Below are 72,089 nucleotides of genomic sequence, written 5' to 3' on the forward strand. Positions count from 1 at the left end.
TCAGAAAAACTCTAAAAGTTGTCTATAATAAAAGGGTGCTCAAAACAGAGGATTATTGTACGTTACCTTACGGTTATTAATTATGATGAAAAACAGGGCATCGTTTGTACATCCTTTCTCATGTATTATAAGCGGTCCTTCCAATTCGGGAAAATCTTATTTTATAAAACAAATGTTAGAACACGGTGAGCATGTATTATCTGAAATGCCTCAAAACGTTATATGGTTTTATAGCTGTTGGCAACCTCTGTACAAAGAATTACTTAATAAATTTCCTAATATTAAGTTTATGGAGGGCCTTCCTGACTCTTTTGAAGCTACTGACTTGTTTCCAACAAATCAAACCAATTTAGCGGTTGTAGACGATCTCATGGCAGCCGCCGGTGACAGCGAGCAAATAGAGAAAGCTTTTACACAGTATGTTCATCACAAAAACCTTAGCATTATTCTCATACTTCAAAACCTGTTTTTTCAAGGTAAGAAAATGAGAACAATAACTCTAAATGCAAAATATTTGGTGTTATTCCGCAGCCCCCGTGATCAGATGCAAGTAGTCACATTGGCACATCAAATGTATCCGTCTAACACGCGGTACTTTTTAGAAGTATTCCAAGATGCCACTAGCAAATCTCACGGTTATCTTTTAGTTGATCTGGCTGCCACTACTCCAGAAAACTTTAGGCTGAGAACTGGCATTTACCCCCCTGAATGGCCAGTAGTTTACACTGTGAAAAAGAAGAGTAAAAAGTAACAGCTGTATCTGGAGGGCGCACAGTTCATACAGGATGTCTGAGAGGTTGCGCAGAAATTGGGGGTTATTAAAAATCTTAGTAAAGGCAGGCCCGAAACAGAGAAAAGCCATCTTATGCAATGCTAATAATGACCTGGTGGGGGCCATAGCCGAAATAGCCCTGAACACTTTAAAAGGTAACCTGCCTCTGAAGCCTTCACAATATCGGAATTTAAAGAGAAAGAAAGACTGTATTAAAAAACTGAGTGATAGTAAGCTCTCTCTGAAAAAGAAGAAACAGGTTATTCTTCAGTCAGGTGGTTTTATAGCACCATTACTAGGGGCCGCTATACCATTGCTGACTAATTTATTAGTGCAGTAAACATGGAGCACGCAGAGAAAATGTATTTGGTGTCGAGGCGTGAGATGGAGCAGCTACGCGGTCAGACACCTACAATAGGTGCCACTACCGTTAGCCGGTTGGACGATGACATGCGGGCCGTTCTTCAGAGACCTGATCTAAGTGAAGATGACAAGATAAAACTATACAACACAGTGCTGCAGAGATTTCTAAGACTGACCAGACAAAACGACTCTGAGAAAGGTATTCTGAATCTCATTCAGTCTCCAGAGGCATTTAAACAAACACCTGTTGTACCAGAACAGACACCACCTCTCTCGCCGCTGGATCCAACAACGCAGGAGATATTAGAGGGTGTGAGCACGCGATACAAGAAAAATGCTTCTCTTTTGTTGAACAAAATGAAACAACATCAAGACATTTTGGGTTGGGATGATTATGGAACCGTTTCCTACAAGGGTACAAAGGTGCCGGGGTCTAACATTGTAGATCTGGTCAAAGGGGTTTCTCAACACCGGATGCGTACTGCGAAATATTATCCTAAGGGATGGAACGAGTTTATGTCGGCAATGGCTGAGATGAACGTACCAACAGTATTGCTAGGTTCTAACGTTGTTAAAGAGCAACTTGAAAAGCTGAAAGAGGCAGAAAGTATTAAGACTGTAAGTTCTACAAAATCAATCTCTGCTATGTCTGCACCTGCTGCAAGTTCTATGTCAGACCGTAAAAGTGTTCTAAATTTTGGTGACTGGCTCCAATTGTAAACAAATAAAACACTGTGAAACATGCAATATTTTTAACGTGTAGTGTTTATTTTATTATGTACCATACATGTTTGCATACATTGGTAATTGTAGCACGTTCCAGAAGCCCTTCCAGGCATCATATTTACTACAAAATGCTTCACCATTTGATCATTTCTGACATCTTTGACAGAATATAGCTTTAAAATATCTTCGTAAGGTAGCCCTTTAAAGCGTTTAACAAGATAAAATAAGCAATGCTGTCCACAGGTTATTGCCAGGGGATGCTGCAGTTGAAGCGGTTGATACGTGTACTTCTTAGCTTGCAGTTCTAAAAACCTCACGATGCCAACGGGGAAGTCAGAGTCGTCTGGAGCTCTTCCGTAAGAGTCAAAAAATTCACCATTGCTGTGTGTTGGAAAGTAGAGCGCCAACCAGTGTTCACCAGGTAGAGTATGGGGGTGGGTATTTACAATTAAACCGAAAGGCCTCTTGGAGATTTTTCTCTTGGGTAACAAATCACTGGGGTATACGCCTAGAAAGAACGCATTTCCAGATAACACACGTAGTATCTGCATGGTATCCATCCTCACATATAATCAAACAATACATTCCTTGTGTGGCTTATTTCAATAAGATTTTCAAAGATTGCATAGAGTATCATGTTGACGGTGTTGGGGAGAGGTACAGCAAATCTAATTTCTGCTCTGAGGTTTCCGTTCTTGATCAGGGAATAGTGCTCTGAGCAGCCTTGATCGGGGCTCAAATCAAAACAATATAAAGTATATCCGTTGTTAAATTCCTCACGGTTGATTAGCACAGATCGATCTTTCATTGCTTTGCCAGACGTCTGTAACAATTGCATATATTCTCTCACAAAAAGGTTATGTTCATAATCAGGCTGCAGCGGTTTAGCAGGAATTTGTTCACCGTCACAATACAGGGCACAAAAGTTGACATTATAGTGCTGGAAATTGAAAGGATTTCTTTCATAATCACCACTAAATGCGGCATTGTCCACGAAACCAATCACTAATTGTTTAGGTAACTGCCCTAGAAATAGGTTTTCCTGGTTACACACAAGACTGCCTGCAGGAATGCTGTAAACTTTCATACCAACACGGTCAATAGGATATTTGGCGTTGGAGTTCAGCAGAGCCTCCGCATGTCCTAACCGTACACCGGGTGATACTTTTACACGCTTTACAAAGAGAGACGCTGCCAGGATCTGTACTTTGTAATTCTCATTACCATCCCTCATCAGGCAGAACTCATTTTTACTTCTTGAGAGTTTAATGTTCACATCCACACCGTTAATCAATAGTTTGTCTTGAAAAAACAGATCGCTATGCAAGGGCCCTAGCAGATCCCATTTACGACTGCCAGCTGTATGTCTGGCTCGTGCTCTGAAACCAGAGTTACCAGCGGCTGTCAGCAAGGTGTTCTCCATGAGCGTAGCATCATCCTTGTAAAAGCCACCCGCTGAAAACTGGGTCCCCAAAGCATCTCCGCTGTAGTTCAGAATAAGTTCAATAAGGCCTCTGTAAGCATAGCAGTGGTGACTCTGTGTAATCACACGATCGCCTAATGTAACATCCACCTGATTGAACAGTGACGCTATGGGGTAGTTGACAAGACTCACTCTTGCTCCGTCATCGATATCCGTGCCGTCAGCCTTCACAACCTTGCAGCTCACATACAGCAGAGTATTGTTTAAATCCGTGTAATGATCGCCATGCCCCGTTATAAAAAATTCCAAAGGGGCATTGGGAGTCAGCGCTGATAAAGGGGGGATCTCGATGTATGTGCAGTTTTCAATGCTAGTTTGCGTAGGCGCCAATTGAAAAAGATCTAGCTCTGATTTGACACATTCCTCTGAAGCCTCGTGGATAAATGCCATTTTATCTTAGAAGATGTTCTGTTTGTCACCGCGCTTCCTTCCTTGTGTACGTTTCCTCTTTGTATGACGTGTTTTTTTAACAACCCGCCTCTTTTTAGGAGGCATGGGCGGGCCAACAGGCCTTTTCTTCCTGATCACTGCCATGCCAGATCCCCCCTGCCCAATAACACGTGATACAAGCTGTCCTGACACGTCTCTGGCAATATTATTAGCCGCCGCTTTTACGTGAGGTTTAATGATTTCTAGGCCTCTCCTCAGTAACGGCATTGCTTTTCGAAAAAGACCCCGGAACAGGCCCCCTATACCGGTACCATACATAACGGGGGATCCACGGAAACCGGGCAGCCCGTTTCCAGCCTGTGCCCTGTAATAGTCTACATATGCTTGAGGACTCCCGCACTTCTTTATCACGACCATCCTTCACTTTTCTGAGGCCTGAAATGAAGCTTAACAACGACCTTACCATGGTTAAAAGCTATGTTTTCATTCTGGTCCGTTTTGATTTCTACAGTAATCGTATCAATATAATGTTTGTTGACGGTAACATAATGCGGCTGCTCGTAGGTCGTCGTGATTATTTCGTTGTCCTTACCCTGCACAGGTAAACAACGTAGTAACGGTACATAGAAGTCACCCACTATCTGTGGGCTTACAATATCTGTATAAATATACAGCGTGTTGAATCCTCCTGTAATGTCCGTGACAAAGTTGCTTTTTTTGGTACGTACATGTGGCTGTAATCCTAATATTTTTCCAAGGCCTTCAGTGACTAGGATGCTGTAGGGACCCTCTCCTTTAAGTCTGATTTTCCGTGCAATTGCATCATACTTCACGATTACTTCTGGGGGGTCTTCGGCTTCTGTCATAACCGTGTTCATATTTTCTATTACTTTCTGGATGGTTGCATAGTGTCCAGCTTTTAAAGGAAACTGCCATTTTTTTCTCTCATTAGCGATTTCAAAATATTCCTTTGCATTTAATGTATTCCAAGTGTGCGGATATTGTAACTCAACCAGTCCTACCTCCCATGATCCTGGAAGCTCCAACACTTTTGCTAGTCGAATAGTAAAGTTGGAACTTTTGTTGTTGGGAAATGCAGCTGCTGATGCATTGCTGGGCAGTGTAATATAAAAACCAGCCATGTCAAAGGTGCCACACTTCGGACTCCTTAACCCAACTGTTGAACTTCTCCGGCCACCCAGACCATTTAACTAGATATTCTCTTTGTTTTCCCCTCCCTCTTTTCCTGACTATTTTCTCAATTCTGTAGACACGTTCTTGTTCGCTAGGAATCTTTTGCAGCTCCTCTGGGTAAAAAGTTCCCTGTACGGGATCCTCTGCATAATCCATTAATCTATATACAACTCTTTCTCCCCTCTGAACCCGTTCTTTGACAATAAATATTTCATCTGTAAAGGTTTGATGATATCCCTTTTCAAACCTGCCCTTTAGTCTGGATATTCTAACGTGATCCCCCACCTTAAAGGTTTTTAACTTTCCGGCTGCTTTAAAACTTTTTCCATATAGCCGTAGCCACACGTCTTTTTCGTTAGATTGTTTCACCATGTTGGGGGCTGTCCTGATACTGCGATGGTAAGAGCCATTGTACCCCTGCATGAGAGCCGGTAAAACATCCACATACCTATGAGTATTTTTAGCTGTAAAATGTCTCCAGAGTTTATTTTTCAGAGTTCGATTAAACCTCTCTATAACAGCCGCTTTAGTTTCACTATGTGTGACAAAATGGTGTATGCCATAACGCTCCAAAAGTGTCTTCAGAGGCTTATTTAGGAATTCTTTTCCAGCATCTGTCTGTAACTTTCTGGGGGCCCTTCCTGATTGGAAGATGGTCTGGAAGGCTTCGGACACCCCCCGTCCTGACTTATCAAGTAAACAGACAGCCCAGGCATATTTCGAAAGTACATCGATCACTGTTAAAATAAATTTCAAACCGTTGTTTTCAGAGTCAAATCCTGATAAATCCACAAGATCTGCCTGCCATTGACAGTCAATGCAAGAAACTATTGTTGCGTTCCTAGGAAAATTTATTCTTGCCGGCTTATGAAGAGTATATGTATCTTGTCCGGAAAGCCATGTCTTGACACGTTTCAAGGTTAGGTTTTTAATGCGTTTCCGTCCTGCCTTAAATAGTGGGTCTACACCTCCATAACTGCCTGTGCATTCGGGTGTATAATACAACTCCTTTAGAATATTTTCATACTTCATTCTGCACCATTCGCTCCTTACAATAAATACACTTTGCTCTTTAGCACAAGCCTTTTATTTGTAATTTACATATCCTTTACCATTCTTCACTAGCAGAATAATAACCTTCATCACTAGTAGAGCTATAGTAATCATCATCATCATCATCATCACTATCTTCAAATTCTGTAGTCACCTCACAAATACAACCAACACGACCACATTCACATACTTTAGCAATGTTAACTACATTTGTAATGTCTTTATTTACATCCTCTGGTAGACAAACGGGGTATTCGGTAAGCTTCAGAACCGCCTCATTAATACCATTATTAACATCCGCCGTAGGCACGTTGGTAATGGTCTTCGTAGGGCACTGACAATCACCTCTCTCCTCTGTAGATTCTTCCTCACTTGAGATGCCTCTTAAAAAAACCAGACTCTTGTCATGTTTATATCCTTGGGGCCTTTCTGATTAAATATAAAAAATATATCATTACTAAATCTAACAGCAACTTTCCCCATTTATTATATAAAGTTGTCATCAATAGCTGTAGTAAAAAAGTCAATTTAGTTTCATTTACCTAAGCGGCCCTCTGCAGACTCTTCATCGGTTGATAAGTTTGACATTAAGGGGTCACTGTTGTTGTGACTATAAACCGGGACAGAACCTGGAAAATATATTAATTCATTACCTATCATGATGGTAACAGTGTTATCCTGAATTACACATTTGAATATATAACCGATTTTTTACTTACTCAGGCCTGTTCCTTGGACCGGCGATAAAGAGCATCTCTTAGTCATTTCCCATCGTGACAGGTAAGACCTGGTGAGATCGTTCACGTCTTCACGTTCTATGACGTCCCGTACATTACAGCATGATAGACGGCATCCAAACAAAATAGGCCTGAAGTCCTGTAAGTCTTCATCAAACATTGTACAACATATTTTGTGGCAGTCATTCAGAATAGGCCTTGCCGTGGGCCATGATGTAGAAGGGTCTACAACCTTTTTATTATTTCCTTCGTCTTGCCCCATATTATTAAACGAGGCCTAGGCTTTAAACGGCTGAATTGTCGCCCTTCTGCAGAGGCCCTCTTTTATCAGGCTGTGAACCACAGGCCACGCCTGGGACCTGTCAGAACATGCCATAAACAAACTTGTCGCACGTGCCGTCACGCTCATCGCCCTCCCGTTATCTAGCAACCATATACGCAGCGCATGACCGCAGGCCACCCCTCCCTGGGGCATGCCCCAACACGCCCTGCGGCCTCTTGTAACATACAGAGCCTGCGCATAACCTCGTGTTTTTATTCTTTATTCTTTCTCTTAATTTTATTTTTCCAGCCTTCTAGCCCCACCCGTTACCCAAACCTTTCGGAAATATATAAAAATAAAAACATTTTGCATACAAAAAGGGCTTTCTTTGCAAAAAATAGTAATTTTATTTTTACACCTCTGCAAAAGTAAAATCCTCTGAGAACAAAGAAAAGGATGTGTTCAGCTTCCAAACTTTTACAACTGCAAACAGGCTCCAAGTCTGCTTTTTGATAATGCTTTTTACTTCTTGGTCTGCGTAAATATATTATTGTGGGGTTTGAAGCTCAGAAATGCTTCTGCTTTTTTGTAATAGAAGGCCGCGTGCTCGGCCTGTCAATCATTTTGATTCTGCCAATGGTTAGCCTTTCAGGGAGGGTTAGCCTCTTCCATGTGCTCGGCCTGTCAATCATTTTGATTCTGCCAATGGGAAGCCTTTCAGGGAGGGTTAGCCTCTTCCATGTGCTCGACCTGTCAATCATTTTGATTCTGCCAATGGGAAGCCTTTCAGGGCGGGGTAGCCTCTTCCATGTGCTCGGCCTGTCAATCATTTTCTTTCAGCCAATGGGAAGCCTTTCAGGGCGGGTTAGCCTCTTCCATGTGCTCGGCATGTCAATCATTTTCTTTCAGCCAATGGGAAGCCTTTCAGAGCCATAAACAAACTTGTCGCACGTGCCGTCACGCTCATCGCCCTCCCGTTATCTAGCAACCATATACGCAGCGCATGACCGCAGGCCACCCCTCCCTGGGGCATGCCCCAACACGCCCTGGGGCCTCTTGTAACATACAGAGCCTGCGCATAACCTCGTGTTTTTATTCTTTATTCTTTCTCTTAATTTTATTTTTCCAGCCTTCTAGCCCCACCCGTTACCCAAACCTTTCGGAAATATATAAAAATAAAAACATTTTGCATACAAAAAGGGCTTTCTTTGCAAAAAATAGTAATTTTATTTTTACACCTCTGCAAAAGTAAAATCCTCTGAGAACAAAGAAAAGGATGTGTTCAGCTTCCAAACTTTTACAACTGCAAACAGGCTCCAAGTCTGCTTTTTGATAATGCTTTTTACTTCTTGGTCTGCGTAAATATATTATTGTGGGGTTTGAAGCTCAGAAATGCTTCTGCTTTTTTGTAATAGAAGGCCGCGTGCTCGGCCTGTCAATCATTTTGATTCTGCCAATGGTTAGCCTTTCAGGGAGGGTTAGCCTCTTCCATGTGCTCGGCCTGTCAATCATTTTGATTCTGCCAATGGGAAGCCTTTCAGGGCGGGGTAGCCTCTTCCATGTGCTCGGCCTGTCAATCATTTTCTTTCAGCCAATGGGAAGCCTTTCAGGGCGGGTTAGCCTCTTCCATGTGCTCGGCATGTCAATCATTTTCTTTCAGCCAATGGGAAGCCTTTCAGGGCGGGTTAGCCTATTCCATGTGCTCGGCCTGTCAATCATTTTCTTTCAGCCAATGGGAAGCGCCTCTGAATCAGAGAAACAACTTCATAGGCTGCTACTGTCAAGCTCCGCCTCTGCAAATATGGACCAATGAGAAGAGCCTCATATGCATAATTAATGTATCAAGCTGAAAGGGCTTCTGGGTCAGACGTGTTTGCTGTTTCAACAGTTCTGGGTGAAAGGCCCCCCCGGTTCAGAGAGGGGTGGTGGTGGTGTGTGGTATTGTCTCCACACTACCGGTGAGAAGGTTTATGGGTCAAGTGGGAGTGGCTCACCATGATGTAAAAGTACTTCCGATAAAAAGGGCTTGTGGGTAAAGGGCACTGGTTATGACGTCATAGTCCTCCAAGGTAAGGAGGGGCTGGGGGTGCTGTGACATCACAAAAGGGGTGGGGGTGTTGTGACATCACAAAAGGGGGTGGTGCTGAAAACATAAACAAAGATGTCACACAAAGGGGAGGGGCTAAAAAAGGGGGTAAAAAAGTAAATAAAATGTCACAAAGGGGCGGGGCTAAACCTATAGTCAAAATTTGGTATGAACTACTTACTACTAACCAAGACCATTCAGTCTAAACCTGAACTAGGAATTGGTCAATGAATGTGTCTCCTTGTTTGGTATTTGAGGACAGGGAAGAAGCAAACCATAATCCCTAGCACTTGAAGGCATCTCTTATCATTTTCATGCAGCTTCTCCATTTCAACACTAAGCCACGGTACATAGGCTTAGCCCAATGAAATGGGTCAGAACCCTTTGGAAAATAGAGAAAAGACATCAATATTTCTCCTACCCTGTTGTGCAACTTTAGCCATGACATATGATCTTGGTTGATAATAATTCTCTGCCTTTCCAAAGTCACCAGTTGGTCTTTCCTGAGATTCTCCTTGCGAAGAAACACCCAGCTAATGAGCTTCAGATCAGCCTTTACATCACCATTTTGGTCCAAGTACAATTTGTAATTGGAAAAATTGCAGAACTCATTCTTCTTCAGATAAGGATGGAACTAGAATGGGAATATCAAAGAATTTCAAAAGCAACAATTTTGGTAACTGATCACTTTTTTGTCTGTTCTAAATGGAATCCTTCTTTTATAGTCATCTAACTTCCAAATATTCTTAGTAGGATGAACACATCACTATCTTCAAAAAATAGGAAACTTCAGCAAAGTTTGTCAATTATGTATTGTCAATATAAGTTCTGAAAACAATATAATTGACAAAATTTGTCAATCATAGGAAACTTTCTGAATCAGGTCACAAATAAATTGCACAAACATAATATTTATGAATTTCATGGGAACAACAAGCAATTAGCCTACATTAAGAGAATATCTATCATCCATTATCTATCTATCTATCTATCTATCTATCTATCTATCTATCTATCTATCTATCTATCTATCTATTTCCTGAAAGTTAGTACAATTCATGAGTGGAACAACTTGCCTGCAGAAGTTGTGAATGTTCCAACACTGGAAATTTTAAAGAAGATGTTGGATAACCATTTGTCTGAAGTGGTGTAGGGTTTCTGCCTGGGCAGGGGGTTGGACTAGAAGACCTCCAAGGTTCCTTCCAATTCTGTTATTCTATTCTATTCTATTCTATTCTATTCTATTCTATTCTATTCTATTCTATTCTATTCTATTCTATTCTATTCTATTCTATTCTATTCTATTCTATTCTATCATCTATATCTATCTCAATCAATATCTATCTATCTAATCTATTTATCTATCATCAAATTTGTATTCTGCTCATCTCGTGAGACAATCATGTATATCTGAAAGTACAAATATCTCACCAATTCTTTTTACACTTGAGAAGTTATGGTGGATCTTGTGTGAGTTTCCCTCTCTGCCTATTATTCAGTTTTGAGCTCCTCCTCCACCTTCTATGATTACACATTTTTAAAATACTGTGAGAATGCTGGTGATATAACTTGATTTTAGTAAATGATTAACAAACTAATTTGTGATAATTAGGAACTTACTTAAATGAGGAATTGATGGTATAATGGATGGTATAACAATTAAGTGGATAAAACTGACTTTGAAATTATATTGTTTTAAAAAAGATGAAGCTTCCTGAGAAACTTTTATGATTTCGTGATAGAGAAAAGTACATAAGTAAAATCCAGTAGAAAATACAAATATTTGTATAAACCTACTTAAATAAGAAATTGATGGTATAATGGATGGTCTAACAATTAGTGGCTAAAACTGAGTTTGAAGTTATATTCTTTTAAAAAAGATGAAGCTTCCAGAGAAACGTTTATGATTTCGTGATAGAGAAAAGTACATAAGTAAAATCTAGTAGAAAAATATCTTATTTCAGCAACTACCACTGACTTGAGCATCACATATAAGAATAAAGCTGTAGATAGGAGCTACAATATCGACCTTTTATTAGCATTTCATTTGTCCTTTTCCCATATAGTTAAATACATATAGTGGTCACTGACCATAATAAATTAGAATTAGTAGTATATTAATTTGATTTGATAATATTCATTTTATTAATTTCATGATAATGTCATTCATGATTTTGATGAAAGGGAATGAAAGGGCTACCAATTTGATAGCTGATATCAAATTTGGTGTCTAAATGTATAACTTAGAAACAGATATCAAATGATGTTTATCACAATGAGCTGAAAAATAATAATCCCTGAATGGAATTTAAAAGAGAAACAAGTACAAAGTCTTCAACATAGAAGAAGAAAAATGTGGTTTTATATTCTGTAAACCGCCTTGAGTTGCCATGGGTGAATAGGCGGCAATATAAAGTCAATAAATAAGTAAGTACATAAGTAAACAAACAAACAAACAAACAAACAACCAAGCAATAAATAAATAAATAAATAAATAAATAAATAAATAAATAAATAAATAAATAAATAGAAATGGAGAGCAAGAATGATGAACGATATCAAACTTAATAAAAATATTTACGAAAATGATCTCAGAATAGTAGTTGATTACAAACTAAATATGAATCAGCAGTGTGATGTTAATGGAAAGAAAGCAAGTGCCTCCATGAGCATATCAGGAAGTGAATGCTGGGTTTTTGGTGGGAGACCCCAATTACCCCTTGCAGGCACTACATTTGGAAAAAAATATTTCAGAAAAATTGAGTTAGCTTTAGGGGACAGTAATGAATCCAAGGAAGAGATCAAAGGAGCTGCTCTTAGCTCTGAGGTAAGACGAGAAGAACCATGTTGGTCTACTAGAAAAAATCAGAAGGAGTGTGGGAACATCTTTTCTGTTACTGTGAGAGGGACCTTGGAGTCCTAATGGACGACCACTTAAACATGAGCCAGCAATGTGGGGTAGCAGCCAAAAAAGACAATGCAATCCTTGGTTGTATAAACAGAGGCATAGAATAAAAGTCATGTGAAGTATTAGTACCATTTTATAAATCCTTAGTATAACCACACCTGGAATACTGAATCCAGTTTTGGTCACCATGTTACAAAAAAGATGTGGCAACTTTTGAAAAATTGCAAAGAAGAGCAACCAAGTCCTGGAGACCAAAACATACAAAGAATGATTGTAGGAATTGGGCATGGCTAGTTTAGAGAAAAGAAGGACTAGGGGGTGACACAGTGGCAATATTTGAGGGGCTGCCGTAAAGAAGAGGGGATCAACATATTTTCCAAAGAAGGCAAAGCAAGAAACAATGGATGGAAACTAATCAAGGAAAGGAGCAATCTCAAATTAAGGAGAAACTTCCTAACAGTGAGGACAATTAACCAGTGGAACAACTTCAGAAGTTGTGGATGCTTCATCACTGGAAGTTTTTAAGAAAAGAGTGGACTGAAATGGTATAAGATTTCCTGCTTGACCATGGGGTTGGACTAGAAAATCTCCAAGGTCCCTTCCAGCTCTATTCTGATTGAGCAATTGATTGTTTGATTGATTTTCCAACTAATAGAAGCTCTTGGGTGGAGAATAACTGAAAGCTGTTACACAAACACTTAAGATCTGTTTAATGTTATTCTAGACAGTAGGCATGGAAAAATGAATTCAAGTACAGTAGAGACGATTCTGAATAAGAGGGAAAACATCTTAAAAGGAGTTTTAGTGTTGAACCAGAGGAGTAGAGAAGTTCAGACATCCCTTCTTAATGCAAAGACCAAGCAGCCATCAATTAGTAAAGATTTAACTGGGCTTCCTGCAGGGAGGAGAGGTTGGACTAGATGATCTAAGGGGCTCCTTCAGATTTATGAAGGTAAAATTCTATGATACTAATCACAAACGTGTAAGGATCTATTTGAAATGGACACATCATTTAAAAATTAGCAGTGTTGAATATCAATCTATCTGTCATATTCATAGAACAGTTCCTGTTCTTGTGAATGTTGCCTGAATGATTAGATTGACCAAACATATTGGTGTCCTGTACACAGGTAGGTTGATATGGTGTTCATCTTTCTTTTTTGAATTCCTTTACCAAAGGAACTAAGTCCTTGTTGGGACCCTATACCTGCCATGGCTGCAGCCTTTGCCCTCCTTCCTCCTCCTCCAGGATCTGGAGGAATATGCAGCATTCAAGGAATGGGCCAGAGTCTTAATGGCACTGTAATAATGGTGGAAATTCATGGCCCATGCCATGTCCTTTTTCTCTTGGGTCTCCAGTGGTGATTTTTCAGTGCATCTTTTCCGGCCTTTGACAGAAAAGACATGTTTTGAAAAAGAACAGGCGTATGACTGATGTCCAGAGGGTCGATCCAGAAAGAAACCGCTTATAAAGGCATCCTTTATTGGCTGCTTTTTTCTCTCAAAATCAACAGTCCAGATACTATTCACGTATTTGAGAGCACTGTGGTCTCTCAGTGGATATAGTCCAAGGAGTGTTGTGATCCAGACTTTCCCTTCAATGTGTCCTGGCAAACGCCTAAGTATTAAGTGAAAAGGAAGAATTCTTTCCAAAACGGCACCATATTCCATGTAGTGAATGTAGACATTGACTTGTCTCCACTTAGAGAGGGTATTGCCGTGGAGTGCTGTAAGTCGGGTTGTTGAGAAATATTGTGATATAACAACACAGATTCCATTCCTGACAAGCATAGGAGACAAAGTCCCCATGAAATTTTCTCCATTTTCTGTGTCTGAAGCAAAGAGACCAACCAAGGTCCATCTGAAATGGAGAAGTACTTGGACAATTCCTGGGTAGAGGATCCTTTTTTTGGGATAAAGATGGTGATAAAAGGGCAATTGACTCTTATCATGCAGCGAATCTGAAAATAATTCAAAATTGATCTGAAAAAGCAATGAAGAATTCTGTGTTGTATTTGGGGGTCAGATCAGTTCCAAAATATTATCTTTAAACAAATCCGACTTGGTTCTCATGAACTTATTAGAATAGTTTATTGTTGATTAATCATTACCACATATGAAAATAAAGAATTAAGAACAATATAACATTAGCAAGACTGTATATATTAATAGTATAAAACCCATAAGTTTAAAAGAATGCCAATGATATTTCTGTATCAGCCTTACAACTTATGGCCTCAGGCCCACAGGTCCATAGGTCAATTAAAATGTTTTGTTCAAATAAAGAGCCATATGGAATGTGTTTTGATAATTTTGTCCTAACAGGAAATATGTTAGTTTAATATAAGGATTCAAATAGGTCATTTGTCTAATATGCGGTTCAAGATACTGATCTCTTCCTTATACAGCTGACATTTAACTAATAGATGTGTTTTGTCTCTCTCTCTCTCTGGAGCTCATCGAATACAAGTATCTTCATTATAAGAGTCTTGGTTAAATTTTCTATATTTAACCATTGTTTTTCTTTCTTTATCTATTCACTCTCAGCTCTTCCCAAGAGGACTCTAGCATATATTATAGCCACAATTTCTGTTAGCCCAATCAGCCTATACTGTAATTGCTTTTTATTCTGTTTTAAACATACTTTTGCCTTCCTAAACTCAACTGAATATATTAGGAATTATTAATATATGTAAATGAACCTGCCAATAGAGGACACGACCATTAGGGATATTTTTTGAATACTTCAGCTGGCAGAAAATCTTTCACAGTGGCTTTATTGCTCTTCAAGCTATTTATGATGAATTTCATCATGAACATTGTAGGATAAAAATATTTGACATGTTGGCTAATACGCCTGTAATTTTTAAAAATAAAATAGTTGACTAATGATAGTATTCCTACAAGTTTATAAGTCATATGTGTTTTATCAGTTATAGGTAAGATAATCAATTTGAATTCTATTCACAAATCTGAGATTTGTTTACCATTGAAAATATTACTTTGTTTAAGATTATGTACACAATTTCCCATCTCTATTTCATCTTCCTTTTGATTGAATACAGAACCTCTCCTCACCTTCCTAAGTATGAATCAAAAGACCCAAAGCAATGATGACCTCATGAGATGACAGCACTGCTCTGATCTTTGCCTCCTAAACACTGTGGATCCAAATCCCTAACTATGACACCTACAATGGACATGGTGAAAAGGGGTTCTTCAGTTCCAAAATGAAAATATGGTTGGATCTATGACATATCAACCCACCACCCCATTCAATTTACAAAAAATAAAACATAAACTTACAAACCTGAGGGACTTTGTAGGTGTTTCCTAATGTTGACATCTGGATGGAGATTTCATCAGCAGCTGCATCAACAAGAGCCAAAATGTTGTCCTTCCTTCCACAGCTGTAGTTGGGAACATTGGCTTCTCCAATAGAGAGCATGTCCATTAAGGCATCTGAACTCAGAAGTGTGTTCAAATAGTTGTCATGGATGTTGTAGCCAAGTGTGAGATTGTGCAGAAGCCTGGAAGTATTGTTGATCACTTGAATATTAAAAATGTAGCGTAGTACTCTAAAGCTATCAAAAGATAAACTGAAGTAAAAAATGTTCATGTTAGCATCATCATCATTAATAACAATTACAAAATGTAATTAAATTAATTAAATGTAATTAAATTGTTTCCAATTTAATCATTTTTGTCTTCACAAGCCTTCTGAGTTTTAAGCCAACACTGATCCAAAATCAAATACAAATGACAGTCACCCATCACCATTTCATTTTAATGAGTGCTGGGGAGATGAGACGGAGATTATAAATGTAAGAATCAGAAAGAAACCATTATTTGCAGCAGTTCTAAGTTTCATCTTCTGAGTAACCAGGATTCAAAACCAATCAATTATTAAAGTAGAACCATCATAATACGAAGAGGCTGTTTCATATGTGATCCAGAAGAAATCAAGCCATTCTCTGCTCCTATAAAGATCATTAATTGAATATGAATGAGAGGTTATAAAGCTATAGAAATGTGCTCGGCAGAGGCACCTACAAACCATTCAATAACTACTTTAAACTTTAAACCAAAGTTGGCATTCAAGTCATAAAACAGGATTAGACCAGGAAAGTTATAATCTGGATATTTTCAGCAGGTTTTTTTTGTCCCATTTTTGGATTTGCATTTTCCCCTCCAAAAAATAAAATGAAAGAGAAGCAATGAAAATAAAAATTATTCAATTGTTTCCAAATCTCTCAGCCTTGTGTTGGAAATGTGGAAAAGTGGTTGGCACCTTCTATCATTTATGGTGGACCTGCCCAGAGACAAAAAGATTTTGGTCCAAAATTCGATATTGGCTATGTGAAATAATGGGACAGGAGATAGTCTTATCTCCAGAAATATTTCTTTTGGGTACAATTGGAGACAGCTTCAACAACAACAAAATTCAACTTATAATTCAGATAACAACAGCGGCTAGACTAGTCTTCGCGAAATACTGGAAAAATAAAATTATACCACCAGAAGAAATGTTAATAAATAAAATCCTAGAGTGCGCAGAAATGGCAAAACTGACGAGTGAGATAAATAATGAGGAGAAATCTAAATATTACGAAGTATGGGGAAATTGATATAATTGGTTAAAGAACAAGACAAAAACATGATTTTAGGATATGATTAGTTTATGCATTTGAAAGATGAGTTATACTGAATATAATCTTGAATAGCTAAGGATGAAATATATTTGATGTATGATTTCTTAATATGTATAAACACTGTGCCTCTGAAGGAGGTAGAGATTGTATATATTTTCTTTTATAATGGAAAAATTCAATAAAGTATATTATAAAAAAAAATATTCAAGAAATTAGACAGGTACTGTAATACAGGCATGAGCAAAATAAGAAGAAAAGAACAAGAGTGTTAGAACTGCAAATAGAGGGAATGCAACTCCATCACACTGAATGACTTACGAGTCAAAGTGACAACGAGGAGCTGTGTTGAAAGGCAACGTTGTTTTATGCAATATTTTTGTTTGAGTGGTGATGATACTGATAAGATGGTCACCTGGCCTGTAATAGCTCCATGGTTTTTCTCCATCCTGGTGCTCGAAATTCAGTGGACACTTCATTCTAAGCTTCCCAGAGACTGGCTGGGACACCAGCAGGATCAACAGCAGAAGCAGAAGATCCATAATTTATGGGTCTGAATCAATCCCCTTCCCGTTTCTGAAAAAAGAACAACAAGAGGAATTAGACGAATTCAAAGCACCTTCACAATATTGAAATCGTAGTAGCTTTCTTGATTCAGACAGAGACAAATCAAGGTTCACCTGGAAGAGAAAGTACATCCAAGAGCACAGCTCCTGCCTATCCCAAAACACGTGCCATAATGTATGTGACTGAGGCATATATCCTTTTCTGAGGCAAGATCCCTTCCATGTTGTTTCAGTCTGATGTTTACCTCAAAGACAGACCAGGTCTCAAAGACCAGAAATTTGAAAATTACAGCAAGAAGCAATTTCTCCTCTGGGAATCATAAATTCTCCATTTGCAGAGGAGTAGCTGGATAAAAACATTAGTGAAAAATAACAAATCCACCCCCAAGGTCCCTGTTCTTTAATGATAACAATCTTTTCTGTCAGGTCTTGTCCAGAAAGTGATGCTGGATAAAGTTAGTTCAATACCCAGATAATGACTCCTGCTGTCTTTCAATATAGTAACTTGTCTCCAGAGGACATTGGGGAAGGACATACAGAGCTAGATAGTTTGGTAACATTCTAGATTGGTGACACTTAACTCTAGAGCTGCCTGTCTTCTATTGGCAAGGAAGCAATCAGTACCCTTGAACCTGTCTCATTTAATATTGGTTGGACTTGTTTATGATTTTCTTTTCTATTGCATCTCCATGTATGAATCCTGATTGGAGCTGATTTCAAAATTGCTTGTGACCGGAGTGAAATTTTATTTCCCATCTTTTTTTTTTTTTTGATGTTTTATTTGTTTTATTTATATAACACTCAATTTTCATCAAACAGTGTGTATTCTGGATACAATTATGTTTAAATAGTCATATTTATACATCTTTGTTGTGGAATGATGAGACCAAACAACATTCCTAGATCAGCCAGAGACAGTTTTATTGCGCAAGGTTCAGAGCCAGTTTTGTACATGAAGCTTTGAACAAAGAGAGAACTCTGATACAACGGTTTTATACATTTCTAAGACAAAAGATTCAGTGAGATCATACATTTTCCATATATGGTTAATCATGAGATCATACATCCGATTTTCCCTATATGGTTACATACATTTGTTATATTTAATTGACATTTCCTAATTACTAAAGTTTTACATTATCCTTGCCAAACAATCATAATTCTTCTGTAAATTACTGTAGCATAGATTCAAATTATCTTCTGTTGATAAACGACTTCTAGCTCATGTGGATACCCTTGACCTTACCAACCTTTAAGCTGTATGTCATTAGAATGTTCCTATCTTCTGACAACTTAGAGGCCTCCTAAAGGTATCAAAAGGATTTTGGCTGACTTTGTACTTTTTCCAACCGGATGCATTTCCTGCTTTTAGAATAGAGTGAATAGAAAGTTATCCAGTGGTCATCTATCAGATCCCGCTTCATCTACATTATCTTCATTATATTTAGTCATCACCATCACATTAATAATATAATAACATTATAATGTACTAACCTTAATACTTAACATTTAACATCATCTTCTTTAACGACTTTCCTCTATACCATTTCCTCCCTTTATATCTCCTTGTTTCTAACTTCTCTTTCTGTTATCTAGCCATTGATAAAATGTGTCCCATATCAAAAAATATTCATTCTTCTTTATCCTTAATAGCAAGTATTTATCTATCCATTTCTGTGCAATCTAATATTTTTTAATTACATTCTCCTCAGACAGGAATCGCATCACTTTTCCATTGTTGCGCAAATACAATTCTAGCTGCCGTTAATATGTTGTTGTTGTTAGTTGCGAAGTCATGTCTGACCCATTGCGACCCCATGGACAATGTTCCTCCAGGCCTTCCTGTCCTCTACCATCTTCTGAAGTCCATTTAAGCTCACTCCATCCAGCCACCTCGTTCTCTGTCACCCCTTCTTCTTTTGCTCTCAATTTTTCCCAGCATTAGGCTCTTCTCCAGTAAGTCCTTCCTTCTCATTAGGTGGCCAGAGTATTTGAGTTGCATCTTCAGGATCTGGCCTTCTAAAGAACAGTCAGGGTTGATCTCCTCTAGGACTGACCAGTTTGATCGTCTTGCAGTCCAAGGGACTCGCAGGAGTTTTCTCCAGCACCAGAGTTCAAAGGCCTCAATTCTTTGGCGCTCAGCCTTCCTTATGATCCAACTTTCACAGCCATACATTGCAACTGAGAAAACTATAGCCTTGACTATATGCACTTTTGTTGGCAGGATGATGTCTCTTCTTTTTAGTATGCTGTCTAGGTCTGCCATAGCTTTCCTCCCCTGAAAGGATGCAGCAGAGCTCGGTGCTTTCTTATCCTATTCAACATTTGTATGAAGCCATTGGGTGAACTCATCACTCACTTTGTGATGAATTTTATATCTCTGCCTCTTGGAAAATATATTAATGCCATGAATTTCTTACATTAGTGCCTAAAGAATTTGAGCATCTGAATGGCTTTAGCTGAACCCTGGCAAGACTGAATGGCTTTGGATTTTGCAGGCTGCCAGTTCTAGGACTATGCTATCTTTGGTGCTTAATAGGTTGAACTGTTCCTGATAGGCCTGGTAAGCAAACTGGGGATCTTCCTGGACTCACAACAACTGGTTAAGGAGAAGGTGTCAATGATGGCTTAACTGCTTTTGCACAGCTTTGTGTTGTGTGCCAGTTGCACATGTTCCCCAATGTAAGGGCCCCAATCATGGCCAGTCATGCCCTGGTCCTCTCCAGATGGAACTACTGAAATATATTCTACTTGGGGCTATCCTGGAAGAATAATTGGAAGCTTCAACTGGTGGAAAATGCAGCGCCATGAGCGCTCATGGGTGTTTTCAGAATATATCATACCTCTGCTCCTTGAGCTTCATTGCTGGCCAGTTTGCTTCTGAGCCTAATTCAAGATGCTGTTTTTAACCTTTAAAGCCCTTCATGACATGGAATGAGGTTATTAGATCAACACATCCCATCTGAATATATGCTAATATCTGGCAAGTCCAAGATACTATCTGCTGTGACCTCTTTTTTATGGAAGATTCTCTCCCATGAAATGAAGTTAGTTCCATCCCCTGTTAATGTTCCATAGGTCCTTCGAGACTTGATTACACCACCAAATCTGGGGATTCTAGGGTACTGATGATCAGGGGTGAAATGCTCCCGGTTCAGACTGGATCGCTCGATCTGGTAGCAATGGCGGTGGGTAGTTTGGAGAACCTGTATCAAAAATCGCTGCCCCCCCCACCATGCCCAGCTGAGCTGCAGGATCATCAGAGGCTTTTTTTTAACTTTTAAAAGCATTTTTTCTAATTTAATTTAATTTAATTAGTTCAACTTATCTACAACCTCTTCCGACGAAAAAATGCTTTTAAAAGTAAAAAAAAAAAAAAAAAGCCTCTGATGATCCTGCGTTTCAGCTGCGATCGTCAGAGGCTTTTAAAAGCATTTTTTCTACAACCGCTTGGCCGAAGAGGTGGAAAAAAAATGCTTTGAAAAGTCACTGACGATCGCAGCTGAAACGCAGGATCATCAGAGGCTTTTTTTGCCAACGGAGCAATTTAGCTGGTTGTAGAGATCATTCCCTTCCGGCCGCTGTGGGTCACCCTGGGAGACAGCCTTGAGAGAGATATGTCTGGAATGTGCTTTTGTTTTTGGCTGCCGTGCTGCTTTGCCATCCCCCTTGTGTATGGCAACTTGAGAGCAGGGCAGGGATGCCTTGCGAGTTGACATTTGGATTATCTACTGAGAAAATGTTACAGTATGTATTCCTACTTAATTGGGCAACTTTCTTAGAATGGATAGATGCTCAGTATGTAACTTTAGCCACTTGTGAAAATATCTGAACAGAAAAAAATTGGGCCAAACTTTTGAATTTCCTTGATTGGTCCATGGAGGGATAACAACATGGAGTATCCTAATACTGATCTGAACATGATGCACATATACATCAGGATCACAATGTCATGAGACAGTTCTCCTTATCAATACCAAAACATAGAGATTTATTTGGTCACCTTATCTCAAATCTTAAGGGTTGCCTAGATTTTTGTAGAGATGGAAGCACTAGATTGAAAATCAGTACAAAGAAATGTCTTGCATAAAACATCTGAATACACAGCAAATCTTTAATCCAGATATTTCAGATGGGGAAAGCCTATTCCATTTTCCCAGTGGGGGTAAAAGAGAGGCATGATCAACCCTGGTAAAGTCCAGATGCTTAAAATACCAGAAACTTTTGACCTGCCCTTTGAGGGAACATTTTCCCTAACATGGACAAGATGAAGTTTATTTCTCAATTGGACTAACAGGACCTCTACCCAATTAGGAATCAATTTTATCTAATTCAGTTCAAGTACTAGTCAACAGAAGTACCTTCTTTTTTTGCTAATTGAGTACAAAGAAGAAGTGAACAAACTATTAGCAACCCAATCTAGATTATTTGATGGCTTCTCAGCAGTTTTATGGAGATACTAATTTACAGTGAGGAAGGCCAAGGTGTACCTATTAATGTGCCCCATCCAGATAGGGACTCTCAAATGCACCTACTATGCACTTGAAGGTACTTGGTGGGGAAGTTTTTTTTTTTTTTTAATTTGATTTATATGCCGCCCTTCTCCGGAGACTCAGGGCAGCTTACAATGCGCTAAGCAATAAGCAAAAAGTTCACACAAAGCCTCAGAGATGGGAATATCAAAAGGACCCACCCCGCCAAGTGGGTAGAAGAGCAACCTGTTCCCTTCAAACTGGTTTTGGGGTAGAGGATGGGGGAAGAAATTAGGTCACACAGTCCACCATGCTGTGGGCATCTTAGCTACAGACCTCAAAGGCCACTGTTAATTTGATGAAATAAACAACTTCAAAATATAAAGGATCTCTGAGTCTTACATGAATATGCACCTTCTATGCAATATTAAATATATATTCTGTTTATCGATTTTTTCTGGTGCTATACCTAATAGAAAAGGTTCAGGTTTAAAATCTATATGTTTTCCTATCATCTTTTCTAACCACTTTTGTATTTTTGGCCAATTTTTTTTTTCTTTAACACAAGTCCACCACATATGGCAATATGTGCCCGTTTTTTGGTTACACTTCCAACATCTGTTAGACATATTTTTAAATAATTTAGTTAACCTAGCAGGTGGCAAGTGCCATCTATAAAACATTTTATGTAAATTTTCTTTATAAGAAGTTGCCATTGTTAATTTATAGTTTCTCTCCCATAAGGTTTGCCATTTCTATAATTCTATATTATATCTAAATTTTTTTGCCCACTGTATCATTGTGTTTTTTATTTGTTCATCCTCCATTTTCAAATTTAGTAAAAAATTATATATTTTCTTAATTAATTTTTCTTCATCAGAATTCAACAGTATCTGATCAAAGGCAGTTCGTCCTTTTTCATGTCTTTATCATATCTAGATTATATTTGCAATTGAGACCAGCATGATAAACTTAATACCCTCTTCATTTCCAGTTCTAACACTGACTTTCTCTTCTTCTTTCACTAACTCCTATTTGCAGTCCTGTCTAATTTCTTGAATCATTCTGATTTCCATGGCTTCTCTGTCTTATTTTGTGGAAGAGATTCAAATGCAAAAATGGGGCAGAAATTATTTTTGTCCCGCCAAGTCCTTGGTCTTATTTAAAAATACTGACTTTTGTTTAATGTAGTGATTGAAACAGTTGTAGTTGCCCTTGCACACCTCATTTCCATATTTTTATTTATGTATTTATGTATTTATGTATTTATGTATTTATGTATTTATGTATTTATGTATTTATGTATTTATGTATTTATGTATTTATGTATTTATGTATTTATGTATTTATTTATTTATTTTATTCAAGCATATCTTTTATGACAGATACAAGTGTAAACATAATTATAAATACATGAAAAGAATACGAATAAAAGAAAACATTAGGACAGGGATGGTAGGCACACTGGTGCGCTTATGCACGCCCCTTACAGTCCTCTTAGGAATGGGGTGAGGTCGAAAGTAGACAGTCTAAGGTTAAAGTTTTGGGGATTTATATAATGATACGTTTTAGAAATATGAATAAGTTTAATAGAGGAAAATAGCTAGAATATCTTCAAATCTAATTAGGGAAATTGTGACAATTGAATATATATAAAAATATTTTATATATAAAATATATAAAAGAAGAACTGGAAATGAAGGGAAGGCAATTCCATCACACTGGATGATTTACAAGTCAAACTGATTATAAGGAGCAGTGTTGAAAAGCAACGTTGCATGAGATATTGTAGTTACAGTATTTACTATACTAATGAGATGGTCTCCTAGCCTGTAATAACTCAATGGTTTATTTCCATCCTGCTGCTCCAAATTCAGAGGGCACTTCATTCTAATCTTCCCAGAGAATGACTGGAACATCATCATCATCATCATCATCATCATCATCATCATCATCATAAGTAAGAGGCCCATCATGGCTGAATTAGTCTGCTTCCCATTTCCAAAAAAGGTCAACAAGTAGAGTTTGAAGACTTCAAAGCACTCTTGTGGAAATGCCTGTGGCTTTCCCGATTCAGACAGAGACAAACAGAGCTTGGAAATGAGAGAGAGAGAAACATTTAAGAGCACAGCCCAACTTGTCCCAAAACTTGTGCCATACAAAGTGTGATCTGAGGCATTTATTCTTTTTCTGATGTCAGATTCTTTGCATGTTATTTCAGTCTGATGTTTACATCAAAGGCAGCCACTAGAGAAGGAGCAGAAGAGGTCACAAAGACTGGAATGGTGATAACAGTGAGAATCAACTTCTCCTCTGGGGCTTCTAAACTTTTTCAAGACTCCATGGTAGTTGGAGAAAAGACTATTATTGAAACATCATAGATTCACCCCTCCATCCCAAGGAACTGTTCTGTAGTAGTTGTGGTTCTTCCTCTCAGGACATGTCCAGAAAGTGATGCTGGAGGAAGAAACTTCAAGTTCAGAGAACTGACTTCTGCTGTCCTTCTGTATGCTCTCTTGTTTCTAGAGATTGCTGGGGAAGATCACCCAGAGTTATGGAGTTTGGTGTCACTCTAGATTACTGACATGTAACTCTACTGCTGCTTGTCAACTAATGCCAAGGAAACAATAACTACCCTTGATATTTGCCTAATATTGAGACTAGCACCTTTTTATTTTATTTTCTACTAGGTCTCTCCATATATTAATCCTACAGTCAGGTCCAGAAATATTGAGACATCGACACAATTCTAACATCTTTGGCTCTATACACCACCACAATGGAGTTGGAATGAAACAAACACAATGTGCATTAACTGCAGACTGTCAGCTTTAATTTGAGGGTATGTACATCCAACTCAGGTGAACGGTGTAGGACTTACAGCAGTTTGTATATGTGCCTCCCACTTGTTAAGGGACCAAAAGTAATGGAACAATTGGCTTCTCAGCTGTTCCATGGCCAGGTGTGTGATATTCCCTCATTACCCCAATTACAATGTGCAGATAAAAGGCCCAGAGTTCATTTCAAGTATGCCATTTGCATTTGGAATCTGTTGCTGTCAACTCTCAAGATGAGATCCAAAGAGCTGTCACTATCAGTGAAGCAAGCCATCATTAGGCTGAAGAAACAAAACAAACCCATCAGAGAGATAGCAAGAACATTAGGCATGGCCAAAACAACTGTTTGAAACATTCTCAAAAAAAAAAGGACTGCACCGGTGAGCTCAGCAACACCAAAAGACCTGGGAGACCATGGAAAACAAGTGTGGTGGATGACCGAATAATTCTTTCCCTGGTGAAGAAAACACCCTTCACAACAGTTGGCCAGATCAAGAACACTCTCCAGGAGATAGGTATGTGTGTCAAAGTCAACAATCAAGAGAAGACTTCACCAGAGTGAATACAGAGGGTTCACCACAAGATGTAAACCATTGGTGAGCTTCAAAAACAGGAAGGCCAGATTAGAGTTTGCCAAACAACATCTAACAAAGCCTTCACAGTTCTGGAACAAGATCCTATGGACAGATGAGACCAAGATCAACTTGTACCAGAGTGATGGGAAGAGAAGAGTATGGAGAAGGAAAGGAACTGCTCATGATCCTAAGCATACCACCTCATCAGTGAAGCATGGTGGTGGTAGTGTCATGGCATAGGCATGTATGGCTGCCAATGGAACTGGTTCTCTTGTATTTATTGATGATGTGACTGCTGACAAAAGCAGCAGGATGAATTCTGAAGTGTTTTGGGCAATATTATCTGCTCACATTCAGCCAAATGCTGCAGAACACATTGGATAGCACTTCATAGTGCAGATGGACAATGACCCAAAGCATACTGCAAAAGCAACCAAAGAGTTTTTGAAGGGACAGAAGTGGAATGTTATGCAATGGCCAAGTCAATCACCTGACCTGAATCCCATTGAGCATGCATTTCACTTGCTGAAGAGAAAACTGAAGGGAAAATGCCCCAAGAACAAGCAGGAACTGAAGACAGTTGCAGTAGAGGCCTGGCAGAGCATCACCAGGGATGAAACCCAGCATCTGGTGATGTCTATGCATTCCAGACTTCAGGCTGTGATTGACTGCAAAGGATTTGCAACCAAGTATTAAGAAGGGAAAGTTTGATTTATGATTATTATTCTGTCCCATTACTTTTGGTCCCTTAACAAGTGGGAGGCACATATGCAAACTGCTGTAAGTCCTACACCGTTCACCTGAGTTGGATGTACATACCCTCAAATTAAAGCTGACAGTCTGCAGTTAAAGCACATTGTGTTTGTTTCATCCAAACTCCATTGTGGTGGTGTATAGAGCCAAAGATGTTAGAATTGTGTCAATGTCCCAATATTTCTGGACCTGACTGTAAATATGGGCTGATTTTAAAATTGTTTGTGCCTCAAGTAAAATTTTATTTCACATCTTTTCTAGAAACATCAATTTTGGGATGAGAGCTGATTAAGAATCAGGAGAGTGAAAGCCTGCAGAATTTAACATTGGGTAAAATCAGGAGAAAAGTATAGAGTGGATAGAAATATTTATTCCCTTGGTGCTCTCTCTGTTGCCCTTCCATATTCATGCAAGATACAGAGATCCTTTATATTTTGAAGATGTTTATTTCATCAAATCAGGCCTTTGAGGGCTGCAGCTAAGATGACCCTGATGCCCACAGCATGGTGGACTGTGTGACCTAATTTCTTGCCACACCTCCTATCCCAAAACTGGTTTGTAGGGAACAGGTTGCCCTTCTATCTGCTTGGTGGGGTGAGCCCCTTTAATATTCTCATCACTTGGTGAACATCCCCACCTAGTACTTTCAAGTGCATGGAAGGTGCATTTCAGAGTCTCTATTAGGATAGGGACACATTAATATGTATACCTGGACCTTTCTCACTGTAAATTAATATCTCCCTAACACTGCTGAGAGAGGCCATCAAATAATCTAGATACGTGATAATGAACCTATGGCACACATGCCGGAAGTGGCACGAAGAGCCATCTCTCTGGGCATGCAGAGCTATCACCCATTGCAATGTATGGATGTGAAAGTTGGACCATAAGAAAGGCTGAGCACCAAGGAATTGAAGCCTTTGAACTATGGTGCTGGAGAAGACTCCTGTGAGTCCCTTGGACTGCAAGGCGATCAAAACGGTCAGTCCTAGAAGAGATCGAACCCTGACTCCTCTTTAGAAGGCCAGATCCTGAAGATGAAACTCAAATACTTTGGCCACCTAATGAGAAGGAAGGACTCACTGGAGAAGAGCCTAATGCTGGGAAAGGTTGAGGGCAAAAGAAGAAGGGGACAACAGAGAACGAGGTGGCTGGATGGAGTCACTGAAGCAGTCAGCGTGAGCTTAAATGGACTCTAGAGAATGGTAGAGGACAGGAAGGCCTGGAATAATGTTGTCCATGGGGTCGCGATGGACTGGATATCACTTTGCAACTAAGAACATCAACAACAATTCTTTCTTGAAATGTAAAGAGATATAAAAGAAATGTTTCTTTCTGTTTTCTCAGATACTGAAAAATGCACCAGGTGCCCAGATGATCAATATCCAACTGAGAGCCGAGTCCAGTGTATCCCCAAAAGAATAATCTTTCTGTCTTATAAGGAACCTCTAGGCATCATCCTCATCTCCTTTGCCTTACTCTTATTCCTAACCACAGGCTTTCTTTTAATAATATTCCTTAAATATCTAGAAACTCCCATTGGCAAAGCCAACAATCGGGATCTCTCTTACATCCTCCTGGTGTCCCTCCTGCTTTGTTTTTTATCCTCCTTTTTCTTCATTGGACAATAAAGGAATGTCACCTGTCTTCTACGGCAAACAGTGTTCAGCATTGTCTTCTCAATAGCTGTGCCTTCTGTGTTGGCCAAAACAATCATGGTGGTGCTAGCCTTCTTGGCCTCAAAACCAGGGAGCAGAGTCAGAAGATGGTTGGGGAAGAGCTTGGCCAACTCCATCATCCTTTCTGGTTCTGATCACTTTCAGTATGCTGGTCTTCTGCAGTGTCTGGGTTTCCTTCTTGCCCTCCTACTTAAGCACCAAAGGAAAGTCCTTGGTGGCCATGCAAGTTTTCTCCATCTTGGCCTCTGTTGCTGGGCTTTTTATGCAGCCTAGAACTGGTTTGGCTTTTTTGGCATCTGCTGCACACTGCTGGCTCATATCTAAATGGTTGTCCACTAGGATTCCAAGATCCCTCTCACAGTTACTACTATTGAGCAAGGTAGATAGATGATAGATAGATAGATAGATAGATAGATAGATAGATAGATAGATAGATAGATAGATAGATCCCTACTAAGAATATTTGGAAGTTAGATGACTGTAAAAGAAAGATTCCATTTAGAACAGACAAAAAAGTGATCAGTTACCAAAATTGTTGCTTTTGAAATTCTTTGATATTCCCATTCTAGTTTCATCCCTATCTGAAGAAGAATGAGTTCTGCAATTTTTCCAATTACAAACTGTACTTGGACCAAAATGGTGATGTAAAGGCTGATCTGAAGCTCATTAGCTGGGTGTTTCTTCCTAAGAAGAATCTCATGACAGACCAACTGGTGACTTTGGAAAGGCAGAGAATTATTATCAACCAAGATCATATGTCATGGCTAAAGTTGCACAACAGGGTAGGAGGAATATTGATGTCCTTTCTCTATTTTCCAAAGGGTTCTGACCCATTTCATTGGGCTAAGCCTATGTACCGTGGCTTAGTGTTGAAATGGAGAAGCTGCATGAAAATGATAAGAGATGCCTTCAAGTGCTAGGGATTATGGTTTGCTTCTTCCTTGTCCTCAAATACCAAACAAGAAGACACATTCATTGACCAATTCCTGAGTTCAGGTTTAGACTGAATGGTCTTGGTTCCAGTGAGAAATAAGCTTTGGAATTAGGATTTACCTTGCACTGATTGGGGCCAGTGTCCCATTAAAGGGCAAGGAAAGACATTTTTAAGCAACCCAATCTCTCACTCCTCTGAGATAGCGAAATAGGCCTTCTGCTCCTATGAAGGAGGTCCAAGAATTTTTTTGTCGATGTGGTGTCAAAATGATTGGACTGCTGAGAGATAATGCCCTGACCCAGGAAACTGAAGTAATAAAACAATATTTGAAGTAATGATGGACAATTTAAAAGGAAATATTACTTAGATGTGGGCTTTGGCTTTTAAGAGGGCATGTCATCTAAAAACCCCTTGAATACAATTGTTTTTTTTTTTATTGAAAAAGTTTTCAAATACAAATTTTTCCCCCTTTTTTCCCCCTCTCCCTCCCCCTCCCTAACCCCCCCTCCCCACCCATCCCCCCTGTGACTTCTTCATAACAAAAAAACAAAAAAAAAACCCTAATTCATAACAGATTACTTACTCCCTCCTCTAGATATTGACCTTTGCTTACTAAAAATATTATTAATATTATAACATCCCCCTTTATCCATACAATTGTTGATATTGATTGTTAGCTACCTTAAATCATTGGGGGATAGGGAAAATGGAGGCTCCAAATTTAATTAATAACAAATATGATTTTGTTCTTCTACGGCAGTTGTTGTTACCTAATTGTAGTTCTTCAGCAAAAAGGACCTTCTCTTGGATACCTAGCTGGGCCTTAGACATTCCCACATGTGGCTCATACATGCTGCAGCAAAAGATTCCTGATTTACACTTTCTGAGGGACACGTTCTCATAACCTTACCTCTATCTCACATCACTACAGTACTAGAAACTAAGTAGTTAATTTTACTCTTATTTCAAGAGCATGTCAGCATGTCAGGATGGTTAGTGCTAACATATTTTCCTTGGAATTCATTGTTTTTCTATTTAGTCTCTTCCTCAGTCCAAATGTGTGGAAAAATGTCATCCTGGATTTGTCAAGCAGAAGCGAGAGGGAGAGCCATTTTGCTGTTACGACTGTGTTCCTTGTCCGAAGGGGACCATCTCCACTCAGGAAGGTGGGTGACACTGGAGGAAAGGACAGCCCTTGTGGAAGTGGATTCATCCAGAACAATTTTCACTAAAGTGAAAGCTAAAAGACAAAATGAACTTCAACTGATTTCTTTGTATATTTTCAAATTGCACAATATTTTTATCAAAATGAAAAATAGTAGAGACCTTGATAGGGATTGGAGAATATGGCATATTGGGCAAGTTTTGTTACTGCCAAACAAAATACCTCTTCCATTTTTTAGTTTGGATCTGCCTTCCACATTTATTTTTCTAGGAACATTTAAGTTCTTTGAAACTGAGTCTTAGGTCCCTTTCCTGGAAGGATTGTTGCAATGCTCTCTAAATGGGCCTCCCCTTTTGGATCACTGGAAGGTATCATTGATCCATAATGAGGTGGATTGATGCATCTTGTTACACCAATATTACCTCTGGTCCCATAGTCATTCCAGATTATTTGCAGGATTAGCTTTCTCTGCCAGCCAATTACATTTCAGAAGATAGACATACTCTAAGCCGAGTACTCAGAGAACTAAGTACTATCTAGAAGGACCCCAAAAGTGTGGCGTAAGATAATATGATTGTTTATAATTGATTATTTACCTGTAATAATCTGGTTTACTATGAAAATTCTGCAGATTGCACAGGAAAGCAAAGAAAAAGTCATAGGATTTTCCCCAATTATATAGAATCTTAGCTTTATATGTTTTAGAAAATGATGTTCTTCCTACCTTCTTCCTGAGGAGATATTAAGAAATACATCTTGGAAAATGCTGCTGTTCTCCCAAGAAGGTATTCCTTGAAATGTAAAGGACAGAAATTTAAGGAAGTATTGTCTTTTTATTTTCTCAGATACAGAAAAATGCACCAAGTGTTCAGATGATCAATATCCAAATGAGGGCTGAGTTCAATGTCTCCTCAAAGTAACAACCTTCTTGTCTTATAAAGAATATTTGGGCTTCATCCTCATCTCTGTTGCCCTACTCTTGTTCCTAACTACAAGCCTTGTTTTAATCTTATTCATTAAATACCAAGAAACTCCCATTGTCAAAGCCAACAACCGGGACCTCTCTTACACGCTCCTGGTCTCCCTCCTGCTTTGCTTCTTGACTCCTCTTCTCTTCATGGGTCAACCAAGGAAAGCCACCTGCCTTCTCCGACAAATGGTTTTCAGCATCATCTTCTCAGTGGCTATTTCTTCTCTTTTGGCCAAAACAATCACAGTTGTGTTTGCTTTCCTGGCCACAAAACCAGGAAATCGAGTTAAAAGGTGGTTGAAGAAGAGCTGGGCTAACTCCATCATCCTTTCTTCAGCTGCTATCCAAATTATCATCTGCTCCATCTGGCTTGAAGCTTTCCCCCCATTCCCTGACTCTGACTTTCACTCCCAGCCTGGAGTGATCATCCTGCAATGCAACGAAGGGTCTGTTGTCATGTTCTATACTACCCTCAGTTATCTGGGCTTCCTGGCTGCCAACTGCTTTACAGTGGCTTTCCTAGCCAGGAATCTGCCTGGGGCCTTCAATGAAGCCAAGCTGATCACCTTCAGCATGCTGGTCTTCTGCAGCGTCTGGGTGACTTTTGTGCCCACTTATCTGAGCACCAAAGGGAAGTACATGGTGGCCGTTCAGGTCTTCTCCATCTTGTCCTCCAGTGCTGGTCTGCTGGGCTGCATCTTCATCCCCAAGTGCTACATTATCATTCTGAGGCCAGACTTGAATACAAAGAAGCAGCTTATGGCCAAAATAAATGCAGAAATGTGAAACATAAGAATTTTTGCTCTCAAAATTTTCCAAGAGTCGAAACCTCGAACATGATGCAAGATGTTGTCCATACATGAGTGGACCAATGATTTTGCTTGGAAAAATTAAAGGCCAATCAGAAAATAGTGTCCTCCATCCTTTTCCAGCTCATTGCAAGGTGGACACTTAGCTCTTTTGAGTAGTTGAATCATCAGATCTCTCCTTTGCCCTTAGCTGATCCCTGAAAATGCCCCACCAAGATATTTTAAAAATGATGTTTGTATAATGGGAACCTTGTTGATATGGCAGAAATAATTGTATAAATGCAGTGGAGGCATTATTTTAATTGTATGCTACTTTATCTGCAGTTGGGATTCTTTGTCCTATTGGACCCAAGATCTCAGCACCATCAACATAATACTGCACTGGGTGGATGTGGGCTACCCTGTAGGCACTGCCACCATCTCACCTGCAGACCTCACAGCCCACTCTTTATTTAACAAACCAAGAAACTTATATAGAAAATATAGAGGATTTCACTGTCTTACATGAATAGGGAAAGACAACACAGAGAGTATCAAGGGAAAAAAAAACTTTCAATCCCTCCTTTATCTTCCTTTAACTTTTTCCCTATTTACTCAATGATACAAGCTATCACTTTCCTGTCTTTTAATCATCTTTTATCCAAAATCTGATATTTCTGAACTGTTCTATTTCTAGAACAGATGGGAAATGAAATTTCACTTCAGATACTTCAGGAATTTTAAAATCAGTTCCAATTTAAGGTATATAAACCAAGATTTAAAATAAAAGAAAATCACAAACAGGCCCTAGTCTTAACTTTAAACAGGGTTCAAGGGACTGATTGCCTCCATAGCTCTGGAAGACCTTGCCCAGGAGACTTTGGAGGAGAGACCATCTTGAAGAACAGCAACCTGGTTGTTGATATATCTTCATCTATTTTCTGGATGTCCTGACAGGAAGGATAACCAGTAGAGAACAGGTCCTCCAAGGGTGTATCTGTGATTTTTCATTAACATCCCTATCTCCAGCATGAAATGTTGCCTTTCAACACGGCTCCAAATAAAAAGTCAAGCATCAAAAGTTAAGCATCAAAGGAAAGTCCTTGTTGGCCATGCAGATTTTCTCCATCTTGGCCTCTGGTGCTGGTCTTCTGGGCTGCATCTTCTTCCCCAACTGCTTCATTGTCCTCCTGAGACCAGATCTAAACACTAAGGAGCATCTATGGATAAAAGTTGTGAAATGATTTCAAAGGCTTATAATATTTACTTATTCATTATTATTGTATTCCTTTGCAACTGTTTGACAATTTATGTTGTTTAAAACTAGATAAAAATACGAACAGTGTAAGACTAAGGAAATTAAAATCTAAGATAATATCAAACAATAGAATAAATGAATTCATAATTAATATTTGTGGTTTTTAGCAGTTGGTAGTCCATATTTTCCTCAGCGTGAGGGTTAGCCAATATTTGGCTTAAGCAACTATTCAAAATAGGACAAATATGAGCCATGTCCTGGCCATTGGAATGCCAAGAGTTTGACAGATGTCTTTAAAATAAGTTAGAAAGATCTCAATGTCATGGCTTTCATAGTTCTTTTGGAATCAATATTTTCATTTCTCTGAGGTTTGGATTGTACTGGGAGGAGAATGGTAAATGAGAAAGAAGTGATGTTGCAACTTCAACAACTCTAAATGATGTTGGTGCTCCTTGTTCTCCTGATGTTCTCTTTCTGAGCAGTCTCCATTCATTTAACTCACAGATTTATTTATTAGTCCAATTTATATGTCGCCCTTCTCCATAGACTCAGGGTGGCTTACAAAGCATTATAGCAATAGCCTGCATACTTTTATGTATATACCTGCTTATTAGGGCTTTCAGCCCCCCTAAGCGGTGTTGTTCTATACAAAGCTGGTTTATTGTCCCCACAGTCTGGGTCCTCAATTTACCTACCTCGAAAGGATGGAAGGCTGAGTCAACCTTGAGCCTGGTGAGATTTGAACTCGCACTAATTGCAGGCAGCTGGCAGCTAAGTGCTAGCACTTAACAACACTCAGTCCACTGCACCACTGAGGCAAGTTCCATCCTTCATGTGGCTTCTTCTCTTAGCCTCCTTCTTCTTCTCTTAGCCTCCAGTTCCAGTTTCTCTGGGCTGAGATGCTGAACGGAATTTCTGACTTCTGCTGAGGAATCTCCTGAACCAAACATTGTTATAGACGATGCCTTCCTGACAGTGTTGACAAGCCATTCCCTTTGTCACTTGTCAGCTAACTGACTGCCCTAGCTCTATCTTCCCTAGCACTACCTAGCCTATCAGTGTTCCTAGTTTCTTGGAGAAAATGTAAAATTTGGTTCATGTATGTCTTCTGATGGTTGACAGAGGAAAGGACATCTTTTTTAAAAAAAGAAGAAGAAGAGGAAAAGCTCGTTGACTCCATGGTATCCTGTAATGTTTAATAATGCAGTACTACCACCATATAAGAAGGGGAAAGGTGCCCTCGGGGTTGAACCTGTCTCTCTTCTGAATTCCTTCTATTCCAAGGTCACCAGCCTGTGTAGGAACAGCTACTGGCTAATGCAATTTCCTTGCTGCCAAGGATTCAGCCACCTTTTCCTCTCTACTGGACTCTGTGTGCCTTCCAGAAACCTCCAAAAGACTGGCTCATTTTGTGTGCTTTCTGGGGACAATAGAAAGTCATGCCTATTAAAGTAACCACCTCAAAATTATAATTGCACAGCTACCTTTGACTGCCAAACTGTCCATTGTAGTGTAGAATAAAATTCACTTGTTCTAGAAATATAGAATTTTGGATGAGAACTGACTAAGGACAGGAAAGCAGAGAGGAAAATGATAAACTTTCAAAGCAGGGAGTAGAGGGTTAAGAGCTAAGAGTTAAGGTTATATTTTTAAAATCACTAAATTTTAAAAAAATGTTTTCAAATTTTTTAATTTTATTTTTTTAATGGTTAATTTTTTTCAATGTTTTAAAATCCTTTTTTTCAATTTTTCAATTCTAAATTCTTTTTTCAATTGTTCAAATTCCTTTTCAATTTGAAAAAAATTAAAAATTATTTGAATTCTTTAGAAATTTTTAAATTCTTAATGATCTAAGAGGAAAAAAGATCACGGGTGGGGGGGAGATCGACATCTCAAAACAGGGAAAAGAGTGATGAATTTTCAAGACAGAGAATAAAGGGCCAAAAACTTTTGTTTCTGACATTACATATTACATTGCAATTAATGTCCCCAAACTGCTTTTTTTCAAGAGGCAACTGGACTTCATGGTTTTTCTTTGAAGACGTTTTACTTCTCATCCAAGAAACTTCAGAGCTGAAAAAGCTTCTTCGATGAGAAGCAAAACATCTTCAAAGAAAAACCAGAAAGTCCAGTTACCTCTTGGAAAAGCATCTTTGGGATAACCATGACCTGGATAACTGAGATTCTCCATAAACATCACAGCTGTAGACCTCACAACCCTCTGTATGTTAAGTAAAATAACAAACTTCAAAATATAAAGCTTCTCAATATATAACATGGATATAGAAGGATAACAGAGAGACCATCAAAAAAATAAAATAAAAAGTTCAATCTATTCTTTTCCCCTATTAAACAAATGGTATAGTCCACAGACTATCATTTTCCTGCTCTTAATGGACTCTCATTCAAAAATGGGTATTTCTAAAAAAGATGGGAAATAAAATTTAACTCTGGTCACAAGCAATTTTGAAATCAGCTCCAATCAGGATTCATACATGGAGATGCAATAGAAAAGAAAACCATAAACAAGTCCAAAAAATGTTAAATGAGACAGGCTCAAGGGTACTGATTGCTTCCTTGCCAATAGAAGACAGGCAGCTCTAGAGTTAAGTGTCACCAATCTAGAATGTCACCAAACTATCTAGCTCTGTATGTCCTTCCCCAATGTTCTCTGGAGGCAAGTTACTATATTGAAGGACAGCAGGAGTCATTATCTGGGTATTGAACTAACTTCATCCAGCATCACTTTCTGGACAAGACCTAACAGGAAGGATCGCAACCATTAAAGAACAGGGACCTTGGGGCTGGATTTGTTATTTTTCACTAATGTTTTTATCCAGCTACCCCTCTGCAAATGGAGAATTTATGATTCCCAGAGGAGAAATTGCTTCTTGCTGTAATTTTCAAAATTCTGACCTTTGAGACCTCGTCTGAGGTAAACATCAGACTGAAACAACATGGAAGGGATCTTGCCTCAGAAAAGGATAAATGCCTCAGTCACAAACATTAGGGCACATGTTTTGGGACAGATAGGAGCTGTGCTCTTGGATGTACTTTCTCTTCCCGGTGTATCTTGGTTTGTCTGAATCAGGAAAGCCACTACAATTTCAATATTGTGAAGGTGCTTTGAATTCGTCTAATTCCTCTTGTTCTTTTTCAGAAACGGGAAGGGGATTGATTCAGCCCCATAAATTATGGATCTTCTGCTTCTGCTTTTGAACCTGCTGGTGTCCCAGCCAGTCTCTTGGAAGCTTAGAATGAAGTGTCCACTGAATTTCGAGCACCAGGATGGAGAAAAACCATGGAGCTATTACAGGCCTGGAGACCATCTCATTAGTATCATCAACACTGGAAGAAAAATATTGCATAAAACAACATTGCCTTTCAACACAGCTCCTCGTTGTCACTTTGACTCGTAAGTCATTCAGTGTGATGGAGTTGCATTCCCTCTATTTGCAGTTCTAACACTCTCATTCTTTTCTTCTTATTTCACTCATGCCTGTATTACAGTACCTGTCTAATTTCTTGAATAATTTTTATTTCCATTGCTTCTCTTTTGTTTTATTTTGTGGAGGGGAAAATTTCAAATCCAAAAATGGGACAAAAAAAAACCCTGCTGAAAATATCCAGATTCTATAACTTTCCTGGTCTAATCCTGTTTTATGACTTGAATGCCAACTTTGGTTTAAAGTTTAAAGTGGTTATTCAATGGGTTGTAGTTGCCTCTGCCCAGCCCATTTCTATATTTTTATAACCTCTCGTTCATATTCAGTTAATGATCTTTATAGGAACGGAGAATGGCTTGATTTTAGAATTGCTTTTCTGGATCACATATGAAACAGCCTCTTCGTATTATGATGGTTCTACTTTAATAATTGAAAGATTTTGAATCCTGGTTACTCAGCAGATGAAGCTTGGAACTGCTGCTTTCTTTGTGATTGTTACATGTATAATCTCCCTCTCATCTCCCCAGCACTCATTAAAATGAAATGGTGATGGGTGACTGTCATTTGTATTTGATTTTGGATCAGTGTTGGCTTAAAACTCAGAAGGTTTGTGAAGACAAAAATGATTAAACTGGAAAAGTCTTTTTATAATTGTTATTAATGATGTTGATGCTAACATGAACATTTTTTACTTCAGTTTATCTTTTGATAGTTTTAAAGCACTACGCTACATTTTTAATATACAAGTGGTCAACAATACTTCCAGGTCTCTGCAAAATCTCACACTTGGCTACGACATCCATGACAACTATTTGAACACACTTTTCAGTTCAGATGCTTTGATGGACATGCTCTCTACTGGAGAAGCCAATGTTCCCAACTACAGCTGTGGAAAGAAGGACAACATTTTGGCTCTTGTTGATACAGCTGCTGATGACATCTCCATCCAGATGTCAACATTAGGAAACACCTACAAAGTCCCTCAGGTTTGTAAGTTTATGTTTATGTTTTATTTTTTGTAAATTGAATGGGGTGGTGGGTTGATATGTGATAGATCCAACCATATTTTCATTTTGGAACTGAAGAACTCCTTTTCACCATGGCCATTGTAGAAATTCATCATAAATAGCTTGAAGAGAAATCAAACCATTGTGAAAGATTTTCTGTCAGCTGAACTATTCAAAAAATATCCCTAATAGTGGTGTCCTCTATTGGCTGATTCATTTATACATATTAATAATTCCTAATATATTCAGTTGAGTTTAAGAAGGCAAAAGTATGTTTAAAACAGAATAAAAAACAATTACAGTATAGGCTGATTGTGCTAACAGAAATTGTGGCTAAAATGTATATGCTGGAATCCTCTTGAGGAGAGTTGAGAGTGGGTAGATGAAGAAAGAGTTTCTTGCTGAAGAACAAGTAGTTTTATCTGACCAAGAGCCCTAAACCTGTTATCCTCAATGAAACTAAATCTACATGGAAGGAAGAATGCAGTGAGGTACCTCAAGATTCTGTCTTAGGTCTAGTGCCCAATTATTGGTGTTACATAGATAGATAGATAGATAGATAGATAGATGAGAGAGAGAGAGAGAGAGAGAGAGAGAGAGAGAGAGAGAGAGAGAGAGAGAGAGAGAGAGAGAGAGAGAGAGAGAGAGAGAGAGAGAGGGAGAGAGAGGGAGCGAGAGGGAGAGAGGCAGGCAGGCAGGCAAGCAGAGACAGAGACAGAGACAGAGATAGAGATATAAGGTTGACTCAGCCTTCCATTCTTCCCAGATGGGTAAAATGAGGACCCAAATTGTTGGGGGCAATATGCTGACTCTGTAAACCTCTTAGAGAGGGCTGTAAAACATTGTAAAGCAGTATATAACTCTATGGAAACTGGCAGTCTCCCCAAATTGTGTCTTTTAGAACGGACAAAATTTAAATTAAAGATTACTTGAATTGTACAACTGACAAATTACATTAGAAGCTGTGTTCTTCCTGTCTTTTGTCAAACAGGAGAACAAACTATAGAGTTTGATGCAAAGACATCAGATATTGAAGCAGAGAAAGACACACAATCATGCTCAATAGGAGTGGTGCATTGAAATAGATGTGTTTCTACAAATGTACTTCCAAATTGGCAAGTATTTGAATACAGAAATATCTAAACATCTTAAGATGATATTTACTCAAACAAGATTTGAGCACTGGGCACAATGGTTAAATACAGAAAATTTAACCAAGACTTTTATAATGAAGAGACTTGTATTAGATGAGCTCCAGAGAGAGAGAGAAAAAAACACCACATGTATTAGTTAAATGTCAGTTGTATAAGGAAGAGATTAGTATCTTGGATTGCATATTAGACAAACATATTTCCTGTTAGGTCAAAATTATCAAAATACATTCCAGATGGCTCTTTGTTTGAACAAAACATTTTAATTCACCAATGGACCTTTGGGACTGATGCCATAAGTTGTAGAGGTGATACAAAAATACGATTGACATTCTTTATTCTTATTCTTCTAAATTTATGGGTTTTATACTATTGTTACAAACCAGCAATGGTGAACCTTTTCGGCACCGAGTGCCCAAACCGGAACGAACATGCATGTGTGTGCATGTGTACGCACCAGAGTGCCGGAAACCTGAAGACTAGGTGGCCGGCATGTCAGAAACCACATGTGCGCTAGAAACCAGAAGAGCAGCTGGTGATGGCATGCGTGTCCCCAGAGAGGGCTCTTTGTGCCCCCTCTGGCACATATGCCATAGGTGGACCATCATGATTATATACAGTCTTCCTAATGTTATATTGTTTTTATTCTTTATTTTCATATGGATTAATGACTAATCAATAATAAACTATTCTAATAAGTTTATGAGAACCAAGTTGGATTTGTTTAAGGCTAATATTTTGGAACTGATCTAACCCCAAATATATCAATTCTTCATTGCTTTTTCAGATCAATTTTGAATTATTTTCAGATTCACTGCATGATAAGAGTCAATTGCCCTTTTATCACCAGCTTTATCCCAAAAAAGGGATCCTCTACCCAGGAATTGTCCAAGTGCTCCTCCATTTCAGATGGACCTTGATTGGTCTCTTTGCTTCAGACACAGAAAATGGAGAGAATTTCATGAGGATCTTTACTCCTTTGCTTGTCAAGAATGGAATCTGTGTTGTTATATCACAATATTTCTCAACAACTGGACTGACAGCACTCCACGGCAATGCCCTCTCTAAGTGGAGACAAGTCAATGTCTACATTCACTACATGGAATATGGTGCCGTTTTGGAAAGAATTCTTCCTTTTCACTTAATACTTAGGCGTTTGCCAGGACACATTGAAGGGAAAGTCTGGATCACAACACTCATTGGACTACATCCACTGAGAGACCACAGTGCTCTCAAATATGTGAACAGTATCTGGACTGTTGATTTTGAGAGAAAAAAGCGGCCAATAAAGGATTCATTTAAACATGGTTTCTTTCTGGATCCATCCTTTGGGCATCAGTCATATGTCTGTTCTTTTTCAAAACATTTCTTTTCTGTCAAAGGCCGGAAAAGATGCACTGAGAAATCACCACTGGGGACCCAAAAGAAAAAGAACATGGTATGGGCCTTGAATTACCACCATTTTTACAGTGCCATTAAGACTCTGGACCATGCCTTGAATGCGGCGTATTCTTCCAGATCCAGAAGGAGAAGGGAGGAGGGCAAAGGGAGTTTGGGGACTCCACGGCTGCAGCCATGGCAGGTATGGGGTTCTAACAAGGACTTAGTTCCTTTGGTAAAGGAATTCAAAAGGAAAAGATGGAGACCATATTAACCTAATTGTGTTACGGAACTCCAACACATTTTGCCAATCTAATCACTCTGGCAATAATGTTCACAAGAATGGGAAATATGACAGATAGATTGATATTAAGCACTACTAATATTTAAATGATGTGTACATTTTTAAATAAATTCCTGCATGTATGGGTTTGTGCTTAGCATCATATAATTTTACCTTAATAAATCTGAAGGAGCCCCTTAGATCATCTAGTCCAACCTCTCTTCCCTGCAGGAATTCTAGTTAAATCTTTTCTGACTCATGGCTGCTCGGTCCTTCCATTAAGAAATTCAATGAAGAGATGGCTGAATTTCTCTGCTTCTCTGGCTCACCGCTAAAACTTCACTTCTTTTAAGATTTTTTTCCCTCTTATTCAGTCAGAATCTTGTCTCTTGTATCCTAATTCATTTTTTCCATGCCCCTGTCTAAAATAACATTAAACAGATCTTAAGTGTTTGTGTAACAGCTTTCAGTTATTCTCCACCTAAAAGCTTCTATTAGTTGGAAAATCAATCAAACAATCAATTGATCAATCAGAATAGAGTTGGAAGGGACCTTGGAGATTTTGTAGTCCAACCCCATGGTCAAGCAGGAAATCTTATACCATTTCAGACAGGTGACTATCCAGTCTTTTCTTAAAAACCTCCAGTGATGAAGCATCCACAACTTCTGAAGTTGCTCCACTGGTTAATTGTCCTCACTCTTAGGAAGTTTCTCCTTATTTTTTTTTTTTAATTTGATTTATATGCCACCCTTCTCCGGAGACTCAGGGTGGCTTACAATGTGCTAAGCAATAGCCTTCATCCTTTTGTATATTTATACAAAGTCAGCTTATTGCCCCCACAACTGGGTCCTCAATTTACCTACCTTAGAAAGGATGGAAGGCTGAGTCAACCTTGAGCCTGGCGAGATTCGAACCTGCAGTAATTGCAGGCAGTTGGTCTTAATAACAGGGTGCTTTAGACCACTGTACTACCAAGGCTCCTAATTTGAGATTGCTCCTTTCCTTGATTAGTTTCCATCCATTGTTTCTTGCTTTGCCTTCTTTGGAAAATATGTTGATTCCCCTCTTTTTTGTGGCAGCCCCTCAAATACTGCCATTGTGTCACCCCTAGTCCTTCTTTTCTCTAAACTAGCCATGTCCAATTCCTGCAATCATTCTTCGTATGTTTTTGTCTCCAGGACTTGGTTGCTCTTCTTTGCAATTTTTCAAAAGTCTCCACATCTTTTTTGTAACATGGTGACCAAAACTGGATGCAGTATTCCAGGTGTGGTTATACTAAGGATTTATAAAATGGTACTAATACTTCACATGACTTTGATTCTATGCATCTGTTTATACAACCAAGGATTGCGTTATCTTTTTTGGCTGCTACCACACATTGCTAGCTCATGTTTAAGTAATCATGGGGATTGAGGAGCACCCGGAGGCTCCAACTGGTGCAGAGTGCGGCCGCGCGGGTGGTTATGGGAGAGATGTGGCATTCCCATGTAACACCTCTCCTGCGTGAGCTGCACTGGCTCCCGGTGGTCTTCCGGGTGCGCTTCAAGGTTTTGGTTACCACCTTTAGAGCGCTCCATGGCTTAGGACCTGGGTTCTTACGGGACCACCTGCTGCCACCAGTAGCCTCTCACTGGCCAGTACACTCTCATAGAGAGGGGCTCCTCAGGGTGCCGTCGGCCAAACAGTGTCGACTGGCGGCCCCCAAGGGGAGTAAGCCTTCTCTGTGGGGGCACCTGCTATCTGGAATGAGCTCCCCCCAGAGATACGGAGGATCCTGGATTTACACACCTTCCGCCGTGCCCTCAAGACCTTTTTATTTCAACAGACTGGCCTGGCCTAATTTCCCTTTTTAGTTGTAAATTTTTAAATTTGTTTTAAAACATCAGGGGTGTTTTAACTTGTCCCGGGCCAAATTATTTAATGGGTTTTTATATTGTCTTTTAAATTTTGTAGTCTGTGTGTTTTATCTTTTTGGCTGTTCACCGCCCTGAGTCCTTCGGGAGTAGGGCGGTATATAAATCTAAAAAATAATAAAAAATAAATAAATCATCCATTAGGACTCCAAGGTCCCTCTCACAGTAACAGAAAAGATGTTTCCAAACTCCTTCTGATTTTTTGCTCTAGTAGACCAATGAGGTTCTTCTCCCTGTTGCTCCTTTGACCTCTTCCTTGGATTCATTACTGTTCCATAAAGCTAATTCAGTTTTTCTGAAATATTTTTTTTGAAATGTAGTGCCTGCAAGGGGCAGTTGTGGTCTCCCTCCCAAAAAACCCAACATTCACGTTGTTTGTTTGTTTGTTTGTTTGTTTGTTTGTTTGTTTGTTTACTTATGTACTTACTTATTTATTGACTTTATATTGTCACCTATTCGCTCATGGCAACTCAAGGCGGTTTACAAAATATAAAACCACATTTTTCTTCTTCTATGTTGAAGACTTTGTACTTGTTTCTCTTTTAAATTCCATTCAGGGATTATTATTTTTCAGCTCATTTTGATAAACATCATTTTATATCTGTTTCTTCTTCTTTTTTGTGAAATATTTTTTTATTTTTTTCCCAACATAAACATAAAATATATCTTTCAAGAGCAAAGTTTCTTTTCTTTTTTTAAAAAATATTTTATTAATTAAAAAGTACAAACAAACATAGATACAACAATACAACATGCAAAACAGACAAACATCAGTCAAGTCTTTCGACTTACTTTTAAAGCTGTCACATGTTTCCTATTATTATCTATATATCTGTATATTTATATATTTACACATGAAAGATTGTGATATGTTCCATATTTAAACTGTTATGTTCCTTAATTGGTATTCGAGTTGTTGTCTCTAAGTTGACCTCATTCTTTTATGTCCCTATGTATGTATTTCTATCTTTTTCTCCAACCAGTTATACCATTTTTGCCATGCTAAGTAGTAATCTGTGTCATCTTTTTCTTGTAGCTCTTTTGTGAGTTTATCCATTTCTGCACATTCTGTGACTTTAGTGATTATTTTATTTTCTGTCGGTATGTCTTCATGTTTCCAGTTTTGGGCAAAGAGTATGCGTGCTGCGGTTAGGATGCGGATAATTAAATATTTTATTTATTTCTTTATTTCTTTCTCATATTTATTTATTTATTTATTATTGCGATTTATATGCCACCTTTCTCCCTGAGGACTCAAGGCAGCTTACAAAATGACAGTTTCAATACAAATCACAATGTAATAAAAATTAAAATCAACGACCCAATTAAAACAGTTTAAAATTATAACAGTATACCCCCAACGGATCAGTTAAGTTGACGGAAGAGCCAAGTCTTCAGCTCACGACGGAAGGAAAGAAGGTCGGGGGCTGTCCTGAGCTTGGTGGGCAATCCATTCCAGAGGGTTGGGGCTCCCACAGAGAATGCTCTCCTCCTGGGGGCCGTCAGCTGACATTGTTTGGCCAACGGCACCCTAAGGAGGCCCACTCTGTGAGAGCGCACAGGATGATGGGAGAGTGGCTGGAGATGGTCCTGCAAGTACCCCGGGCCTAAGCCATGAAGGGTTTTATAGATAAGCACAAGCACCTTGAACTGAATCCGGAACGCCACCGGCAGCCAGTGCAGCTCACGCAGGAGGGGTGTTACACGGGAGTATCTAGACGGCCCTGTAACTACCCGCACGGCTGCATTCTGGACTAGCTGGAGCCTTCGGACGCATCCCAAGGGCAGCCCCATGTAGAGGGTGTTACAGTAGTCCAACCTAGAGGTAGCAAGGGCGTGAGTGACCGTGGTGAGGTCATCCCAGTCTAGGAAAGGGCGCAACTGACGCACAAGACGCACCTGTGTGAAGGCCCCCCTGGTTACGGCTGTCAGATGGTCGTCCAAGGACAGCCAAGAATCCAGGAGGACACCCAAGTTGTGGACCCTATCGGAGGGAGCAAGAGTCTCTCCCCCAATCACTAACAATGGAATATGTATATTGTGCTGTAATTATTCCCAGTAAAAAGGTTTCTGGCTTCATTTCCTATTTCTGGTTTGTGATTTCTTCTATCATTTTCCTTATTTCCTGCCAATATTGTTTCGCCTTTCGGCATGACCACCACAGATGGTAATATGTTCCTTTTTGTGACTTACACTTCCAGCACATTGGGGAGGTATTTGAACCAAATTAGTATATGTATATTTATGTAGTAAAGTTTAAAAGGAATGGAAATAAAAAGTAAGAAAGGAAACAAAGAGAGAGAGAAGAGAGAAAGTAAAGTAAAGAGGAAAAGAATAACAAAAGAAAAAAAAGAAAAGAAAAAAAAGTCAGAGAGAAAAAAACCTCTAATTAGTATTCAAACTTCAAATAGGCATTAAACATCACTTTTTCATTTTAATCAAGCTATGTTATTTTTCTTATCTTGCAACCCACTATATTCCATTTCTTCTTTTTCCAATCTGTCCAAAACTATTCCTTTTCAATTTCAATGTTATCAAAGTTAAAAGTTTTATTAAATTTAGTTTCTTTTGTGACTTCTATTCCATATATGGTATCATCATCTCTTCATTTGTTGCTACACCCTTTTCTTTTGTTGCTGCGCCTATTAGTTCAATTTTAATTGTTCCAGTTTATTTCTTCTTTCTTTCCATCAGTAAAACCTCCATTCGACAGATTGGATATCTCCAAAATCAAACCTCCTTGATTGTTTCCAAAACAATCCAATTTAAATAGCAAGACACATAGTTTCTCTTTCAAATCGCAAACAATCCACAATTTGCACTTTCACTTCATCTCGGCAGTTCTCCATTTTGGCTACTGTATAGTTATCCACTTGTTTTTTTCCCTTTGTTTTAAAAAGTTCCTGGTTATTGCCTCTTCTCTCTTTTTCTCTTCAAAGATAATCCATTCCCATTTAGAAAAGAGACATTTTCAAGGTTTTGTAATTTTCCAAAAAACGATCCTTCCAAATCAGTCAATAATAACAATAATTCATTTATGGATCTTTTCCTCCTGTAAGTTGTTTTACTAGGTCTTCTTGCCCCGATGGTCTATAGCCACTAATTAAGGCTATGGGCTCTCTTGTAAATAGCCATAATTTAAGCGCTATTCTGTCTGGGTTGGGTCTCACTTACCCAGCTTCCGAACACTTCACTCTTTCTCTTTCTTCTCCCTCCTGCACGATGCTTCTCTGGTTGGCCACGGCTTTGAGGCAGCCACCATGGCTGCCGCTCCCCTGCCACCAGCTCAGAGGGCTTTCTCGGGCCATGAGGAACCTGCCCGTTCCTCTCGTCCATCCAAGGGGTCCCTCTCTTTCCCCCTGTCCCTACAGGACAGGGTAGGTCCGCAGACCTGTCGGTGGTGGCTCGACAGTCGGGGTTTTCGCAGGGCTCATGAGAGCCCCGCTATTTCCCCGACTGGATCACCACGGAAGTCCCATCTGTTTCTAAGTTATACATTTAGACACCAAATTTGATATCAGCTATCAATTGGTAGCCCTTCAATTCCTTTTCATCAAAATCATGAATGACATTATCATGAAATTAATTATATGATTATCATCAAATCAAATCAGCTACCAATTGAAGGGCTATTGGTAGCCCTTCAATTCCCTTTCATCAAAATCATGAATGACATTTTCATGAAAATAATTCTATGATTATTATCAAATCAAATTAATATATTACTAATTCTAATTTATTATGATCAGTGACCACTATATGTATTTAACTATATGGGAAAAGTAATAAAAGGTTGACATTGTAGCTCCTATCTACAGCTTTGTTCTTATATGAGGTGCTCAAGTCTGTTGTAGTTGCTGAAATAAGATATTTTTCTACTGGATTTTACTTATGTACTTTTCTCTATCACGAAATCATAAAAGTTTCTCTGGAAGCTTCATCTGGTTTAAAAGAATATAATTTCAAAGTCAGTTTTAGCCACTTAATTGTTATACCATCCATTATACCATCAATTCCTCATTTAAGTAGGTTCCTAATATCACAAATTAGTTTGTTAATCCTTTACTAAAATCAAGTTATATCACCAGCATTCTCACAGTATTTTAAAAATGTGTAACCATAGAAGTGGAGGAGGAGCCCACAACTGAATAATAGGCAGAGAGGGAAACTCAGACAGGATCCACCATAACTTCTCAAGTGTAAAAAGAATTGGTGAGATATTTGTACTTTCAGATATACATGATTGTCTCGCGAGATCAGAAGCATACAAATTTGATGATAGATAAATAGATTACATAGATAGATATTGATTGAGATAGATATAGAAGATAGATAGACAGACAGACAGTCAGACAGACGGACGGACAGACGGACGGGTGGATGAATAGAATAGAATAGAATAGAATAGAATAGAATAGAATAGAATAGAATAGAATAGAATAGAATAGAATAGAATAACAGAGTTGGAAGGAACCTTGGAGGTCTTCTAGTCCAACCCCCTGCCCATGCAGGAAACCCTACACCATTTCAGACAAATGGTTATCCAACATCTTCTTAAAAAATTCCAGTGTTGGAGCATTCACAACTTCTGCAGGCAAGTTGTTCCACTTATTAATTGTTCTAACTGTCAGGAAATTTCTCCTTAGTTCTAAATTGCTTCTCTCCTTGACTAGTTTCCACCCATTGCTTCTTGTTCTACATTCAGGTGCTTTGGAGAATAGTTTGAGTTCCTCTTCTTTGTGGCAGCCCCTGAGATATTGGAATACTGCTATCATGTCTCCCCTACTCCTTCTTTTCATTAAACTAGACATACCCAGTTCCTACAATCATTCTTCACATGTTTTAGCCTCCAATCCCCTAATCATCTTTGTTGCTCTTCTCTGCACTCTTTCTAGAGTCTCAACATCTTTTTTACATCGTTGTGACCAAAACTGAATGCAATATTCCATGTGTGGCCTTACCAAGGCATTATAAAGTGATCTTGATTCTATCCCTCTTTTTATGCAGCCTAGAATTGTGTTGGTTTTTTTGGCATCTGCTGCACACTGCTGGCTCATATCTAAATGGTTGTCCGCTAGGATTCCAAGATCCCTCTCACAGTTACTACTATTGAGCAAGGTAGATAGATGATAGATAAATAGATAGATAGATAGATAGATAGATAGATAGATAGATAGATAGATCCCTATTAAGAATATTTGGAAGTTAGATTACTGTAAAAGAAAGATTCCATTTAGAACAGACAAAAAAGTGATCAGTTACCAAATTTGTTGCTTTTGAAATTCTTTGATATTCCCATTCTAGTTCCATCCCTATCTGAAGAAGAATGAGTTCTGCAATTTTTCCAATTACAAATTGTACTTGGACCAAAATGGTGATGTAAAGGCTGATCTGAAGCTCATTAGCTGGGTGTTTCTTCGTAAGAAGAATCTCAGGAAAGACCAACTGGTGACTTTGGAAAGGCAGAGAATTAATGTCAACCAAGATCATATGTCATGGCTAAAGTTGCACAATAGGGTAGGAGGAATATTGATGTCTTTTCTCTATTTTCCAAAGGGTTTGACCCATTTCATTGGGCTAAGTCTATGTACAGTGGCTTAGTGTTGAAATGGAGAAGCTGCATGAAAATGATAAGAGATGCCTTCAAGTGCTAGGGATTATGGTTTGTCCTCAAATACCAAACAAGAAGACACATTCGTTGACCAATCCCTGAGTTCAAGTTTAGTTTTGGTTCAAGTGAGAAATAAGCTTTGGAATTAGGATTTACCTTGCACTGATTGGGGCCAGTGTCCCATTAAAGGGCAAGGAAAGACATTTTTAAGCAACCCAGACCTGACCAGAGTTACCCATTACAATCTCTCACTCCTCTGAGATAGCGAAATAGGCCTTCTGCTCCTATGAAAGACGTCCAAGAATTTTTTTGTTGACATGGTGTCAAAATGTTTGGACTGCTGAGAGATAATGCCCTGACCCAGGAAACTGAAGTAATAGAATACCTGAAGTAACAATAGACAATTTAAAAGGAAATATTACTTAGATTTGGGCTTTGGCTTTTAAGAGGGCACATCATCTAAAAACCCCTTGAATACAATTGTTAATATTGATTGTTAGCTACCTTAAATCACTGGGGGATAGGGAAAATGGAGGCTCCAAATTTAATTAATAACAAATATGATTTTGTTCTTCTATGGCAGTTGTTGTTACCTAATTTTATTTATTTATTTTTATTTTAAATTTGATTTATATGCCACCCTTCTCCGGAGACTCAGGGCGGCTTACAATGCGTTAAACAATAGCCTTCATACTTTTGTATATTTATACAAAGTCAGCTTATTGCCCCCACAAACTGGGTCCTCATTTCACCTACCTTAGAAAGGATGGAAGGCTGAGTCAACCTTGAGCCTGGTGAGAGTCGAATTTACAGTAATTGCAGACAGCTGGTGTTAATCACAATGCTATCAATGCTATAAGTCTGCTGAGACACCAAGCCCTTCCTAATTGTAGTTCTTCAGCAGAAAGGACATGTGGCTCATACGGGCTGCAGCAAAAGATTCCTGATTTACACTTTCTGAGGGACACGTTCTCATAACCTCACCTCTATCTCACATCACTACAGTACTAGAAACTAAGCAGTCACTTTTACTCTTATTTCAAGAGCATGTCAGCATGTCAGGATGGTTAGTACTATCATATTTTCTTTGGAATTTATTGTTTTTCTATTTAGTCTCTTCCTCAGTCCAAATGTGTGGAAAAATGTCATCCTGGATTTGTCAAGCAGAAGCGAGAAGGAGAGCCATATTGCTGTTACGACTGTGTTCCTTGTCCAGAGGGGACCATCTCCACTCAGGAAGGTGGGTGACACTGGAGGAAAGGACAGCCCTTGTGGAAGTGGATTCATCCAGAACAATTTTCACTAAAGTCAAAGTTAAAGGACAAAATGAACTTCAACTGATTTCTTTGTATATTTTCAAATTGCACAATATTTTTATCAAAATGACAAATAGTAGAGACCTTGATAGGGATTGGAGAATATGGCATATTGGGCAAATTTTGTTACTGCCGAACAAAATACCTCTTCCATTTTTTAATTTGGATCTGTCTTCCACATTTATTTTTCTAGGAACATTTAAGTTCTTTGAAACTGAGAGAATTATCTTAGGTCCATTTCCTGGAAGGATTGTTGCAATGCTCTCTAAATGGGCCTCCCCTTTTGGATCAATGGAAGGTATTACTGATCCATAATGAGGTGATGTGGACAATTATTGATGCATCTTGTTACACCAATATTACCTCTGGTCCCATAGTCATTCTAGATTATTTGCAGGATTATCTTTCTCTGCCAGCCAACTACATTTCAGAAAATAGATATACTCTGACCCCAGTACTCAGAGAACTAAGTACTATCTAGAAGGACCCCAAAAGTGTGCCATAAAATAATATGACTGTTGATAATTGATTATTTAACTGTAATAATCTGTCTTAATATGAAAATTCTGCAATTACACAGGAAAGCAAAGAAAATGACCTAGGATTTTCCTCAGTTTCATAAACCTTAGCTTTATATATTTTGGAAAATGATGTTCTTCCTACCTTCTTTCTGAGGAGATATTAAGAAATACATCTTGGAAAATGCTCCTGTTTTCCCAAGAAGGTATTCCTTGAAATGTAAAGGACAGAAATTTAAGGAAGTATTGTCTTTTTATTTTCTCAGATACAGAAAAATGCACCAAGTGTTCAGATGATCAATATCCAAATGAGGTCCGAGTTCAATGTCTCCTCAAAGTAACAACCTTCTTGTCTTATAAAGAATATTTGGGCTTCTTCCTCATCTCTGTTGCCCTACTCTTGTTCCTAACTACAAGCCTTGTTTTAATCTTATTCATAAAATACCAAGAAACTCCCATTGTCAAAGCCAACAACCGGGACCTCTCTTACACCCTCCTGGTCTCCCTCCTGCTTTGCTTCTTGACGCCTCTTCTCTTCATGGGTCAACCAAGGAAATCCACCTGCCTTCTCCGACAAATGGCTTTCAGCATCATCTTCTCAGTGGCTATTTCTTCTCTTTTGGCCAAAACATTCACAGTTGTGCTTGCTTTCCTGGCCACAAAACCAGGAAATCGTGTTAAAAGGTGGTTGAAGAAGAGCTGGGCTAACTCCATCATCCTTTCTTCTGCTGCTATCCAAATTATCATCTGCTCCATCTGGCTTGGAGTTTTTCCCCCATTCCCTGATTCTGACTTTCACTCCCAGCCTGGAGTGATCATCCTGCAATGCAACGAAGGGTCTGTTGTCATGTTCTACACTACCCTCAGTTATTTGGGCTTCTTGGCTGCCATCTGCTTTACAGTGGCTTTCCTAGCCAGGAATCTGCCTGGAGCTTTCAACGAAGCCAAGCTGATCACCTTCAGCATGCTGGTCTTCTGCAGTGTCTGGGTGACTTTTGTGCCCACTTATCTGAGCACCAAAGGGAAATACATGGTGGCCGTTCAGGTCTTCTCCATCTTGTCCTCCAGTGCTGGTCTGCTGGGCTGCATCTTCATCCCCAAGTGCTACATTATCATTCTGAGGCCAGACTTGAATACAAAGAAGCAGCTTATGGCCAAAATAAATGCAGAAATGTGAAACATAAGAATTTTCGGTCTCAAAATTTTCCAAGAGTCCAAACCTTGAATTTGATGCAAGATGTTGTCCATACATGAATGAGCCAATGATTTTGCTTGGAAAAATTAAAGGCCAGTCAGAAAATAGTGTCCTCCATCCTTTTCCAGCTAACTGCAAGATGGACACTTAGCTCTTTTGAGTAGTTGAATTATCAGATCTATCCTGTGTCCTTAGCTGAACCCTGAAAATGCCCCACCAAGATATTTTAAACATGACATTTGTACAATGGGAACCTTGTTGATATGACAGAAATAATTGTATAAATGCAGTGGAGGCTGTAAAAATGCCATTATTTTAGTTGTATGCTAGTTTATTTACAGTTTGGATTCTTTGTCCTATTGGCCCCAAGATCTCAGCACCATCAACCTAATACTGCATTCTATCCACTGTGCCATCATGGCTCATTATTATAAATTACTATAAAGATGGTGGTTGTTATGAAGAAGCAAATGATTTCTCCTCTTGCAGATAGAAATGTGGGCGGTGGGAGTGCTTATCTGCTCATTCTGCTCAGTCACCGCACCTCTTTCTACTGATCCCTGTGTCATGTAGGACACAGAACTTAATCTTAATCCCACATACCTGTAGGATTTTGTAGGTGGCAAACAGGGCTGCAATCTGAGAGAAGGTGTCAGTCTCGGTCCCTTCAAGGACAATAAAAAGCTCTTTCTGCCTTCTACAGCTAAAGTTAGGAACCTTGACCTCCCCAGCAGAGAGCAGGTCCAGCACAGCATCCCAAGTCCTTCTGGGGTTCAAATAATTGTCATGAAGAATTTAACCCAGGTGGACATTTGGAAGGAGGTGGAAATGCTGGTTGATCTCTTGGATGCCAAAAAAGAAGTAGAGGTCTTTGCAGCATTGGGTGGATGCTCTCCTAATAAAAGCTAATGTGAACTGATTAGAATAGAACTAAAAAGAAACAGAGAGAAAAAAACAGATAAAAGCTAAAAGTGCACCAAGAAAAAAATTCTGGTTTAAAAAAACCCAGAATGATATAAATAAAGCTATAGAAATATAAAGAGGTAACTTCCAATATTCTTCACAGTAATTATAAGTACAATTATATTTTAACCTCTCTCTCTCTCTCTCTCTCTCTCTCTCTCTCTCTCTCTCTCTCTCTCTCTCTCTCTCTCTCTCTCTCTCTCTCGTTACATTGTAACTCTCTTCTTTTTATAGTCTATCCTGTCCAATCATTAAAGCATAAGTTGTAAGAGGATTTTTGTGGATTTTTTTTTTTTGCAAAAAGACACTAAAGGTGTTTCAGTCACCAATAAAGGTACATTGCCCTTTCTTTCAGGTAGTCCTTGACTTACAACACTTAATGACAATTCAAAGTTACAACGGCACTGAAAAAAGTGACTTATGGCCATTTTTCACACTTATGACCTTTGCAGCATTTGAACATACATTTTGATTTATGTTTGGATGCTCAACAACTGATTCACACTTATGACCGTTGAAGGGCCCCGGGGTCATGTGATCGCCTTTTGCAATCTTCTGACAAGCAAAGTCAATGGGGAAACCAGATTCATTTAACAACTATGTTATTAATTTAATGACGGTAGTGATTCCCTTAACCATGTGGCAAGAAAAGTCATAATATGGGGCAAAGCTCACTTAACCAATTTCTCACTCAGCGACATACATTTTGGGCTTAATTGAGGTCGTAAGCTGAGGACTACCTGTAAAAGAAATCCATTTGCCCATCTCAGCAAATTCTGTCCATTTCACCAACCAATTCCTCCATGGTGGACAGGGCTGAATTTTTCTGAATCTTCCATGTGGAATAGAAAAAAAATGGCTGCTGTCAGGTTAGATTCAAAGTTGACAGTTGCTGCAGCCAACTGTCACCGATCGGAATCTTTGTTCTGTTGCTAGGCAACTAACCTAATGGAACCTCCCTTCTGCTCTCCTTCATCTTGGGCGATGACAGGTCAACACTTCAAGAGCTCAAATAAACAGCAAAGAGGACAAAGGAAAACCTTGTCTTGTCCCCTTTTAGATATCACATGGTTTACTTAGATCACCATTACTCATAATTGGAGTCTTCTGACACTAAATTCCTTGAATAAAATTCTCAGCAAAGTTCATGTCTTTCAGAACTTTAAGTAAAAAAGACCAATTCAAATCCCAGGTCCCCTCAAACTAGCTTCTGGGTGAATGTGGGAAGAAGAAATCAAGTCTCACCATCCCCCACACTGGTGGCACTGCCACCATCTCCCCTGCGGACCTCACGGCCAACTCTTTATTTAACAAACCAAGAAACTTCAAAATATAGAGGATTTCAGTGTCTTACATAAATAGGGAAAGACAACACGGAGAATGCCAAGGGAAAAAAAACTTTCAATCCCTCCTTTAACTTTTTCCCTATTTACTCAATGATACAAGCTATCACTTTCCTTTTAGTCACCTCTCATCCAAAACCTGATATTTCTGATCTGTTCTATTTCTAGAACAGATGGGAAATGAAATTTCACTTCAGATACTTCAGGAATTTTAAAATCAGCTCCAATTTAAGGTACATGAACAAAGATTTAAAATAAAAGTATATCACAAACAGACCCTAGTCTTAAGTTTAGACAAGGTTCAAGGGACTGATTGCCTCCATAGCTCTGGGTGACCTTGCCCAGGAGACTTTGGAGGAGAGACTATTTTGAAGGACAGCAAAAATTACCTGGTTGTTGAAATATCTTTGTCCATTTTCTGGATGAGTCCTGACAGGAAGGATAACCACTAGATCTGACCCCAAATATAACACAGAATTCTTCATAACTTTTTTTCAGACCAGTTATGAAGTTGTTTCGGAGGCTTGAATGATAAAAGTCGATTCCCCTTTTTCCATCTGATGTTCCCCAAAAAAGGGATCCATTATCCCGGCATTGTCCAACTGCTCCTCCGTTTCAGATGGACCTTGTTTGGTCTCTTTGCTTCAGACACAGAAAATGGGCATATTTATTATTTAATAAAATAAATAATTTTTTGTCGCTCAAGTGGTCAACAAGAATCCCAAGTTCCTGTACAATCTCACATTGGGCTACAATATCCATGACAACTACTTGAGCTCTCTTGGCACTTCAGAGGCCCTGCTGGACATGCTCTCTACTGGAGACATCAATGTTCCCAACTACAGCTGTGGAAGGGAAGACAACATTCTGACTCTTCTTGATACAGCCAACAGGGACATCTCCATCCAGATGTTAACACTAGTAGTGTCACTGTGTTTTTTTGTATTTGCCAGCTGTGCTTGAACTCTAAGACTTACCGTAGCTGATCAGAACTCTTATCTCTAAGCTAACTGCACATGTCCACATTCTTTCACTTTCTTCTAACTTTCTTTGTTCACCTGCCAAGAGGTCCGGCAGGAACGCTGCCAAGATGTAATTAATTAGCTAGTAAGACTGTTTTTACTTCTTTATAATAAAATGTGTTTATTAGAATATATCTCGGGTTTATTTTCTTAAGGTATACTTGCAAGGAAAGGCCATGATCCATTCTCTAATCAAGGTGCAATTACCCAAAAGCAGAATGGGATTAATCGTCATCCTGACAAGTAGGACCTTACAAAGTCTCACAGGCTTGTGTTATGTTTGCTTATTTGATAAAGTGGATGGGATGGTAGTGGGTGTGTGATACATCCAACCAACCATATCTTCTATTTAGAATTTAAGACCTTCCTTTCACCATGGAAAATTTAGGTATCATGATTAAAAATTGGGATCCGCAGTGGGAAGAGAGCAAAAATCCAAACAGACATATCCAATTATGACCCCAAAAAGCCCCCAAAGAAGACATTTTATCAGGTGAATTAGTCAAAAAGTATCCTAAATGGTGGAGTCCTCTATTTCATGTTTATTAACAGAATAACAGAGCTGGAAGAGACTTTGGAGGTCTTCTATTCCAACCCCTTGATCAAACAGGAGACCTTATATCATTCCAGACAAGGGGCTATCCAGACTCTTAAAAGCCTCTAGTGATAGAGCACTCCACTCTGGAGGCAAGCTGTTCCCCTGGTTAATTAATAGGAAATTTGTCCTTAGTTCTAGGTTGCTTCTCTCCTTGATTAGTTTTCATCCATTGCTTCTTGTCCTGACCTCTGGTTCTTTGGTAATTGACTCTCTCTTCTTTGTGGCAGCCTCTCACATATTAGAACACTTTTATTATGTCACCCCTTTCTTTTCACTGGGCTAGACCAACCCAATTCCTGCAACTGTTCTTGATATGTTTTAGCCTCCAGCCCCCTAATAATCTTTTTTTTGCTTTTTCCTGCACCCTTTTCAGAGCCTGTAACATCTTTGTTATAATATGGTGACCAAAACTGGATGCAGTATTCTAATTATGATCCTTATAAGGCTTTATAAAGTGGCATTAATACTCTGAGATTGAATGTAAGATCCTTCATCATCAAAAGAACTCATCTAGAGAAAGGGCATACGTGAATTTGCGGCTTAAATTTTATCTAACTTCCTTAGCCCAATGTATTAAAATATAAGATGCCATGGTTACCCCCAAGCTCTTGTATCAAGCTGAAGTTTGGTTCTTACTCTTTTTCACTACTAGAACAAAGCCAACCCAACATAGGAGAAGTATCTTCTCATATGCACCATCAGGGCATATAATTAGTGGTCTAGTTTTAAAGCTATGAAAACTGAGAGACTCCCAGAATTATGTCTGTTTGTACAAACAAAATTTCAGTTAAAGGTCGCTTCAGTGACACAACTGACGAATTTTGTTAGGAGCTGTGATTTTAGGGCATTATGGGAAGACTTGCGCAGCTGGACACAGTGGATAAAAAAGGAAGATTTAACTAAGTCCTTTATTTGTAGAGCTCCAGTGATAGAAAACTTAATGCATCTATAACTTGAATATAACTAATATAATATAACGATTCAAGGTGTTAGTTATCACCTTTAAAGCGCTCCATGGCTTAGGACCTGGGTACCTATGAGACCGTCTTTTGCCACCAATAGCTTCCTACCGACCAGTTCGTTCTCACAGGGAGGGACTACTCAGGGTACCGTCAGTCAAATTATGCCGACTGGCGACTCCCAGGGGGAGGGCCTTCTCTGTGAGGGCTCCAACCCTTTGGAATGAACTGCCCCCTGAGATAACGAAATATCCCTGATCTCCGTGCTTTCCGCCATGCCCTCAAAACCCTGATGTTCCAACAGGTGGGGCTAAACATATGAACATATGAATGTTTTTAAAATGTTATCTAATTTTAGGTTCTATTTAATTGGGCCAAACTATGTTATAATAATAATTTTAATTAGCAATTTTATGATGTTTGTGTATCTATATTTTTCTTGACTGTACACCGCCTTGAGTCCTACAGGAGAAAGGCGGTATAGAAATATAATAAATAAATAAATAAATAACTTGAAATTTTGGGCTTAGACAACTTAGAACTATGCCGCCTTCTGTCTGACCTAAGCGTAGTACATAAAATTATCTGCTACAATGTTCTACCTGTCAATGACTACTTCAGCTTCAACCACCACAATACATGAGCACCAAATGGATACAAATTTAAGGTAAACCACTCCAAACTCGATTGCAGAAAATATGACTTCAGCAACAGAGTGGTCAATGCCTGGAATGCACTACCTGACTCTGTGGTTTCTTCCCCAAACCCCCAAAACTTTAATCTTAAACTGTCTACTGTTGACCTCACCCCATTCCTAAGAGGTCTGTAAGGGGCGTGCATAAGCGCACCAATGTGCCTACCATCCCTGTCCTAATGTCCCCTTTTATTCATATTCATCTCATGTATTCATAATCATGAATTTATACTTATATCTGTTATCTAATACATGCCTGACAAAATAAATAAATAAAAATAAAAAATAAAAATAAAATAAAATGTCTGTTGTATAAGAAAGAGAGAAATTAGTACTTTGGGCTGCATATTAGATGTAATATTTAATGCATGTATTAAAACAACATATTTCCTGTGCAGTCAGAGTTCAAAAATATGATATTGGCCTTTATTTGAAAAAAAAAAAAAGTTCAGCTGAGATTTGCATATGGGATCTGATAACTATAAATTTTAGAGATGATACAAAAATACGATACAAAACACTTTGAAGGAATTGCTGGGAAGAGTTAGGATAGTTTAGTAAATTGGGCAAGCTTTCCTACTTCCAGAGAAAATATCTCCTCTGCTTGTTACTTTGGAGGTGTCCTTCCATTTTTACCTTTCTAGTAATATCAAAGTTCTTCAAAAAGTGAGGAATTATCTTAGATCCACCAACTGGAATGATGATTGGAATGTCTTCTACATGGGCCTCCCCTTGAGAAAACTGAGAAGGTGTTCTCCTGGCCCACAATGGGATGGTTTGTACAGTTTGGACAGTTATAGGTGCACCTCACTATATCCATATCACCTTTGTTCCCAGTAGCCATTCCAGTTTATTTGCAGGACTAGCATTCTCAGCCAGCTAACTAGATTTCACAAGATCTAGGCAACCTCTGGATTCAGATTCTTAAGAGTGCCATCTGACAGAATTTATAAAGTGTGCCTAGAAACATTTACTGATTTTGTTATTTACCTCTAATGTTGTAGATTCCTATGAAGGTTATGCATATTAAACAAGTCATTCAAATCTTAGGACGTCCCCCAATTTCATAGAACTTAGCTCTATATTTTTTTAGAAAAATGATATTCTTCTTAGCTTCTTTGTATAGAAATGTTAGGAAAAGTATCTGCTACCTAAGTGGTGGGATTCAGCCAGTTCGTACCACTTCGGGAGAACTGGTTGTTAACTTTCTGAGCAGTTTGGTGAACTGATTGTTAGAAGAAATCCATTAAGGCAGAGAACCAGTTGTTAAATTATTTGAATCCCACCACTGTGCTACCTTCTTGTCCAAGGAGATAATCCTTGAAAGATAAAAGGACAGGATGGTAAAGCATATTTTTGGATTTCTTAGATACCGAAAAATGCACCAAGTGTCCGGATGACAAATATCCAAATGAGAATCGAGTCCAATGTATCCCCAAAATAACTTTCCTGTCTTATGAAGAATACCTGGGCTTCATCCTAGTCTCCTTTGCACTACTCTTGTTCATAATCACAGGCTTTGTTTTAATCATATTCATTAAATACTTAGAAACTCCTATTGTCAAAGCCAAGAACTGGGACCTCTCTTACACCCTCCTGGTTTCCCTCCTGCTTTGCTTCTTGTCTCCTCTTCTCTTTATTGGTCAACCAAAGAAAGCCACCTGCCTTCTCTGACAAACTCTTTTCAGCATCATTTTCTCAGTTGCCATTTCTTCTCTCTTGGCCAAAACAATCACGGTAGTGCTGCCTTTCCTGGCCACAAAACCAGGAAACCAAGTGAAGAGATGGTTGGGGAAGAGTTTGGCCTACTCCATCATCCTTTCTTCTTCTGCTGTCCAACTTATCATCTGTTCCACTTGGCTTGGAGTTTCTCCCCCATTCCTTGATTCTGACCTCCACTCCCAGCCTGGAGTGATCATCCTGCAATGCAATGAAGGATCTGTGGTCATATTCTACATCACCCTCAGCTATCTGGGCTTTCTGGCTGCCATCTGCTTCACAGTGACTTTCTTGGCCAGGAATCTGCCTGGAGCATTCAACAAAGCCAAGCTGATCACCTTCAGCATGCTGGTCTTCTGCAGTGTCTGGGTGACTTTTGTGCCCACCTACCTGAGCACCAAAGGGAAATACATGGTGGCTGTTCAGGTCTTCTCCATCTTAGCCTCCCGTGCTGGTCTGCTGGGCTGTATCTTCTTCCCTAAGTGCTACATTATCATTCTGAGACCAAACCTAAATACAAAGGAGTATTTTACAACCAGAAGAAATGTAGAAATGTGAGACAGAGGAATTTCAACTCTCAACATGTTTGAACAAGCCAAACCTGAAAATTATCTAAGCTGTTCTACATACATGAGTTGGCCAGTGGTTTTGCTTGAAATATGTAAAGGGAAGACTAAAGATAATGTCATCCATCCTTGTCAAAAAGAATTGCAAGGTGGCTGCTCTTTGTCCTATGCACTTTGCCTATGTAGGTGTCAGGGTTCCAAGTAACACCCACAACGAATGAAGACTCCAAGGCTTGAGTTTCCTCAAAGTTCCTTTTTATTGAAGATGTCATATTGGCACATCTGGGAAAACCCGAATCTGAAAGTTTCCAGGTTTTCCCCAAGTGAAAGTTCAAGTCTCTGCCCAGCACCCACATGTCCATTACATAGTCCAATCATCTACTGTCCAAACTGAGGACACCTCTCAGTCATCCGACTCCAGATACCAGGGCAAGGCGTCCTTGACTTTCTGAGAAATGAATGTTATTTTGACTACATATCACCCATGCTCTATGCAATCCTCCCTCCCATTTTCCCACAGAAGAAAATGTGGCAGGTCTGAAGGCCCAAATGTAAACGATAGCTTCCAGGTCTGAAAGTAGGGCCTATAATTACACACCCAAGTATTTGAAACATGACACAATCAGAATCTTGGGGATATACAAGACATGATTTCAGGAGGTCTCTAAAAATGCCATTATTTTAGTTGATGCTTATTTGCAATTGGATTCTTTGCTGTATTGGATTCAAGATCTTAACATCATCAGCATAAGGAGAGGAGAGGAGAGGAGAGGAGAGGAGAGGAGAGGAGAGGAGAGGAGAGAAGAGGATTGAGAGCTCCTGGCCAAATTAGGATAAGGATAATGTAGATTATGCAACTGGTCTACTAAATTATTATCTGGAAGTAAAACAACAGACAAACTATAATAGAATCTCATAAGATTTCTAGAGAGCAATTCTTGCATGGTGAGATGATTGCCCCATGGATGTTGCGTGAGGGAGCGAGGTAACATAAGGCAAAAACATTCAGCCAGAAGTTGGGATCATTCACACATCTCCTTCTTCTGATTTTGGACTCTCCAGATGTATTTGAGTGGTCAACGAAAGATGAAGATGGCCCTGGCCACTTAAATGGAAGTTTGGAATAAGAAAAAGGAAATGCTTTATTGACAAATAGTATAATAGAAGCAGAAAGGGCCTGAAGGTCACTAGATTTTATACTTCCAAAGAAAAGCTGACCTGAAAAAGAATAAGAAGTTGGCATTAGCACTGTAGAAAGTCAGCATCCACCCACCCTCCTAGAGAATGAAATATTTTGGAGAATATTAAAAAAAGGCAGGATAGAATATTTCCCCTAAAGGAGAAAAGGTGAAAAATCTTGAGGCAGAAACCAGCCCTAGTCTCCCTGCCCCAAGCCGAAACTGAGGAGGCCAGCTTTTAGAAATGCAGATTTGGTAATCCATTCAGAAAGACTGGGTCAGACAGAAACTCCAGATAAGCAACACAATTAAATAAGACAAAGGTTGACAAGATTAGCTCAGACAAACACCTAGGATTTGCATTTCCCCTTTTGCCTATAGAGCCAGCCATGACCCCTACATGACCCCACCCACTCTTAACTCCATTTTGTGAGCTGTCCCAGAACTGCACGCTCTCTCTGTGTGTGTATTGGTTCTGCTCATCAATAAACGGATCTTTCTTTCTTAAGCAGCCTCCATTTTATTCCCGGCTTGGAACTGGACCTGGATTTTTCTTCCAACAACACTGTGCAACAGTATGATCTTCTTTGTTTCAGAGCAACAGAAAATTAAAATCATCATAATGATGGTAGATGTTACAAAGAAGCAAGTGATTTCTCCTCTTGCAGAGAGACACTTGGGCAAAGGGAATACTTATCTAATCATTATGGTCAGTGATTTCACTTATCTCTACTGACCCTGCAGCTTGGGAAGTAGACTACAGAACATTATACAAATCGTGTATGTCACATGTAAATGCCTTATTCTCTAATGTGTAAATAGTATATGAACGGGGTATCAGGGGTTAATTTATTCTTCACTTCTTAATGTATTCATAATTTACCACTCCCACACCTAGCTCCACCCATTGTATATATAAGGAGCTACATGCACCCATTTCCTCGCTTCTATCTGTGAATATTCAGTGAATATAGAATGCCTAATGTAAATAAAAGGAGAAATATTTAAACCTTTAACTCTTACTATATTTATTGAGTCTGATCCTGAAAATATTGCAACAATCTGGTAGCAGAGGATGGTTAATTGACTCAATAAAAATTTAAAAATGTCTAAGAGAGATAGGCCCAACACCAAGGCATACAGCAAGGAAATGGAAACGGATCAAGAAATAATCGATGAATCCACAAACGCGATTTCGAGAGAATCCGAAGAATACACCACTGAAGACGAAGAAATAATAGATGAAAATGATGATCGAGAGGAAATCAAAATAGAAAACAACGAACTCAGGTCAGAGATATTAAAACTATTAAAGAGCCAGAAGAATGATGAAAGCCTCATCGCGAACCTCCAAGATATGCTGAAAAACAGCGGAGCAGCGAGAGAGAAGCACATCACTACTGAAAAACCAAAAGATTCAAAAATAGTGAGTGATATGACTACAGAAAAAAATACTGTGAAGAAGAAAAACGGTGATCCCGCGCAAAATTTTGAATGGCAGCCATCTTGGTTTCAACAGACCTCCAGGGTGAGCGAAGCAGAGCCAATCAGAAAACTCGATTCAAAATTTCTGGCGCGAAAAACATTACTAGACAACGAAAACGAAAAAGAAAATTCAAACACCTCAGAAGATTCAGAATCGGAAAGTGAAGGTGATTCAACAGATATTCAGATAAAATCAGCAATGAAAACGCTTTTTGCTGCATTTGGGCCGAAACTAAAAATCACCAAAAAGCCAACTAGAAAGCAAGCGAGCAAGCCGATGCCTCAAAATCTACCCGCTCCCATCCTGACTACGAGAGCGCCGACGCCCGAACCCAGAGAGCCCTGCAGATACCGCCCCACGCCACAGACCGATGCAAGCACCAATGCTCTCAAAAGAAGAAAAAGGACAGCCGCCATCGTCAGGACTCCCAAGATCGAGCCAGAGACCGATTCGTCTGAGGAGGAGCGGAGCGAGCGAGCCGCGGCGACGAGAACCTCTCACGACGACTCCGGGAACGAAATGGACAACGCGCATGCGCAAGACTACACAGACGGTCCAGGAAGACATGAAATGCTGAGAAGACCGTGCAGGCTCGTTGCGAGCATTCCCACGCCATTTTGTAATTTCCAGCATTTACGAGACCACGGACTACCTCAGGTTGTAAGTAATGGACCTAATAATGTCGGAAATTTGCCCAGTGACTTCCCAAAGCTTAGGATAGATGGCATTAATTTACAAGAATGGTATCAGCAGCTCCAGGTTGTCTTTATGAAAGAAAACTTACTGTTTTTTATCACTAGTCCCCCAAAAAGACCTTGGACTCTAAAATTAGACTGTTTACACCATAGAGCATTTTTCTTATTAATTTCTAGTGTATCTCCTGCTATGTATCACAGCATTAAGCAAAATCTGACTGTTTCAGAAATTATTCAATGCATGTTCAATTTATTTCACAGTGACAGTGTAGCTACTACCACAAGGATGTCTAAAGATTTCTTTTCATCTAGGATAAAACCAGGGGTTTCCATAAGTGAACACTTAATATCTTTAAACAAAATAAGAGCTGAATTGCATTTAAGGGGGAGGTGATTTCAGATCAAACAATGAAAAGTGTTATCATCAACTCACTTGACCCATCATGGGATAATTATATGTCACATTTAGACACAATCAATCTAGGATATTTATCCATAGAAAGTCTATCCAATAAGTTAATAGCTGAAGACAATTCAAGGAGGAATCGATCTAACAATCACATAGAACACAAACCATATAGAAAAGTAGCTTTTCAAGAAAAATATAATGAAACATTTAGATGCCACAACTGTGGATCCAGGGAACACAATAGAAGAGATTGCCCCAAAATTTCAAAAGAAAGACATAGGTCAGAATACAGAAACAAATACAATTATAGACAGTCTTCCATTGATAGACATAGATATAGAAGCCCACCAAATTACAAAGAGCATAGAGGGGGCAGAGATAATTCAAAGGATAGAAAATCTGGTTCACTGAATGGACTAAATAAACAAGACAACACTAACATACAGCAAACTGAGAACAATAATTGGCTTATTGATTCTGGAGCAACTAATCACACCACTAATAACAAAAATATATTATCTTCATTTGTAGAAGATAAATTTGTAATAAAGGTAGCTAACCAAGAAAAGGTTCAAGTATTAGGTAGAGGGAATGTAACCTTACCTGGCCTAGGAAAAATAGAGGGGGTATTACTAATACCCGAAATACCTCATAACATACTAAGTGCCATAAAACTAAGCAGGGATTCTGATATTAACATTGTTTTTTCTAAAGGAAAAGCGACCTTGGAGAAAAATAAAATAGATATAGGCACTGTAATGATTAAAGGGGGCCTACCTTATTTAATAACAAAGGAAAAATGGTTGCACAACATTGATTCAAATATGGAAGATTGTATTGAAATAGATGATGAAAACATTAGCAACAGTGACAATGATGAGTGTAAAGTAGCTCATGATCACAAGGATGCACATAATGAAAAAAAACCAAAAATAGGTAAGCCAATTCATGATGAGTGTGCTCATATTTTGCATAGGAAGTTAGGACATGCCAGTTTTTCTGTAGTACAAAAAATGACTGAACACGCAGAAGGTGTTAAAATAAAAAATTGTGAAAACTATTTGGAATGCTCAGTATGTAAATCTACAAAACTAAAAACTAGCCCCAGGCCAAGGAAATCAACTAGGTCAACCAACAAAATTTTTGATTTAGTACACATGGATTTAGTTGGTCCACTGACTCCATCAATCACTTATAGAAAACGTTACTTCTTAACCATAGTGGACGATTATAGTCGCTATGGATTTGTTTATACTTTAAAACACAAGGATGAAACTTTTCAGAAATTTAAAGAATTTTATAAACACGTAGAAACACAACACAATATCAAAATAAAACAAATCATGACAGATAGGGGATGTGAATTCATGTCTAAGGAATTCTCCCAATGGCTGAAGGACAAAGGAATGTTACATTACACATCTAGCCCATTTTCTGCGTTTCAGAACGGAATTGTAGAGAGGAAGAACTCAACATTACAAACCATGATTAGATGCACATTGGAAGATGCTGGCTTAAGCAAACAATTCTGGTCAGAAGCCCTACATTATTCCAATTACACACAGAATAGAACCTGGTCCAGCATTGTAAATAAGACACCATATGAAGTGATGTATAATAGGAAACCAAAATTAGCACACATGCACATATTTGGAGTCACTGCAGACGTACACATACCTAAACAATTAAGAAGAAAGGGAGAAAATGTATCTAGAAGACTCAGATTTATGGGATATGAGACAGGCACAAAAGGATACAGATTCATTGATAATAATAACAAATTTATAGTTTCCAGAACAGCTGTGTTCCATGAACAGGCCAACTGGTCTAAAATACATCTTAATGAAATATTCACAAGTAACAACAAAGATAAAAAATCCCAGGAGAAAGAGACTATAGAAAAGCAAAATAACAACAAACATAGAAACAAAACCAAAACATGGACAAATAGCCAACACAAAATAAAGACAGACACACTAACAAAAAAGGAAGCAAGATATTTGCATGATAATAATAGTAAACCTGAAAAAACAATTAGAAACACCAGAAACCAAATGCCAAATAAATACAAGGATTACATAATGCATATGGATGGAGAATCAACGACACCTAATACATATGAGGAAGTGTTAAAACTTCCTCGCAAAGAAAAAGAAAAATGGGAATTAGCAATGAAAAAAGAGATGGAAAGTTTACAAGGATTAAAAGTATTTACACCTGCAATTGCACCAAAAGACAAAACAATTATTGGTACTAGGTGGATATATAAAATTAAAAATTTAGAGGGAGGCAATACTCTATACAAAGCTAGACTAGTTGCACAAGGTTATGCACAGAAATATCCGGAGGACTATACTGACACATATTCCCCCACAGTAAGAACTGAGAGTGTCAAAACAGCTCTGGTAGTAGCATCGGCACTCAATCTCGATGTATTCCAATATGACATACAGACTGCGTATCTACACGCAAAACTAGATAAGGAAATATATGTAAGAGCACCTCACAGTCAATACACAAACAAGAATGAGACTTGGTTGCTAAACAAGAGTTTATACGGGTTAAAACAATCTGGTAAACAATGGTATGATTGTTTAGTTAAAGTACTTAAAACTATGGATTTCAATGCTACTACTGCTGATAATTGTTTCTTTGTTAAAAAAGGTGATGATTACATAGAATTTGTATTGATCTATGTGGATGACATTTTATACATAGGTAAACATAAAGAAAGAAGAGAAACATTTGTAACTAAGTTAAATGAACATTTCTCATTGAAATCTTTAGGCAAAGTAAATAAGTATCTTGGTGTTCAAATTAATAAGACTAAAAGAGGATTCAAACTTACTCAAAGAGATAAGATCATAGAGCTCTTAAACAAATGCAATCTAAGTGATGCCAAACCTTGTGACACTCCTATGCAGACTGACTTCCTAAGAAATGCTGATGAATCATCCCCTGAATTCAAAGATAACACGTTCTATAGATCAGTCATAGGTTCACTTCTTTACATTTCTAATTGGACAAGACCTGATATCGCTTTACCCCTCAATTTATTGTCCAGACATGTCAGCAAACCAACAATGTACCATTGGGAAGCTGTTAAAAGGATATTAAGATATCTAAAAAATACCTTAGATTTTTGTTTGATGTTAGAACCTAATAATATTAAGGAACCAAACCTCACATGTTACGCAGATGCGGATTGGGCTGGAGACACTTCATGTAGAAAAAGTACATCCGGTTATGTATTCCTCCTAAATGATTGTCCAGTTTACTGGTACACTGGCAAACAAGAATTAGTGGCCACTTCAACGACAGAAGCAGAATATGTTTGTTTATCTAAAGCTGCAAATAACCTTGTATGGTTTAATGATTTAATTTCAGATGTTTGGAAAAAACCTGCTTTACCTTTTGTTATGCATGAAGACAATAAAGCGGCTATTGAAATATCTAGATCTGATGCCATTGGACAAAGGTCCAGACATATAGACATAAAATTTAAACATGTGAGACAATTATCTCAGGATGGATTTATTAAAGCAGTGCATTGTGAGACATCAGAACAATTAGCTGACATATTGACAAAGCCTTTACCTTCAAAGCAGCATAAATACTTGACTTCTAAGTTATATGTTTTGTATTGTCCTGAATCTGAATGTAATTGGTGTAGCATAACGAATCGGCATTTAGAGGGGGATTTGTCACATGTAAATGCCTTATTCTCTAATGTGTAAATAGTATATGAACGGGGTATCAGGGGTTAATTTATTCTTCACTTCTTAATGTATTCATAATTTACCACTCCTACACCTAGCTCCACCCATTGTATATATAAGGAGCTGCATACACCCTTTTCCTCGCTTCTATCTGTGAATATTCAGTGAATATAGAATGCCTAATGTAAATAAAAGGAGAAATATTTAAACCTTTAACTCTTACTATATTTATTGAGTCTGATCCTGAAAATATTGCAACAGTGTAAGAGATACTTATGAGATACTCCGTGTTGCTGAAGTTGTCCAGTTTTAAGGCACCAGAGACAGAACAGAAAGGACACCAAAGTATATTCTGTGCATTTATTAAGAATTAGCCAACAAAAGACACCACTTTTCTCATTTGGCAGCTTGTGGAAACCTGCAAACCTCTTAATGTCATCTTTGATATCAGAAGTTGGCTTTCATATTTCACTCTTCCTCCCTCTCTTTCTCCTTTGCTTGTTCAGCCTTATTAAATCAGTGAAAGCTCAAGTATGACTCCTCAATAAAATGTGATATGAGTACAAAAAGGTAAAATAATAAAATACTTTCTGTGCAGACAAATTTGTATATATCCCCCCAAAATGTGGCCAATAAAGGAAATTTTCTTCTATTTATTTATTTATTTATTTATTTATTTATTTATTTATTTACTGTATTATTTCTTCAGTTACATTCCTGAAAAATGAATCCAGAAGAGTTATGTTTTCTATTTTACTGTAATGATTAGATGTTCAAAACTTGACTTTGTAAAATAGTATAATATTTGGGGATAAAGATCAATCAATCAGAATAGAGCTGGAAGGGACCTTTGAGGTCTTCTGGTCTAACCCCCTGCTCAAGCAGGAGACCCTATACCATTTCAGAGAGTGGCTGTCCAGTTCCATCCATTGATTCTTGTGTTGTCCTACGATGCTTTGTAAAATAAGCTGACCCCCTCTTCTTTGTGGCAGCCCCTCATATACTGGAATACTGGGATCATGTCACCTCTAGTTCTTCTGTTCTCTAAACTAAGCATACCCAGTTTCTGCAACCCAGTTTCTTCATATGTTTTAGTCTCCAGGCCTTTATTTTATTTTTTTATTTTATTTGTTTTATATGCCGCCCTATCTCCACAGGACTCAGGGCAGCTCACAACAATAAAATATCTGAATAAATGTTAACCCCCCCCCAGTCCAGGCTGAACAGCCATGTCTTTAAGTCACGGCGGAAGGTGCGGAGGTCAGGACCTTAGTTAGGTTTAATGACCTTAGTTGCTTTTCTCTGCACTTTTTTCAAAGCTCAACATCTTTTTTATATTGTGGTGACCAAAACTGGATGCAGTATTACAGGTGTGGCCTTACTAAGATTTTATAAAGCAGTACTAGTACTTCAGTCAGCCCAATTCAATGCACATGCAATGCAGCAGTCCAGCATGGAAGATTAAGATTGAGAAGACTTGTATGGCCACCATGTATTTTCCCATGGTGCTCAAATAGGTGGTCACAAAAGACATCTAGACTTTGCAGAAGACCAATATGATGAAGGTGATCAGCTTGACTTCACTGAAGGGCCCAGGCAGGTTTCAAAATCCCAGAGAGGGCATAAAACCCAGGGACTCTCAGCATCTCTCCCCTCTTTTTTCTTCTTCACCCAACATCATCAAGGCATGTGATCCTGTCCACCATTAAAACCATCTTTCCATGCAGCCACCATGTTTCCAGTTGGAAACGTGGTCTTTTTCCCCACTTGGAACTGAACCCAGAAGGACATTTCTTCCAACAACAGTTTTAATTTTAATTCATTTATTTTATGAATTGAGGATTATCTTGGGTTTAAATTTCATTAGTCATACAATCTTCATATTTTTTCCCTGTTTTAAAAACCCTAATCATCAAAGGAAATATACAAACCCATATTTGTAGCGCAGGGTTGAAATGAGGGGTTCTTGGTGCTCTCTGAGCTTGTCTGTTTTCTTGCATACATTTCATTACCAAACTAAGTAACATCATCAGTGCTAGTAAGGAGTGGGGTTTGCTGTCAATTTATATTCTGGCTTGCCTTGTCAATGTTGGGGGAAGTCTTAGAGATTCTTTGGTTGGGCTGTTTGCTGTTGGCTCTTTGGCAGTTTCTTGATTGAGGTATTGTTTACTTTATTTTTGGTCTGATGTTAACCCTGGAGTTAATCTATGTTGATCTGGGTGCTGATTGCTGGTGGAGACGTGCTTGAATCTTTTTGTTCCTCTAGGGTTGGTTGATTGTCTTTTGCGTAGTTTATAGAGGTCTAAATCCACAAGAACTGCAATGGATAATTAAATATGCTGAGCCTAAGAAACAATTTCATAGTCATTTCCCTCCTTTGATAATTAGATGTTCCTTAGTATTTAGATCTGGCCTGAGGATGATAATATAGCACTTGGGGAAAAAGATACAGACAAGTAGCCCAGCACCAGAGGCCAAAATGGAGAAGACCTGCACGGCCACCATGGACTTTCCTTTGGTACTCAGGTAGGTGGGCAGGAAGGAAATCCAGACACTGCAAAAAACCAGCATGCTGAAGGTGATTAGCTTGGCTTCGTTGAATGCCCCAGGCAGATTCCTAGCCAGGAAAGCCACAATGAAGCAAATGACAGCTAGGAAGCACATATAGCCAAGGACAACATAAAACATAGCAACAGAGCCTTCATTGCATTGAAGGATGATCTCTCCAGGCTTGGAGTGCAGATCAGAGTCAGGGAATGGTGGAGAAACACCCAACCACAGGGCACAGATGAAAGTTTGGCCAGCAGAACCAGAAAGGATGATGGAGTTGGCCAAACTCTTCCCCAACCATCTTCTCACCCCGTTTCCTGGTTTTGTGGCAAGGAATGCCAGCACCACTGTGATTGTTTTGGCTAATACGGAAGACACAGCTACCGAGAAGACAATAATAATAATAATAATAATAATAATTTTATTTCTATACCGCCCTTCTCCCGAAGGACTCGGTGTACAGCCTATTTAAAAACACAAAAAACACGACAACAATTAAAATTTAAAATCATTAAATAATTAGGCTCCAATTAAAATCCCAGAAATTTAAAATACCCCAATTTAAAACATTATGTTAATAGCCCTGCCTGGCGGAACAACAGGGTCTTCAGAGCGCAGCGAAACACCCGGAGGTCGGAAATCTTTCGTATTTCGGGGGGCAATTCATTCCACAGGGCTGGAGCTCCCACAGAGAAGGCCCTCCCCCTGGGTGTCGCCAGCCGACATAACTTGGCTGATGGCACCCGGAGGAGACCCTCTCTGTGGGAGCGAACTGGTCGGTGGGAGGCTATTGGTGGCAGAAGTCGGTCTCGAAGGTACCCGGGTCCTATGCCATGGAGCGCTTTAAAGGTGGTAACCAACACCTTGAATCGCACCCGGAAGACCACTGGGAGCCAGTGCAGCTCGCGCAGGAGGGGTGTCACATGGGCACAACGGGTTGCACCCATAACCACCCGCGCGGCCGCATTCTGGACCAGTTGGAGCCTCCGAGTGCTCTTCAAGGGGAGCCCCATGTAGAGAGCATTACAATAGTCCAACCGGGAGGTGACAAGGGCGTGAGTGACCGTGCGCAAGGCGTCCCGATCCAGAAAGGGCTGCAACTGGCGAATCAGGCGAACCTGATAAAAGGCCCCCCTGGCCACGGCCGTCATATGCTCTTCTAAAGACAGCCGTGCGTCCAGGAGGACACCCAGATTGCGAGCCCTCTCTGTGGGGGGCAAAGATTCACCCCCAATAGTCAGCGATGGCACCTGCTGACCATATCGGGGCGCCGGAAGCCACAGCCACTCGGTCTTGGAGGGGTTGAGTCTGAGCCTGTTCCTCCCTGTTCCTCAATGCTGAACACGGTTTGTCGGAGAAGACAGGTGGCTTTCCTTGGTCGTCCAATGAAGAAAATGGAGGACAAGAAGCAAAGCAGGAGGGAGATCAGGAGAATGAAGGAGAGGTCCCGGTTGTTGGCTTTGACAATGGGAGTTTCTAGGTATTTAATGAATATGATTAAAATAAGGACTGTGATTAGGAACAAGAATAGGACAACAGAGACAAGGATAATGCCCAGTTGTTCTTCATACGATAGAAAGTTCCTTCTTTTGGGGATACATTGGACTCGGGTTTTGGTTGGATATTGATTATCTGGACACTTGCTGCATTTTTCAGTATCTGAGAAAACAGAAAGAAATATTTCTTTAATAGCCTATCCTTTCACATATTCAGAAAGACCTTCTTTGGTTGGGAGTTGATGTTGAAAGCCATAATAAATGATAAATAGTAGGACTTAAAAGTTGAATTTAATTTAATTGCAATTTTAAATCAATTGGGAGTCTGTGTAGCTTATAGAACAAAAATGTAATATGATCAAACATAGGGGTACTTAACACGTGCTTGCAATTGCATTCTGGATCATTTCTAAATTTCATAGTTCTCTATTTCCCCTCCTTTTGGTTAGATCTCATTCCTTTTAATCCTGACAGTGTGTGAAAGGCATTTTTTCTCCTTTCGGAATCAAAACTACATTCCTTTTTTGTACTTGTGGTAATTGTTTGTATTTTACTAGGCCGCGTAACAATCCTACCAAGAAATCCATGATGATGGCTGTGCTAAGCTCAGGATTGTTGAATTGAGCTATAAACAATATTTGTGTTTTATCTTTTAATCCATACCATGGATAGTTAGTGCATTGGAGAAGAAAGAGGTGGATTTTATCCCTAATAAATGGGAAATTTAGTTGATATCCCTCCTTTTACATTGATATACTTTCCATGGATTTTATGGTGAATCCTCCATTTGACTTTCTCTTGACCCTTGACCCCAACTGTTTGCCCTCCATAGAACTCCTAGTTAGATCTTTCTGCTTATGTAGCTCTAGGATCTTAATAAAGATTAACTGATTAATTGAACAATTGTTGGATGTATCTACATAACATTTGGTAATGTAGAGATGATTGGGGTGAGCAAAAATCATTGATTTAAAATCGTTCCTCAAATTACAAAAAACAAACAAAAAACCCAGATGGTCCTAAGAAGGTTGAACATGGCAAGACACTTCCAAACTGACAAGTAGAAGTGAGGTTTCCTCTGACAGAAGTAACCTTGCCTACTCTATAATGTCCTCCTATCTCTTCCAATCTCATCCTTCAAGATCTTTTTCTTATTCCTACCAATTATAGAAGAAATCAGGTACCTTAAAAAAAGAATTACAAAGTAGTCAAGCTTAGATGGCTCTATTTTAAGAGGCACATTGGTCAAAATGCTCTAGGTGAATCCAGTACCATTTTCTGTGGTGTCACCCACCATTGTGAGTAGAGATGGTCCCTTCTGGACAAGGAATGCAGTCATAGCAGCAAACTGGCTCTCCTTCCCGAGCCCGCTTGAAAAATCCAGGATGACAATTTTCCACACATTTGGACTGAGGCAGAGACTAAAAAGAAAAAGAAGAAATACCAAAGAAAATATGTTAAACTCACCATCCATGTAAGATGGAGATAGATATGAACATTAGCCAAGTGGTCTCTGGGCTTTAGTTAGACAAATATAAAATCTCTAACTAGTTCCAAGCAGCTGTAAGAAATACTATTACTGGCAGTTTCTTCATTTAGTTCCTCCTTTTGCATCTGACACATCTGATTGCAATAAAGGAATTTTCTATTTCATGAAGTCTGGCGTTATGGAATTGAAAAAAGATGCAAGCATTAAATGACAACCTGTGGGTTCCTATCTCACATCAAACCAGTAATTCTCATTTCATGTGAATCTAGGCCTCCTTCCTAGGAATAGAATGTATTTTTTTGGTGAAAGGGTGAAAGAGAAGTGTGGATAACTTTGTCAAAATCTGGGCTACTTAAAAACATCACTGACTATGGTTCTTCTCTTTCAGGGGACATATTTCTCAACCAGGATGAGCTGAATTCTTATTCCAAAGCTTATTTCCCACTGGGACCAGCAGTCTAGTTTCATCTGATTCAGTCCAAACCTGAACTCAGGCACTGGTCAGAAGAACTGCCTTCTAATTTGCTATTTGAGGATGAGTGATGAGTAAACATATCAGCACCACAAACCCCAACACTTGATGGTCGCTCTCATCAGTTTTATGATAATACAAGATTGAAGAGGGGAACCAAAAGGGGCCATTATCTGTGCCTGCAAGTACAGTAGAACTTCTGTTCATGACCATAATGCATTCCATAACTTTGGTCGCAACCCGATTTGGTCGTGACCCGAACCTAATTTTGGAAATTTGGTGCTTACAAA

The 72,089-nt window shown here is 39.0% G+C and overlaps 2 protein-coding genes and 1 pseudogene across 2 annotated transcripts; 2 read left to right on the top strand and 1 right to left on the bottom strand.

The window, feature by feature from the left end:
- Positions 1–2,423: 2,423 nt before the first annotated feature.
- LOC139309904 (uncharacterized protein F54H12.2-like) lies at positions 2,424–3,734 on the bottom strand. Its single transcript, XM_070934091.1, has one exon. It carries the CDS (start codon positions 3,732–3,734, stop codon positions 2,424–2,426), a length of 1,311 nt encoding a protein of 436 aa, XP_070790192.1.
- Positions 3,735–4,282: 548 nt separating this feature from the next.
- On the top strand, positions 4,283–31,225 carry LOC139309905 (vomeronasal type-2 receptor 26-like; the record flags this gene model as incomplete). Its single annotated transcript, XM_070934093.1, has 4 exons — positions 4,283–4,335; positions 5,262–5,327; positions 6,705–6,761; positions 30,601–31,225. Coding segments are annotated over exons 1-4 (801 nt in total), but the record flags the coding sequence as incomplete, so codon positions are not given.
- A 5,518-nt stretch (positions 31,226–36,743) lies between these two features.
- Positions 36,744–58,297, top strand: LOC139309906 (vomeronasal type-2 receptor 26-like; annotated as a pseudogene).
- Positions 58,298–72,089: the final 13,792 nt, after the last annotated feature.

Source organism: Pituophis catenifer, unplaced genomic scaffold (genome assembly GCF_029215685.1).
Source record: "Pituophis catenifer annectens isolate HBS135680 unplaced genomic scaffold, rPitCat1.0.hap2 SCAF_2, whole genome shotgun sequence".
NCBI classification, from domain to species: domain Eukaryota; kingdom Metazoa; phylum Chordata; class Lepidosauria; order Squamata; family Colubridae; genus Pituophis; species Pituophis catenifer.

Bases quoted from the DNA above. Each gene is read 5' to 3' on its own strand.
- LOC139309904 (XM_070934091.1), bottom strand. From the start codon at position 3,734: ATGGCATTTATCCACGAGGCTTCAGAGGAATGTGTCAAATCAGAGCTA.